The 72,089-nt window shown below is 46.8% G+C and overlaps 1 long non-coding RNA gene across 1 annotated transcript; it reads right to left on the bottom strand.

Moving 5' to 3' along the window:
• Window positions 1-25,231: 25,231 nt before the first annotated feature.
• On the bottom strand, window positions 25,232-44,331 carry LOC131423948 (uncharacterized). The gene is made up of 3 exons (XR_009226168.1): window positions 44,175-44,331; window positions 25,840-25,953; window positions 25,232-25,430 (listed from the first exon to the last, which is right to left on the bottom strand). It is a non-coding gene; the product is annotated as an uncharacterized LOC131423948 (long non-coding RNA).
• Window positions 44,332-72,089: the final 27,758 nt, after the last annotated feature.

Below are 72,089 nucleotides of genomic sequence, written 5' to 3'. Positions count from 1 at the left end.
CCAAACACTTCTGCTGGGCTGCCCAGGAGCACCTCCCAGGTTTTGGTCCTCTGCCACCCTTTTGTCACATTTGCCCTTTGGACTGATTAAACCACTGAGCTCCCAGCAGATGAGGAAATCCTGCCATTGACTCCACCCTCAATCTCAGCTCTGTTAATCCTGGAAATACCCCACATGGCTTCTGACCTTGACCTGGTTTTATCTTTCAACTTTGGCTTTGCTGCTCCCTGGCAGTTTCAGGACACCCCTGATGTGAGCAGGTTTTATCCTACCTGGTCCAACAGTTCAATAGACATCTACCAAGTGCTCACTATGTGCCATATGCTGGGCCAGGTTGTGAACAAGAAAACCCATTAATTTAGGTCCCTACCCTTGAGGGAGCTCAATCTGTCAGAGGAGCCTGAAGGATTGGGTCACTATGATGGTAACCAACCCAGTAGGTTAATTACTGCCAGGTAGTGATTTAAATGCTTTGTATGTATTATCTCATTTAATCTTCATTGTAACCCTTGCAGCTAGCTCTATTATACCCATTTGAAAGACTAGGAAACTGGACATACAGAATAACTTTCCCACGTGAGAGAGAAGTAAGCGTCAATCAGGAATCAGAACCTAGGTAATCTGGCTCCAGAGGTATCAAGTCTTAAACACTACATTCTATGGAAAAACACAATGGAACCATCTGCTGGATCTTGTGATGGACATTAACACAAAGAGCTGTGGAAACTCAACAAAATGAGTCATGAGGTCCTCTGACTCAGACTCTTTTACCTGAGACCAGGACATACACCCAGCCTTCTCTCTGCTGCTCTCCTGCCTAATGGAGACCCACAACCCCCTGAGCTGGACTGGCCAGACCCTGTTCCACCCTTCCTCAGACACAGTGGGCCAAGGGTCTGGTCCCCTCCCCCAGGAGGGGGGGTGGGATGCATAGAGACACAGCTGGCCCCAGAGCTGTCCCACTTGGTTCTGGACTTCCTCCCCATCCTCCACGAGCACCCAGTTGGAAAAAGAACTGGTGAACATGTCCCTGCCGTGGTTCTGCTTCCATTAGTAGCCATGCTTTCTGCAATAAAGGTGTTCCAGAAAATCTTTGTCTGAACAAAATGTTTGCAAATTGAATCCCATTTAGAATATATTGGAATTGTCAGCCGATGATACCATAGCATTAACTAGCATTGAGCTCTTCTTATGTACCAGGAACTTTGCTTGTAATAATCATTTAATTCTTAGAACAGCTCTGTGAGGTGTGTACCATTTTCATTATCCCCATATAACCAGTGAAGAAACTAATCCCAAAGAAGCTAACAGACTTGTTCAAGGTCACACAGCTAACTTCCCAGCCCAGAGCTCAGTCCTCAACCATCACTCTGGTATTTCTTCTCAAAGGAGCACTGAGTGACTTTCTAGGCAAACAGTCTGAGACGCAAGTTTTCTAAGCTCCAATTCACGTTTTGCCAAAGGAGAAGAAACCTCATTTTCTTGGCTCAAACCTCAGCCTCCAGTTTCAGTTAAAAAAAAAAAAATTCTAGGAGCTGAGCTGCATGGGATTCTAACCACTGTCCACCATGAGGTCTCACCACTGTCGACCATAAGGGGGCGCTCTAGAGATACCCCTACCTCTGTCCCCAGCTGCAAGCAAGCGCACGCGCACAAACGCACAGACTTTCGCTCTCACGTGACTTTCTGGTCCGAAACCGTACTGCCTACTTTGACCAGGCCAGCTGCTTGGGATCTCGGGACTGAGTCACTAGGAGCCTGGGCAATGGAGAGAAAGGAAGCTGAGTAAAGGCAGCTAATACTATATCTATGATATGCAGCTTTGGTCGTAATAAACACTGCAGCTGAATATTCCCGCGGGGCCTTCCTAATGGAGGAGATGGATACACTCCAGAGCAACCCCAGGGGTTTTACACGCAACTCTGACTAAACTCCCTATAAAATCAATCCCGCCTTTTCACCAGTTGTGACAGGGTGTTCTAATATTAATCCACTCTCCTTGTCAGTCAGCCCCCCACCCTCAAAGGCTTTAATGATCTTTAGGCAGGCATGATAAACACGACACATCCAAGCAGAGAAGGCCAGGCCCAGGGAGTCCAGGGAGCTGCTGCCCCTCACCACAGCCACTCCGAGGCTCAAGAGGGACAAAGGAGACCCTCTCCGGCCCTTGAGTTGCCTTCTTTTCCAGCCGCCAGACCTGGCCAGCCAGCTGGGTGGAGGATGCAGGGCTAGTCTCTGGGCCCCCACCTCACAAGCTGCCCAAAGCACTTTGCAGGACTCCAACTGCTGCCAATGCCGGCAGGCCCCGTGGATGCTGATTGTTCCCGGCAGCCCTGTTTCTGCAGCTCTACTTCTTACTTCTATATCTTGGGCATCTTCTTTTGTGCTTCTGACAGCTCCCTTCTCTCCAGAGGGAAGCTGGGTCTGGAGGGAGAATACTAGCAACCAAGGGAAGAACTGGAGGTTTCTGGGGCTCATTCCTAGGGGCTCATTTTTCCCATTGTCTGTCATTCTCATCACCCCGAAAACAGTTTGCCCAGACCTTGTGCCCTCCCACACCTCCCTCTTGATCTCTTGCTCCCTCTTGCCCTGGCCCCTCCCTTGCCCCTCCAAGTCTCCTAGAGTAAGGGGTAGAACTGGGACCAGAACAGAGAGGCAGTCAGAGAGAAAGATGAGCAGATAGTTGGAGGCAAAGACCAAGATGTGGTCTTCACACTTGGGGGAGGATAAAGGTGAGAGGATGAAGAGGATACAGTCCAGAAAAGCCTCCATCTTTCTACCTCCACATCCATCTCTGAGTCTTCAAGGCCCTGTAAGTGTGTTTATGTGAGCCAAGCAGGGGCCCTGTGCTGGCTTTGGGAAGGCTCCAAGGGCTTCTCTCTCATACAGGAAGCTGCTCAATAGGCTGCAGTATAAGCTGCCTAGCAGCTTCCTCCTGAACCTCCCAGCAAACTCCCCCAGGCGACAGCAAGCTCAGAGCCTTGAGTCTGGCCTCTGACTTCAGGAAAAAAAAAAAATGGCCAGAGATGTTTAATGCAGAACACTGGCCCACAGAGAAGCAGATCAGCAGGCCCAGGGGCCTCCCTGGTGGGTGCGACCTCCCCTGCGGCCCTGATGGCCCTAGAGATCTTGGCAAAGCCTTAAAAAGAGAAGCCATTTCACTCTTTCAATAAAATTTAGCTTAATTTTTTTCACTTTATAAGCAACATATTTTACCTAATAAAAATATGAATAATCAATATAAAAAGGAAGAAGGGGAGGCCAGAACCTGCACCAACCGATGGTAATATTTGAACGCATCTTCTTCCAACATCTTCTTTTTCTTTGTAGTGTTTAATTAGGGCTTTGCCATTGGACTCGTGCCAGAAACCTGTAAGGGTCATTTGCCTGTGAGACACCCTGTGTGGGGGAAGGAAGGATTCTAGCTCACGACTTACTGAGGCGTCAAGGCACTACACTTGTGCGAAAAGAAGATGCTAATGATGCTGATGTCAGGGGGTCATAAAGATATCTATATGCAAAGTGGTTAGAACCGTGCCTGACATATAGTAAGCATGAAGTAAACGTGTTGGCGCTATCACTGAGAACACCTTTATAATTATGTGTTCTAACTTCCCCATGAGGAATGAGGGACAGGAGCTGCACTACCCTCCCCAGCAGGTGTACTTTCCTGGGGATAGCCTAAGCACCCAGCTATGTAACAAATAGGCAGGACAGGATGTCACTCTTGGAGGACAGACTTAAGCATCACCAATCCAGGACTCAGTCTTTGCCAGGGTGGGAAAGAAGGAGACCTGGCTCCCCCCCACCCCACTCTGTGAGCTCTTACAGTCTGTCCAGTTTCATGCTGGTGCTACATGACAAGCAGCTCCTTGCACCGTCCCTTGCCACTATAGAGATCACGTGTTCAATACCTCCCTCTTTTCTGCTTAGCCAGCCCAGGCTGCAGATTGCTCACCCCACAAGGCTATAGCCCAGGGGGCTCCTCCAATACACAGGGCTGGCTTATAAAGCTTTCATGTATACAGTCCTTAGCACTTTACAACAGAAAGCATCCAAATATCAGAACATCCTGGGAAGGAAACTTTGAGATCCCCAATAGCTGATTTGGCACTTACTGTGTGTCCAGTCCTTTACTAACTACTTTTTATATCTTATTTCATTTAATCCTCATAAGACTGTGTGGTAGAAATTTCCATTACCTCATTTCACAAGTGGCTCAGAGAAATCCAGTCATCTGCCTCGCTATAGTTGTCACCTAGGTGACTTGAACTTAACTATGGGGAGACTGTCCTTTGTTCTGAGAATTGTCACTATGGACCTTTTCATTTTCTGCAGCTATTCTTCTAGGGGAGACTGACATCTTGGTTAACCTGAATGCCAATTTAAAAAATATATTTAGATCATGTAAGCTAGGTATATCTCTTACCTGGTGCATAAGAAGACACATGAGAAGGAGAAAAAACTGAGACCCACTGAGAAGGGTAAGTCACTTTCCATGGCCACATGGCTAAAAAGTCACAGAACTAGAACCAGAGCCCAAGGCCCTCCAATCTCATTTTTCTAGAACATCTGGCTGCTCTTCTGTCTCTTCCCAGAGGGCTGAGGCCAGAAACCAGGCTCCATGCTTCTCTGGTATCTGGCATACAGTGTCCAGAACAGTTCAGAGCACACAGTAGGTGCTTATTCAATCCCAGGTAGTGGATTAATGTCAACTTCCTGCAGGAGAGAATGCAGCACACGCTGGGATGTGGATCCAAGTTTCTCTTAACGACCTTACACACGAAACTGAGCTCACGCACAAACTGTTTCGATTGCCGACCCTGAACCTAGCTGGCACCTGAACTCTGGAACGCCAAGTCTCCATGTTCTCTCCCCATCTTCTCCACCAAGCCCACCTCCTCCTTCTCTTCTCCCTTCCTCCTAAGAACATTGCATATTTTGAATCCAAGATGGTGTCCCTTGAGAAGTTAATATTGTACAAAAGAATCCCAGAGAGGCAGAACTGACTGGAAACTTTTTGCAATCCTGGTGTCTGATTTCCTCTGGGACCTGCTGAGATTCTCTCCTTTTCAGGTTGGGGACTTTTGCCCAGCCTGAGCTGTCCCTGGGACCACAGGCTGCAAGCAGGTGTCTTGAACAGGCCTCCTCTCGCAGTGGCATGTCTGGGTGGCAGTAACTATGCATTTTTTTACTGAGTAAGTGAGTTAATGGGCACGTAAAACATACACAACTTGTCACCCTGTTAGCTGCTGCCATTGCCATAGCGGCTCGCCCTGCCTCAGGCTCAACTAAATTGCTCATCCGCTCGCTCTCTTCCTCCCTCTCTCTTTCCTTCCTTCCTTGGTTGCATTTTTGCCCTTAAAGTCCCTCTCTCTCTCCTCCCACTCTGTATGTACCTCCTTTCCCACAGCTTCAGGATTTTTCAGAACATTCTTATTTATTTATTTAAAATTATTTCCTGGGAAGCCACTTCCAGAGACATCTCTGCCATGGAGGTCTATGTGCCTTTGCTGACTTAATGCTTTTTCTTCTCTCCCTGTCCAAGAGACCAAGGTTCAGGGACAGCAGCAGCCCAGAGGGAGCTTCACCCTGAGGAAAGAGGATGCTTGTAATTTGAAAGCAGTTGCCAAATGCAGACACAATCATCTGTGTGGATACACACTTGGTTGTACATACATGCTCCACTGCCCAAGTTGGCAGACACCCTGACAGTGTGCACCCATGTGCCACAGCCTGTGGCTACACACACACACACACACACACCCCAAGCCCTGTGTCTGCACGCACACACACAGCTGTTTCATCTGCATGTATAGACAGCAGGTACACACATCCTCACAAAATCCATGTTCAAAATGAATGATCCTGAATATTTACACTTGAAAGGATTTCAGCTGCATGCACACCCCTCAGTGTATCTCTCTCTGTGTCTCCCTGGGATGCATTCCCAAGTCTGCAAACATACTTCTCATACATACTTTCAATGGCATGGCTCTTTATGCACACCATATTTGCATACCCTGTATAGGCCACATCTGTATGCATGCCCCTCAAATAACACATTACCAAAAGATAATTATTTCTGTTCATTCCTATGTATATGCACCTTCAGTGCTGAATTAACAATTACAATCCTACACTCATCCTCACAGTTGTCCATTCCTGTATGCACACCTCCATCATTTACATATACCTCCAACAGCCGAAGCCTACTTAAACATTTCCAATGTGTATGCACCTCTACCAGGTCATGTCTGCATGTGCTTATGTGAGAGGAATCAGCCTCACCCAGCTATGGCTGCAGTGAATATACACCACAGACCCATGTCGACATGCGCAGGCCCCATGTACACACTCCCTGTGTATCTGCCCCAAGCTCCTGCATCTGCTACATATTCAGATGAACCATCCTTCCCACCAGCCTATGATTAGGTCTTTGATGTAGATGTCAGGTACATTTGAACACGCCTCATATATACATGCACACTCTATCTTGCTATACCTCTTATATCCCTTGCACATGAACCTTTAATCCTGATTTTTATGTATGTCCCATGTAAATATTCCACTGAACATTCACATCATATATACAAAAACTACAATCTGACCCCGTCTGTATGTACATCTCAAATGTACACCCCAAAAGCCCAATTCTATATGTGCCTGCATACATGCCCTGAAATAATTTCATGTCTGCTTACACATACCCTAATGAAAACCTGTCATCTCCATATGCAAACACAATCAAAATCACAACAATTCTCTCTAATGCCCCATAACTGTGTTGAATGCCCATCCTCAATTCAATTTAACCCAGTAAGTCCTATGTTTCAATTCTGCAAGTAACAAAATGGACACAGGTGCATTAAAAAAAGTTGGAAGTCATAATCCAGAGAATGTATATCTCTTATATTTTTTTCATATACTACATGAAACATATGTGTGTGTTCACCTATTATTTTTTTCAAAAGAAAAGATCTCTAAAAATATCATTTTTATTTCAAATAAATATACCCCAGGTATATTTCTTACTCAGTTTAAATTTTTATAAGTGTCCCAAATCTGAGACAACAGGATTTAATGGGTTTATTAAACTAAGCAATGTAATTAAGCCTAAACTAAATTATTACACCCTTACTAAGACTCAAACCCTGTGCAGAGTTCTGGAAATAAGCAGATTAAGAAGAACAGCCCTCACCCTCCATGAGTTCCCTGCCTCAGAAGAGAAATGAACAAGAAGGCAGATGCCTACAGCAGAGCATGGTAAGTGCTATAACAGAAGTCTGCATATGTAAACGCACACCTTCAGAAGCTCCAAATGGACTGGAACATTCTACATGCACATTTAGATGTACAAATGGACACAGTATAATCATATTCACACATATCCCCACTCTGTGCTTAAATTCCCCAATTGTAGCTTTGATCACTTGCTTCCTTTAGACCTGGTAGCTCAAAGTATCCCCCATCAGCCTTCTCCTCACATATCAACAGAGCCACTATTAGGGTCAGGATGTTCCCTAGTGACCACTGTCACTGCTTGCATGGAATCTCCTTGCTCTGGCTGCATCCTGGGTACCCAGTTCAGCAGAGACAGGCCCTCAGGTGCAGGAGTGGTGGTCCAGCTTTATTCTCAGCCTGACCTCGCACAAGGCCCAGGTCTTGCGGTTAACCTACTCTCTGCCTCCTACAGAGGTTGCCGTTGCCACAAAGGGCCCAAGGGCTCTTTTCTGCTCACTCCTTGCTGGAATGGTCGGCACTAACATTTCTCTGACAGGATTATTTTCCAATTCCAGTCTAAATTTTCTAAAACTTTAGTGTTTATAGGAGCAAACTATGGCCTACAGGATAAATGTGACCCACCACCTATATTTGTAAAGTTTTATCAGAACATAGTCAAATCCACTTTTCTGTATATTATCTATGGTTGCTTTAGTACCATAAAGGCAGAATTCAGTAATTAGAATGGAGACTGTAAATATTTATTCCCTGACCCTTTATAGAAAAAGCTTGCCAACACTGCAAAGTGTGGGAGAAGGTAGGCCCACTCTGAGTGAAACAAATCATCCAGTTGAAGAGGTGTATCGAGAAATTTGTGTTTTCCAAGGTAGAAGAGAAGGAAAATCAAGAAATTCAAGCCATGTCTCAAAGTCATACAACAAATATTTGTTGAATGCCTCGTACTTGCCAGAACTGTTAGTTACTGGGGTACAGCAGTGAACAAAACATAGCTCACGCTCTCCTAAAGTGCACGGGCCCTGGGGGACACTAACCCACGGCTCACACACGTCACTCTACAGTGAGAACTGTGATGAGAAGGGGGAAGGGGGCACTGTCGAAGCCAGGAAAAGAAACTTTAGATGGAGTTTGATGGTGAACTCAAATATACAAGGAAATGACATGGTAGAGGCATGGGACGGCTCTCTGGACACACCAAGGTGCGTCCCAGGACCAATGAATCACAGGATTACAGGTGATTCTGGCTCAATGTGAGAATGAGCTTCACTCTCAAGCCTGCCCTCCAATGGACTGGACTCCACTGTGTGTTCCATACTGTTAGGAAAGGAACATCCTTCTTGGGGACAGATAGAGGGAAATGACGCTTGGTGTCGGCCTATATGACCTGGGAGGTTCTTCTGCCTCCAAGAGGGTAGGAGCTCACCACTGCCTCACAAGATGGCATCAGGCTAAGCTCTGCCAACTTGCCCCCTCCTTTCCAGCATCCCCTGCTCCCTCCCCTCTGGCAGATATAGGGACAGCCTCTCCTGACCGCCCTCAGTTGGCCATGAATAGCACCTGTGCAGAGCGCCGTGAGAGCATCCACCGTTTCTGGGATCATTATGGCTCATGCATTAAACCCTCCTAGCACAAAAGCATATTTCCATACCAGCCGAATCCTGAAAGGACACTCAGACCCTCCTTCTCCTCTTGTCATATTGGTCTCCAACCTCCTTCCACTTGCTCTCCTCAGTTCCAGACTTTTCCATTGCAATACTGGGCCTTCCAGATCCTCTCCTATCCAGTTCCTCAGCCATAGGGTCACACCTCATTCCACCTCACAAAGGCTTCAGAGGAGAACATCAAAGCTCTGCCACATTCTTAATCCACGGTCCTTGATGCTCATTCCTTATTCATTCCATGCCACCAGAGGCTGAGCTTTGAGGTCTAGAAACCAAGGACAAGAGAGAAGGCAAGGGAAATGAGAAGCTGGTAGGAAAAAGGAAGGCAAGACCCAGAAGGAAAAAAGGAGGGAGAGAAAGACAACACAGGGGCAAGTAGGAAGAACCTTAGGAACTCTGTGTTTAAGTGGTCTGATAATTAAATAAACAGGGTTTGGTGGGAAAGCCCACCTTTCAAAATCCCCGCTGGTGGTGAGGCATATGAAGACCTGAATAGCAAATATTTACTTGGAATTAACATGGAGCAGATCCTATCAAGCAACTGGGGGGCTGTTTCCGGAGTCTTACCTTAATGTCTTGTGTGGCATGAGGGCTCAGGCGGGCACTAGACCTGGTGTAATATGCTAAACAAATCTAATGGTGTGCTTTATTTCCCCCCTCAGCAGAACTCTTAATTATGTATCTTGCAAATGCACAGAGAAAACGGATTAGCCACGGCAGCTGTTTGCTGTAGAGCAGTACCCTCCCCAGAAACCTTTGCAAGGAGACCATGATCCAGCCCCCCAGGCTGGGCCACGGAGCCAGCAGGAGTCTGGGAAGAGCACTAGTACAGGCTGTTAAGGATTGGAATCTCCAGCCAGATGTCAGCTTCCTGGCAACCCAGTGGGAGAAGTAGGACATGAGTTAAGAGGCGAGTAGTAGTGGGGACCAGGCCAATTCTGTGGCTGCATGGGCAAGCTCCCCCCTGGCAGGGCTAAAACACCCACCTGTGATAATGCCAATGTGTGGTTTGGTGGGGTGACTCACTACTGCCCCCTTAGCACCTTCTAGCAAGTTATAGGAGCCCCAGTGTCAGCTGTCACCTAGCAGAGCTGTGGGATAGCCTGGATTCATTAGGGAAGAGCAGTCAGGGAAGTTCAGAACCTTGGGTTCTAACTGGAGAAGCCAAGTCAATAGACAGATAGCAAGACAAGGTGACATAAGGATGTGAGTTATCAGGGCAGAAAACCATTTTGAAGCAATGGTATGGGACTGTGCAAAAGAAAAACGCACTACAGATGGGCAGAGTGGTGACACAGCCAGACTCTCAAGCAGGGCGTAAGTGCCACTGAGAACGTGTGTGCACTGAACTCAGATGGGTTAGAGATATTTGTGTGCACATGTAATAACATAATTGAGAAAAGCCAGGATTAAAACCCTGGAATTGCACAAGTGTTATTAGTGAAAGGAGAGGCCTGAAGACCACGAGCCTAGGGCAGAAAGGCCTTTCTGTGCAATGTCCTGTCATTGTGGGTGGGAGGATGTCAAGCAGGCATAGAAGTTAGCCTGCTTTAACAAACTGGAACCTGTATGTCACACTAGGGAATCCCATTTTACTGTTCACTAGCAGTTCTCATACCTCTCTGGGCCTCAGTGTCTCCTTCTCTCTTAGCATATAAACATCTGGCACGATGTGTCAAACTTACCAATAGTAACATTGCCTCTGAATATGTTGAGTGGTCATTTTACTTATAAGGGCTTGGGGTTTTATTTCTCCTAGGACTATAGGAAAGATATTTATTGAAATTCATGAAACTGTTTTATAAACTGGAAAGGGCAATACTAATCCTAATAACATTTATTGAGCACTTGCTATGAGTGAAGCACCATTCAGTCCTGACAATAATCCTATGATACAGGTGCTATTAGTAACCTGATTATTCAAATGAGGACACCAAGGCACAGAGAGGTTACATAATTTCCAACAGGTTGTGCAACTAATAATTGAACAAAGCCAGGATTAAAACCCTGGCATTGCACAAGTGTTATTAGTTATATAAGATGGTTATCCAGAACTGGCAAAGCTTTGCAGAGAACAGGAGACATCAGGTCCATGCACTGCCCAGCATCATAAAAAGTAGAGATCAAGGGCTGAGGTTGTGGCTCAGTGGTAGAGCACTTGCCTCCATGTGTGAGGTACTGGGTTCTATCCTCAGCACCACATAAAAATAAATAATTAAAATAAAGGTATTTTTAAAAAGTAGAGATAAGGCAAAGCTCCAGCCTCACAGGAATCCAGGACTAAGGGTATATGCTAAACAGGGAAAGTTAGAATCAGCGTACTTTGGAGTCAGAGAAGGGTCTCTGTAGCAGGAACAAGACCTCTATGCCAAGGACAATGAATCCTGGAAACAAGGCAGCACTGCTTCCCGTGACCACCAGATGGCGCTGTGCTGTTCACCAAAGTTTCACCTTTACATTCAATCTGACAAATCTTCACGGAGCTATTACTATGCACCATGCACAGGGGATAGAGTGATAGAAAAGTGTGCTCCCTGCCCTCATATAGCTTATGGTCTACCGAGGAAAGTTGTTATATGCAAGTACTTTCAAGCAGGATGAGTTTAAAGAAAAAAAGAGGTTGGATGTATATCAGTTGGAGTAATGCCAAATACAAAAACAGCCAGGCACCGTGACACATGCCTGTAATCCCGGCAGTTTGGGAAGATGAGGCAGGAGGATCCTGAGTTAAAAGCCAGCCTCAGAAACTTAGTGAGGCTCTAAGCAACTCAGTAAGAACTTGTCTCTAAATAAAATATAAAAAGGGCTGGGGATGTGGCTCAGTTGCTCAGTGGTTCAGTCTCTGGTACAAAAATAAAAATAAAAAACGGACCCCAAAATATATTATGACTCAAATTCAAGACTTTTTATTCCTCAGTCCTGTAACAGGGAAACACTGAGGCTCCTGTTGGTAAGAGTAGCTGTCCTTGACATTTCTTTCAGAGACAGGCTGACAGGGCTCTTCCATCTTCAGTATATATCCCCAAAGGCCTCCCAGGGGTTACTATCCCACTCAGCCAAAACCCACCATCACAGTTTTGTCCTTTTGCAAGAAGGAGTGCACAAAGGTTTTCACGGGCCAGGCCTTGGAGGAGTCCAATCCCTTCCGCTCACATTCTGATCTGTAGACCTCAGCCTCATGCCACATCTAACTCCAAGGGTGAGAGCTCAAAGCCCCAGAGGAAGACCAGGCCATGGGTTTGGTAAACAGGTAGTAGACTGTCACACGTGTTCTATGGGGATCATTGCACACTATGTCTCTTCTGCTTGAATTACCTCACCTTGCCCTACTTCCCCCTTCTTTCTGTCCAGCGAATTCTGTTCTTTTATAAACAATAGCATATAATATTCAATATTATTTTTTTCTTTTCTTGAACATATAATCTCCCTTTATTCTCAAAAGACCTTATGTGAAGAGTTGTCTTAGGAGAGGTCTTTGATCATGTACTGGGCAAATCTGGGCAGACAACAATCCTAGCCAAGGACAGGAAGTCAGAACCACAAGTAACAGCAGAACATCAGGCTTCCCAGAGAATCCTCAAAGCTCCTAGGGAGAGTGACTCCTCAGAGTGTGTAGAATGGAAGCTCAGATTATTTCATTTAGATATTAAGAAAAAGGTAGAGAGCTATTAATAAAATCTGGAGGAAACCTGGGGAAATTAATGAAGAATCTAACACAATGTGCTTTACAAATGTTCACTGGATTAACGACTAAAAGATAGTATTTATTATTGTACCAGGCACGGTTCTTCTCAACAAACCCCTCAGGTCAGAATTCTTATGCCTGATTGACAGGTAAGAAAATCACCCCAGAGAAAGTCACATGGCCCATAAACAGCAAGGCTGAATTCAAGTTCAGGTATATTCTTAACCTCTGTGTTCTACTGCCTCTTGCCTAAAAGAATGAGCAGAAAATAGTAAAAGTTTGGGATGGGGGTGGGCAGGCAGAAGATGTAGGTCAAGAGGGAGCGAGGCTTCCAAGTCTGGACTTAAGGAAGGAGGTTCTCCAGCTGCCCATGGGAAGAAGGCTGGTGATCCAGCTTGCCAGCCTCCCCAAGGGGAGAAGGCACAGGTTGTTCACCCAGACGGTGGCTGCTCCTCTCTGCTGGGGCAGAAGGGAGGGAGCTGTTGGCAATGCTCGACTTGCGAAGCCTCAAGGGAGAAAAACCAGAGAGTTTATGAGATCAGCTCCCTGAGGTGCCTTGGGTAGGATGCAGTGCTTTCCAGTGGAGAGAAATAGGGAGGAAGAGAATCAGGACCAGATGGAGTTAGTGTTCCAGCAAGTGCATGTGGTTTCAGAAATCCAGGAGAAACGTGGATCAAGGCCAAATTCAGTCCTCAGGGTTCCACAAACCTGCAGCTTCTGGGGAATCACTCAGACATAGGATGTGGAGACTGGGTGGGGGGCATCTTACCAAACATCCTGTCCATGCTACTTGTTCTACAGTGGGGAAACTGAGGCTTGGGAAGATAAGTTAGTGCAAGGGCTGGGATGGAATCCCACATCACATGTGGGTGATGGGCACATGCAGGACCATCTTTGCTTCTTCCTTTCACATCCACTCTGCTGAGCTCCACTAGCCAGAGGACGGTGCTATTGCCTCTGGGGGGCTGCTGAGCTGCAGGAACCTGAATGCCAACTCCTCTCAACCCATCCCATCCACCCTTCCTTAGTACACAGTCCCCATTCCAGGGCCTCCAAGTGCTTTAGAAGCCATGTGACCCTGGCAAGATACTTTGCCTCTCCATAGCAATTACTTTGCCCATAAAATGAGGGAATCAAGCAAGAAAATCTCCAGGTCCCAATGCTGTGCCTATGGAGGTGTTAGACCATTCACCAGTGCATTCAAGGGCTATGATGTGAGCGCCAAGACTGAGGATGGAGAAGTAGTCTAGCTGTCACTGGGACTAGCAGGTGGCTTCTAACATTGGCAGGGCCCAGAGCAAGGACCCAAACAGAAGCCCACATGCCACAAATCGAAATATTTAAAATTTTTAAGGTAATTTTAAGGTAACAAATTAAGGTAAGAAACTCTTTGATAAAATACATTTATACTTTTCTATCAATTGAAAGTTTGTGCTCCCCCCCCCAATTCATATATTGACATCTTAGTCCCCGAGGTGATGATATTAGGAGGTGGGACGTTTGGGAAGTGATTAGGTCATAAGGTTGGAGCCTGATGACTGGAATCAGTATCCTTATATAAGAGGCCCAGAGAGCTCCCTTCCTCCTTCCACCACGTGTGGACATAGTGGAAAAGACCACCTATGAACTAGAAAGCAGACCCTGAGTCTCTTGGGACCTTGATTTTGGTCTTCCCAGCCTCTAGGCTGTGAGAAATAAAATTTCTGTTGTTTTTAAGTTACCCAGTTTATGGGTACTTTGTTATAGTAGCCTGAATGGACTAAGGCACCCTTGACAAATACACTGTTATGATAACAAATTCAAAATACAAGTGTAAAGCTACGGTTTTCTTGTAGTATGACTGAAAGTTGGCATATATCAAAGCTAGATGAAATTATTATTGTACTTGTTTGGGCGCTGACAATGTTTGGATAGATGAGTAAGAAAACAAAGATAAAATAATTTAAAAACAATTATATATTTACTCCAAAATTATTTTTCTTGCCTTTATTTAAACAGAATCCCTGATTATGTTATTATAATCAAGATGTTTACATAATTTGTGTTCTATTGAAAGCAATGCCAACATAGACAGTATTTCTTGAGTCATTGTAGTCCTTTGATAGTTTTCCCCTTAATTTCAACCTGGAAAAACTTCTCTGTTGAGATAATAGAAATAGTAAATAATAATAAAATTCTTAAAGCCATACTTCTATGTATTCAGAAATGAACATTGAATTATACTAACTTTTAAACCCAGTAATGTGGTCACATATGATCAATTATCATCTCAGAAAATATAAAATAGTTCATTTTCATTACTGTTTCCTATAGTAGTACTTAGATCCATATAGTGATGTAGAGAGTCTATACCATTCTTTATCTATGTTATATCTAGACCTACACACAGCTAGCCCTCCATGTCCACAGGTTCTGCATCTCTAGATTCAAGTAACCACAGATCTAAAATATACAAAAAGATTGCGTCTGTTCTGAACATATACAGACATTTTTCTTATTATCATTCCCTTAACAACATAGTATAATAACTATTTACATAGCATTCACATTGTATTAGGCATCATAAGTCATCTAGAAATGATTTAAAGTATAGGAGAGGCTGTGGGTAGGTTACATGCAAATACTATGCAATTTTATATAAAGGGCTTGATCATCTGCAGATTTTGGTATCCATAGGGGGTCCTGGAATCCACTCCCTGCAGATATAGAGGGAGGACTATATATATATACAAGTTTAAGAGAAATGTGAGTTGTTTGATGTTGCAAAATGTTTCTCAGTTTTTATATGTAACTGTTGCAAATACCACACTAATTAGCGAATACCTCCAGAACTATGAATTCGAACACACACATACACACACACACCAAAAAAAACCCACAAGAAAATGGATGCTCAGCACTATGGATACTTCAGTATGAAAAAATCTCTGTACCCATGCTATTTGAGAAGAAGGATTTGACAAGTTAATTAGTTGGTCTTATATCTAAGCACTTCCATCGCTTAGATCTCCAGTCCCTCACCATCCACTCCAGAGCACTGTCTCCTGACGTGGGCAACAGCTTACACCACGCTCATACTCTGTTTCTGTTTCAAGAGCAGAGGTCAAGGGACAGGGAGAAGCATTTTCCTGGGGACTCAGGGATGTTTGGGGTATGGGTCACTCCAAGCCAGTGGTAAGAGCTGGAACCCAATAAGAGAAGGACCTGTGTTGTGTGTTCTTTATTAAACTCATCAGTGGACAGGTTGGGGCTACATGGAGCCTTCTAAATGCCTCCACTTGTCTGGATAAGGGTACTTTTGAGAGCATGCATTGGCCCATCCCCCATCCTCTCCTGATCATGCACTTAACCCCTAATCTTACCACACTATGCCCACCTCCCACCAGGGAATTCACCACTCTGTGATTCTCTTCGTGTAGTCACCTCTACCTGGACTGTCCTTCCCTTTCTCTCTGGGTAATTCATTTATTAAACAGTTTATTCTCGGTAGGGCATAAATATAATATTTTTCCTAGTCACGCCTTCCGTACTTTCTCCGGAATCTCTCATTTTAACAACCTCATGGTCAAACACCTTAACTTTCTAATCATCTTCCTGGGTCTGGATCCACTGGTTCTGGGAGCAGGGAGGGAGACTAGGAGAGAAGGCTGGAGTCATTGTGGGTATCTGGTGGCCTGATCTCCTGGGGAAGACTCCAAGGGGCTCAGCCTGGTCCCATCTTCTGCGGCTGGCTCTGCCCCTGTGCTGGCCTCTGTGCAGGAGACGCACATGGTTGCCTTAGGTAGGTTTTCGTGTTCACCTGCCCTCCCTGGTGCTAGAGATAACGTCATGGCTACCTGAGCCCCCTGCCTAAGTCTATCACTCAGCCGCCTAAGTGAGGGATGCTCTTCATTTAGTTGGCCCCTGGACAGCCCTGCCACCGCCCCTACTCTGTTCCTTGCTCTCTCAGATCCGTGAGATCTTCTGCTCTCCTTCAGAGCTGGGAAGACTTAGGATAGAGGAGAGACCACACCATCTTCCCAGACTTACTCTGCTTCAGTTCCTGCCTTCCTTCATTCAAGCTATTTCAACAAGCCACTCTGCTCCTTGTGTCCCATGGCCCCTACTCCTACTTCAGACATGTTCAGCAAGAAGCAAGCAGCAGATGTAAGCCAGCCTCTCCCAAGAACCCCCTCATCCTCCAAATGAAGCACTGGGATGTTTGATTTGGCCTGGAGTAAGATGTCAGTCTCTCTTCTTTCCGGCATTCCTAATCTCCATACGTTATTTCCTTAGACACCCCCAGGCTGGCTTAGGGAAGGGAGAGAGAAAAACAGTCTCCGCTAAACTGATGGTTTTCCCTCTCTCTTCTTCCATACACTGGGGTGTTGGGCACTAGGGTGTGGTGACAGGGCCAGATCTACCTCTTAATAGGCCCCACAGAAGCCACAGTGGCTGGTATCTCTCTCTAGGAAGTGGTTCTCTTACCATTTCTTTGTAACTTAGTTTTGCTCCCATGCTAGCTAGGTCAGCATCTGAATTTGCTTGCCTTCTGGATTTCCCCCAAGGGTCAGTTCGGTTTCACCCTATGGAGGCTGCTGGAGCCTCCCATGCAGCCAGTCTCTCCTCTGGGCTCCCACAGTGTTTGGGATCCACTTTGGGCACACTGTGATATATTTAGATGTTTTCAACCTTTTCCCTTGGCATGACTGTGAATGCTAAATGGGTAGGGACTGGAGCCTATGCATCTGTGTTGCCCAGGACAAAGCACTAGATCTGGCATCTCTCCAGCCCACAATAAAAGTTTATTGAAAGAAGGAGGGTAATGAGTAAACTTAAGAGATAACGAATGAGTCAATTCTTGGGTAAAGAATGAAATGAATATGTGAGTGAACGACTGAAGAAATGAGCTGATGAATCTAAGCTTAATGGTCCCGCCATCCTATTCCCCAGCCTCCCAGGGTGCTCCCCGGAATGCCATGTGCTGATGGCCCTCAGCTCTCAGATTCTGGGAGAGCAGCCACCCAACCCATGGTAATGGAACTGTTAGCTCAGGAGGCAACAGGCTCACCGTGTAAAATCACAGCCTATTCTAGTCAAATTAACTAGGTAATACTCTGCATTAGTGTAAAATTCTCCATCAAACCATGAAGACTGGCATTTAAAACACTCAAGACCTAAGAAGGGGAGGAGAGGGCAGAGAAAGCAAGACAAAACCGTGGCTTTTCCTAGCAAGGAATTTTCAAAAGGTTTCCCGGCCTCTGGAAGCAGAGCAGAATCCCACCCAGGATCCTCAAAGCCAATGCCCCCCGCTCCTGCCTGGGCCTCCTCACCCTGATTTCCAACTGCCTCATAGGCTCTTTCTTCTCTTTGGGTCAGAGAAGGGTCCTATATTGAGCCTTTCTATGGGAGCTCAGAATGCTGAGGGTATCAGACAGAAGGAAGAATAAGAATCTTATTCAACATGCCATGTCATTTCCTGGTGCCGCTCTGGCACATGTACCCACAAGGAAGCCATCCCTACATCAATTCTTAGCACCCTCCATTCCAGAAGGTCCATCACCATAAATTCCCAGCGGTGCCCAGGGATTCCCCTAGTGGCCCCATAATTGAATTTGACAGAGACTATGCCTGAGTCTAGGTGCGATATTATAGATAGCCTCTTTTTCTGTCAATGACAGTTACTAGGCACCTCCCACAGCCAGGTGCAAGGTAGTGGAATAGAGGACTTTGGGGAGGGGTCACGGGCCTGAATCACAGGTGGCTGTGGACCTACGCTAGATTATGTGTCTATCTTTCTCGTGCCCACAGCGGCATGCAGTTGATGCTTGGCAAATGCTACAACAGATACTTGCATTCAGCAGTAAAACGGAAAGTAACAGAATCAGTGATTTAAGGTACCTCTGTGTACACCCATCAAACTGGCAGCCATTCATCTCAACCCCTCGGGGTTTGGTCCTGGAGCCCCCACAAGAGGGGGAGAAAAGGAGGTAGCCTCCCAGGGGATTATTCCATGCTGCTGGAGCATACTGGCTGCTGTGCCCTGGGGAGCTGGCTCCCTGCATAAGACAGATTGTATTAAGCATACAGTATTCGGGGCCTCATTTGGAAAAGACATTGATTCTAAACGGCTGTTTGCCATTGACGAGCCACATCACCAGGGCTGAAACAGACAGCTCTGGGTTATCTGCCTTGCATCCCCTACCCAACCCCCAATTCCCTGTGTGGGCACACGCATGCACCCCAGGACCCCACTTGCTCTAGCCCTGTGCCCAGGCTGATACTGTATTCTGGGCAGCAGACTCACTTGGCAGAGACCAGATGCCAGCACATTCCTCCCTGTCCCCTGGGGATCTCAGGCCCAGCTGCAGCAGGCAGGCAGCCTTGGGACCCTGCAGTCCCCACCCCCATGCACCCAGCCCATCAACATATCTCCCCATCTCCTGGTCCCCTCTTCCACACCATCCTCCCTCCTTGATGCTTATGCCTGTGTAGGCAGGAGGCAAAGCAATGCGAATACATTAACATTTCCTTAATTCTATCTGCGCCTCCAAAACTCTGAGTCACAACTGGGTGGGTTTTCGTGCCTGGTGAACTGTCAGCCTCATTCAGAAATGCCATTTTCTACTTTGTTCCTGGATTCACAAGGAGACAAGTGGTGGGGCCCATGGGGGTTGGAGATGGCACACCCAACCCTGGCTGGTCCTTAACTGATGACAGATCAGGGCAACCAACAATTCCTAAGAGGAGAAGCCATACAAGATTCTACAAAAACCCTAGTACTTTGTACAGTAATTTTCACCTTGTGCAAAATGCATTTACCTACATCATTCTGTCATGTGTATACCCATTTATTTACGTGAAGACTGAGGCACAAAGATTCTGAAATGTCCTACCAGGATACCACAGTTGATAATGATAGATGCAAAGCTAGTACTCAAGTATTCTTATTCCAAGTTCTCTCTATGCCACCTGGCTTTTATGTTCCTGGAAAAATTCCAGGTAATGTCATCTCTCCCCTAAAGTTGGAGAGTTCAGGTTTGACCTTGTAGCAGGGGTCTTTCACATAGGAGACCTCAGGCATGCTTTCTAGGCCAGAAGTGTTTTAGAAAGCTGTGGATCTGAATGTCCAGGAGGAGCTGAAGTTATGCTTCACAATTGTCCCCACTCCCTGCTGTGGCATAGAGCCCATTCATGTGTGTACATTTCCCACCTGACTGTAGAATTTGACCTTTGCATGAGGTTTCTGGCACATAAGTCCAGTTGCACATTCTCATGGAAAAAGGAACACTATGGCGATGTGATCCCTAGGCTGCTGGCCGGTCCACTTTGTTCAGAAATAACTCACTTACTCTTGACACATATTAACACTATGTGTGAGACAGGCTGTTAGGCACTGGGTAGATACAAAGATGAATGTATGGCCCTTTCCCTCCAACAAAGTAGTCAGTCACAGAAAACAGATACAATCATACTCTAAGCTGACAGCACAGATACAAGATGCAGTAGAACCAGGATAGCTGAAGGGTCCAAGGAGGAAAGGGGAACAGACCTCACAGTGCAGAAAGGGAGGGTGAGAGGGCCCTAAAACAAAATTTGACTTTATTGCCTGCATGCCTCAGAGACCTAAGAGAATAGGTTTCCCTGCCCCAGACACCCAGGACTCCTGCCTGGCCCAGGGCTCTGTGCCAGTCTCTCCACCAAGACATTCCTGGACTCCTGAGGTCAAGGGCAGTGCCTCAGCCCCAGCTCAAACTTTTGACCCCAGGGGCTGTGCTCACTCAAGCATCAGAAAATAAGAGAAACTACTGAATTTTTGCTTAAACACAGGAATGCTGAGACCACAGGAGCAAGAACTGCTGGGAAAGGCGGAGCGCCCACGTGTAGGTGTGACCAGGACGGAGGAGAGTCCAGGTCAGCTTTGCTATCAGACCTCTAAGAGACCAGGGAATGTTGAGACCTGTCTTGAGCCTTCCCTGACATCCAGGGGTCCAGTCCAGTAGGTGAGCCCTGCAACAGGAATTTCATACAATGTGGATGTTTCTAGAAGAAATTCAACCCAAAGGAGTTGGATGGAACCTACAGGTATAATACTTTCCAAATAGTAAAAGCTCAAAGTTTACAAAAAAAAAAAAACAACTTACTTGATCAAAAAAAAAAAAAAAACTTACTTGACATTCTTTGAACCATAGACTAGCATTCATTCATTTACTCACTGTCCATTCATTCATTTCACAGTTATTAAGTTCTGGTTATGTGAGCCGAGCACTGTACCATTCATTCTTAATCACTGTGCTCCTAAGTGTACTTTTAAAACAGGTCTATGGAGATATCATTTACATATCACACAATTAACCTACTTAAAATGTATAATTTGATGATTTTTAATGTAATGTATTCACAGAGTTATGTAACCATAACAGCAAATAAATTTGAGAGCATTTTCCTCATCCCTAAAAGAAACTCCATATCCCTTAGTTAGGACTCCCCTATCCCTTCATTGCCCCTCTCTGAGGTCTAAGCAATCACCGTACTTTCCATCTCTGTAGTTTCCTTTTCTGGACTTTCATATGAATGGAATCAGATAGCGTGTGGCTTTTTGTGACTGGCTTCTTTCACTTAGCTTAATGTTGTCAAGGTTCATCCGTACTGTAGCACGGATCAGTACTTCACTGCTTTTTAAGGCCAAATAATATCACATTATATGGAGAGACCAGGCTTTCTTTATCCATTTGTCAATGGATAGCCTTGGTATGTTCTTGAAAGGTAAATAAAGGGGTTAAGAGCTCACCCCAGGAATTGCACATAACTCAGACTAAAGGCTGCTAGGCACTTCCTGTAGTAACCTGCATTCCCAGTGGCCCTGGCCCCTGAGGGCTTATGGCTGGAACTGCAGCCCACAGGCTGGGATGCCCTATCTTTTTTTTTTTTTTTTGCAGGGGGCGGGGGGGGGGGGATTGGGGATTGAACCCAGAGGTGCTTAAACATGGAGCTACATCCCCAGAATTTTTTTACTATTTGTTTTAGTTTTGAGATGGTGTTGCTAAGTTGCTTAGAGCCTCACTAAGTTGCTGAGGCTGGCTCTGAATTGTAATCCTCCTGCCTCAGCCTCCCAAGTCACTGTGTACACCATGCCTGGCACTTGGGTACCCTACCCTAATGAGGCTCCAGGGCCATAAACTGCTCCATAGGTGATGTTAACAGGCTCATATTTTTTCAAAGTACACCTTTCCACTGAAGCTCAGCAACTTCATCTTCAAAAAGTTCACACACATACACATACACCCTGTACCACCTCTTCATATCTCATTCCATGGCCAACACTGCTTCCTCCTTCTGTTCTTTGTCCCAAGACAGAGATGCTCTCTTCTCTCCTTACACGTGTTATGTCCTCTTCTCACCTAGTGAGGAACTGATAAGTTCATCTCCCTGGGGTTCTAGGGCCCAGTAACAGAGTAGAATGCCCTTCCTGGAGTTCTTAACAGTAAAATGTCAGGCTGTCTTAGATAAGCAAGACGGTAACTGGAAGATCTACGAAGTTGGGAGAAAACTCAGATCCTCTAATCCCAACTGCTTTTACAGATGAGGAGTCTAAAGTTCAGGTATAAAGAAGAATTTTCCCAAGGACACACAGTGGTTAATGACAGAATCAGTTATGACTGCTAAGCAAATCATTTCAAAACTTAGTGACTAAAGGCAACAACCATTTCTTTAGCTCACAGTTTGTGGATTGGAAATTTAAACTGGGCTCATCTGGGATCCCTCATGCAGTCTGTGGCCACCTGCAGGTCAACAAGATGGCACTACTTCTGGGGATTGACTGTCTGTCAATTGGACCATGGGGACCACTGGGCCACATGCCTCTCACCATCTCATCCAGCAGGTTCTGCGAGAGTCAACAGAAGTAGTTAGGTCCTTTGAGGACCAGTCTGGGAACTAGCACATCATCGCTTCTGTGGCATTCGATTGGCCCAAGCAAATCAAAGGAGAGTCCAGATTCAAAGAGGATGGAAGTAGACCCCACCTCTTGATGAGGATAGCTGTAAAGTCACATTGCAAAGTTCGGGGACACAGGGAGACGAGCAGGATTGTGGCCACTTTTTGAAGTTGTGAGCCAGGACTGGAACTCAAGTCTCCTGGCTTTATGCAAAAGGCATGGCACCCCTTTCTGATCCCTTCCACATCTCCCTTACCTACTTCCATTCCAGGCTCAACAAGCTGATAAAATCAAGAAATGAAGCGGAGTAGACAGTGATCAAGGTCTTCTTGGTGTAGCTAGGAGGGAAACAATAGAAGCACAGCGTCCCTAGGGCTACCCCAATGTCTCCCCGACACACCCGGACCATCAACTCCCACTTCCTCCAAGACAGAGGTCTGGGCAAGTTCCCCCGTCTCCCCTCAACAAAGGCTCAGATCCCAAATCCCACTGCAATTCCCTGGCATGACCATGAGCTCTGTACGGCTCCACCATCCGAGATGGGGAGACAGCAGCCAATTTTCCAACACTGAATAAGATAGCCCCTGGAGTCACTTTTGAAACACCACCAATGTGTTATGCCAACTTCTTTTCTGGGGGAGAACAAAAGCTATTTTTCTCTCTTTTCTTCCCTTCATGGAAAAAAGCAAGACCCCCTTTTGAATTCAACTTTCTCCACTCTGGCATAAAAAAAAATTTTTTTTAAACAAATCTGTCAAAATTCCCACCCTGCCTTCCTAGTTACATTTTTTAATTCAGTTGGCTCCATGTGGGGGAGTTTTCTATTAATAGGTATACCAGGAGGCTTAGCGACTCTGGCAGCAGAGCACCTAGGAGAAAGCAGAGAGGGCTGACGTCGGAACAGTGAGCAAGAATCAAACCAGGCTTAATTAGGAAAACATGACTTCCCTATTAACGTCCCTGTCCGTGAGATGCTGCTGCTAGGGGAAAAAAATGCCAAGAAGCTTATTTGTTTTGCAATTACGGATGAAATAAAAAATTACTTGGTCTAATTAGACCTCTTTTACTAAAAGAAGCGTGTAAAATAACCTCAGTTTCATTAGCAACTCAAAATGCACTACTCGGTGTGCTACATATGTTTAAGTGAAATGTGGAGGGTCAATTTGCTATGTAAATTTCCACAAATTTGGCTAAACTAAAACGATTAACCTAATGTGTATGCAAATTAACTTAATTGATAATGACTTTTCTCTAGGAACTTTAAAAAGGGGGAAAATATATATTCCAATTCTAACAATCCTCCAAAGTGTTCCGTCACCCAATAACAAAATGATATCTTGACAAATTAAAGAGAATATAATGAAATCAGATTAATTAATGCCAAGATCAATTAGCACATGCAAAGAAACAAATCTCACTAATAGACAAATCTAGCCATAATTTGAATGAGATTTTTGAAAGCTTTCCCTGTTTGTCAGTGTGTGTGTGTGTGTGTGTGTGTGAATTCCAGCTTTGAAATGTTCCCTTTTATTTAGGATCTAGAATATTAGAGCTGGAAAGGACCCTATAGCCTGAACCGCCTACTTAGCCTATTAAGAAACAGAGCCTCGGGAGGTTTGTGTATCTGTGCCAGGTGGCAGAGACACACTCGCACTACAACCCCTGGCTTTCCTCTACTGCGCCCTGCCTGGTAGCAGCACCCACTGATGCCTGGAGGCTGGGAAAGCTGTTGGAGGCCCTCTCAGCCCTGGGACTGCCTGATCCTACAGTCTACACTGAAATGTTTACCATATTAGAATGCGCTCGACATTAGAATATACCTATATATTTAAGAATTGAGGGGATTTTCATCTCGAGTCTCTTTTTCTTGACTCAGGCCACCTTTTTTTCACACCAAAAGCAATCATCAAAGAAAGTTGCAGAGCCTCAGCTCCCAGGGAGAGCTGTTTTCCTAACCCTGGTCCACACTGGTTTCACCTTGAACCCCCGCGCAGTTAACAACGAATACTCCAAGCTGATCATTTGGCTACCAGAGAGTTTCAGCCCACCTGCGTTTCCCCCTCCTCCCTTAACCAAGGACTCTGAGCTGACCGGCAGAGCTCCAGTTTGGGTTTTATTTTTATTTATTTTTTCTTGTTATTCCAGATGGTGGTTGCTGAAACAGTGAAGTCTGAATTGCTTCCAGTGGGATCCTCAGATGATGGCAGAGTGGAAGGAAAGGCAGCTCTCTGGCTGGAGCTTGGGCACCAGGGAGCAGTCAAACCCCAGTCATGCAGACAGAGGCGCCGGAACAACACAAACAGACCCCCGGACTCGGTCCATAGGCTCCCGATGGGGGGCTGCCTCTTTTGGTCAGCCCAGGCCTTTGAATTCAGCTCTTGCCTGGGTCTAGACAGGGTTATGGCACAGAATAATAGAGGAACAAGAGCAAAAGGTAGACACAGGCCAGGAGTCACGTGACCCATCACCAGTGCTGACCCCAGGTCACTGGCCTTGACCAAGCCACATCCTCCCTCTGGCTCTAGTTCTCTCATTTGTAAACAAGGGAATGGGGATAAAGTCTAATAATCCCTTCTGGCTATAGGTCTCCACCTTCTGGGTGTGGCTTTAGGTTCCAGACCAGCATCTACCCGGTAGAGTTGGGAGGATTCTTAAGTACATAGATAAAAAGTGCTTGGAAAGGTACCTAGCACATAGTAAGTGATCAGTAAATATCGTTACCTCCTGCCAAGTGGTCCTTCACTCTTGCTGGAACACTTCATTGTGTGGATGGCTGCAACAATGGTGTGGCCATAAATGTTTGGCAACCATTCAGGAGGGGGAATGAAGCTCAGCTTTGTAGGTTTTGCACATTACCGCAATGCAAAAAATCCCACTGTGGCTGATTTCAGGCTGCTGACATGATGTAAAACAGCTCACAAAATTCCTGAAAATTTAACAATTGGTTTTTGCAAGCTGGTACTAGACAGCTCCAGAGCCCTACTGAAATGCAATACGGTCTTCATCTATTTAAACGAGTATCCGTTATACCTCTCATATGTATAGAAACCAGATACGAGTTAAATATGATGTATTGGTGGCCATCCTCCGATGTAACAATTTTTTTGGGCTCCCACACATAACCCCCATCCACTACTCTCCCCCCCAAACCCCCCAGGTGGATCAGTCTGTGTGTACTTTGGAAACATAAACTCACATTATCATTAATCTAAGCCAAGCATCATTGAGAAAGTAAATCTGCTGAAAAGAAACATTTATTCATTTTTAAACTTTGATGATGTGTACATTAATCACTGCTGGGGATTACCCACTTCATGGACTCTTGGGTGACTCACCTTGTCCTGGTTCCTTCTGTTCCCCTTGACTTTGACTCTGCCTCCGTTCTGATGGTCACGGCCTATCTTGGGATTGCATGAACTTCGGCTCTCAGAAAGTTGGTTATTTACCGACTGAAAATGGAGAATGAAAAGAAGAAAAATAAAACACCTTTCCCAGTGGGGACCATAAAAGGCTCATGAAGTCATAAAGACAATCACTGGCAGCCTGTATGGAATACCCTCCATGAGTCATCTGTCTTCTGCTGGCAATAAAGGCACAGAGCAAATTAACCAGGAGGGAGGCCACTCCTTACTCTGTAACTAGATGGAGGTGCAAGATGCTTTCTTTCACACTTCAAGTGGGGAAGATCCATTCTGGTTGTAGGTGGCCCTGCCCACTGGTCTGGGCAGGCCTGGACTCTTCTTTTGGTTGCTGCCCACATGACTCTAGGTCTGGAGCTACAGGGCAGTGGCAAGGCCACAGCAGAAACATGGACTGTCGCCTCTAGGCCCTTGCAGTCTATTTAGAGTGGTAGATGGTACAGAAAGAATCAGAGACAATCATAAGTGTTTCAGGCTGGCAGAGATGATTTTCTTTCCCACCTCATTTTCTGCCTCTTTCTCTTGTGAGCTCTCTGCTCTAGCCAAATTGAATAGGCCCAGATTGAATAGGTTCATCCTCTACCTGCTAGCCTCCACACTGTTGCATGTGTAGTTCCTTCTGCCTAAAATGTCCCTTCCCATCAACTTGCAGAGACACAGTGCAAACATCACGCCCTTCTGGGTATGGTTTTAGGCTCTAGAATAGCATCCACCCCATAGAGGTAGGAGGATTCATGAGTAAATAGTTGTAAAATGCTTGGAAAGGTATCTGGCACATGGTAACTGATCAATAAATATAATTTTTATCCTGTCAATTAGTCCTTCACTCCTGCTTGAACACTTTAGTGTGTGGATGCCTACAACAACGGTGTGGCCATAAATGTTTAGCAAGTCTTTAGGTAAATTAACTAGCCCCCACTCTCCCTGAAAATCCTACTTGACACTTAGCATGTTGATCAGTAGCAGAAAATCCCTTTCTTTTCTCTGAATTGCAACTTTGAGGAAAAGAAAGATGAACTTACTTTGGCATCCCAGTCCTCACCCCATCCTTAATTCCAGTTACTAGCACAATGCACTTACCAAGTATGTGCTCAATAAATGTTATTTGGAAGAATAAATTACAAATAATAATAACAATAACAATGCAAGATGAAGCTTTGATGAATTTAGAAGAAAGGGTAAGAATGGGATGTGCTCCTCAGACAGGTCTCAGTCACTGGGAAGGTACCTGGAATCCCAGGTCTGATCCTTGCATTTGGCATAGGCGAGCCCCATTGATTCCCAAGGGGAGATGAGAAGGGATCAGGGAGACAAGTCCCTTGTTTCAGGACATCACCTAAGACATGCAGCTCTCCAGAGGGCAGAGTTTAGCATGTAAATTAACACTGGACCACAAGCCCAGGGCTGAAAATAAATCTGCTGGGAACAAGATCAATTTCCACTTAAATATAAAAGTTGAGGTAGCACCCATTTTGCAGGACACTGTTGAGTGGGCCAGTGCAAGGGATCATGGGAAAGATGGAGACAGTGCAAGCTGGAGCTGGGAACTGACCTGTGGCCCCTTTGGGGGAGTAAAGAGTGGATAAAAGAGCTACATCAGATGCAAGATGCCCACAGGAGAATTTTAACCATGGGGAAAGTGGCTCTTTCAAACCTCCTATTTCCAAATTGCCCTAAGCTTCCTATAGGACCAGGAAGCCATCAAAGAAAAGCCTTTCAGTTATGCAACAGATATTTATCGAGTGTATACCACATGCCCGGCACTGCTTCACACACTAGAGGCACAGTGGTAAACACAAGAGGCCCAGTACCCACAGAGCTTACACAGTCCATGGATGGAGAGAGCGAGGTGAGTACCCAAATAACTCGTGACAACTGCATAGAAAGATACCTTTGTCGTGAAACCCTACAGCCGGTTCTGACCTTCTCTGAGAAGCCAGAGAAGGCTGCACTGAGAAGGTTGCATTTATACTGAGACCAACAGGGTGAGTGGCAGTTTGCCCAGTCAGAATAGAAAGAATGTTCCAGGGAGAGAGAGATGCCAATGAAAAGATCTGGAAGCAGCAAGAAACTCCAAAAGGAACCCAGTATGTCCACAAAAAGGTAGGAGGAGAGACTGGGGATTACTCAAGGCTGGGGGCAATCATATCCCTTGTAGACCATGTGGAGGATTTGGACTCCTCTCTGGGCTTTGGTTTAACAGAGTGGCTTGTGTGGTTGTGGAGGTTGCACACTGCAAGAGCACCTGGTCAAGGGGAAGAGAAAGGACTGAAGTCCCCACACTCTGCTCTCACCACAGGATTGCATCCCTTAAGAGAGGGTATCTTGTTCACATGTCCCAAAGACATCCTCTCCTGTCCAAGCCCATGGAATGTGTCCACCCAGAGAAAGTACTACTTCAAATTCACACCAAGGTATCTCTTGGCAACTGGTGAGTGTGCTATACTAAACAATCCTGAGTTTCCTCCAGCTTTAGCCTCTGTAAGATGGAGGAAGAAGTGTGTCATTGCATGATGGGGGGAAGGCTGAGGAAATGGACCCAATCCCAGAACAGCCCTCCTTCAGTGCAGTGTTGTATCTGGACCACCAACAGCCACCATCTCTCAGTCCTCCCCTTACCCCTCCTGAGCTGATGTGAGCGTGGCATTGGGGCAGGCTGGCTCTGGAGGCCACAGTTAGGGCCGCCCTGGGCAGACAGCTTCTGTAGGCCTCAGTGGCTCTGAGCATCATGCTGTCATTTATTTCGGAGGACTGCCCAGGGAGGTAGAGCCCCAGGGAGGAGGCATTGCTTGCACAAAGTGTCTGTCATTGCCTGAGGCCGGCAGCTCACCTGGACTCGGTTCCCAGCTGGCTGGGGGTTGGATTCCCTGTACTGGGAGAGAACGAGCCCGCTCTGTCAGATCCCATCCATCAGGGCGTCATGGGGACCACAGTAGGCACAAGTGGCCCAGGGCTCTGCCTCCAGCCCAGGTGCTCAGGGATGAAAGGTGATTTCTTCTCTTCCCCAGCTCCATGGTCTTGCCGGGCCACAACCCAGTGCAGGCCTCCACCGTCGTCTATATCACACTCCTAGCAACACTTCCCCGACCTCAGACCTCTAACCTGCACTGGCAGGCGAAGCATGTAGGAGCTGCCACCCTAATTTGGTGGCTGCACCACAGTAATATTACCAGTTTCTGTCTATTGACTCTACCAAGTGTGGGACACTACCAGGTGTACGAAGCTGGGGGTCCATGAATAAGCAGACACGGCCTCACCCCTTGTGGTGAGACTGAAAATATCTGTGACATTTGGCAACTATGTGACATATTAAGCCTCCTTTGTCTCATCTGTAAAAAAAAAAAAAAAGAGAATAATTTGATGGCAAGGGATTGTGGACAGGAATAAATGAGATAAACATGGAAATAACTCAATAGGGTGCCTGGTCCAAAGTAAATCCTCCATAAATGTTGACTATTAATGCTAACTCCTGGTTACCAGGCATCCCGGGCCCCAGGCCCTGTGCTGTAGGACTTACAAACATTACGCCATTCGGTCCAGATAAGGCATATGGCACAGGGAGGAGGAGAGAGAGCCTGGGCTGTGTGTCTGCAAACTGTTAAATTGTACTGCCCCCTAGGGCTAGTACCCCAGGGCCACTACCTATTTTCTGGGGTACTATTTTTGCACTCAAATTCACTCAGCAGCCCTGGAGATAAGGGACTACTCCACGCTGAGTCAAAAGAGGCCAGTGGGCCTCAGGCTTCTCAACAGGTGTTGAGGGCAAGAGCTTTTAGTCTACCTGGGATGTTCATCTTGTCCACATCTGAGCCAAGGGAGAAGCAGAGGAGGTCTGGAAGCCAGAAAATTCGGGATAGAATCAAGTCTTGGACCCTTACCTGTTTGTCATGTAAACCTTGAGCAAGATATGGAAATGTCTCCAATATTCATTTGCTCCATCTGTAAAATGGGCTAACAAGATACTGCCTTCTCTAGAGCAGTTCTGAGGGGGAGTTTGGATATTGGGCTTCTCTACTATAAAGAGATATTCAATCATAAAGAACTGTCATAAGGGCCACTTGTTTAGAAGAAATAAATTAATTTGTAGGAGGACCTCACTTTCATTGAACCCATGAGTACTATATCCCGACTGAATCAAAGGTACCTATTCAGATTCAAAGGGAAGACCAGGAAAAGAAATGCAAAGCCTACAGGGATCTCTGGGGCTCACAGGACCAGGATCAGGGTGGAGACAGAATTTTTGTGAGGGGTGTTTGCACCAAGATTTCGAGAAGCAAAAGGAAGCTGATGGACAAGGTGGTTGGGCAGAGCACTACAGGCAGAATGCAGGCTGAGCAAAAACCAGGGGCAGGCAGAGTGCAGAGCGGCTGGAACATCGTGTCTACACAGGAGGACACAGGGGGAGAGGCCGTGCAGCTGGCTCAGTTAGGACCCCGCATGACAGCTGGAGGAACTGAGCCATGGAACAGCCATAGAAGACATGCAGCTAGGGGCTGGCTCCAGAGTCCAAGCTCCAGACAATCCAATCTCAGATGGTGGCTATGGAAAGAGCACCCAAGGGGGTCCCTACAGAGACTGAGGCACTTTATGGGATGGGAAGGTGAAGAGATGGAGAGTCCTCCTGGTAGGCATGATAAGCTCCTATTTTACAGATTAGGAAGCTGAGGTCCAAAGAGATGGAAGTCTTTTCTCCAAGTTTCAGCTTGTGAGCGGCACAGCCAGGAATAAAACCTACATTGTTCAGCCTCCAAAGCCCACGTTCTGCTCGATCCAGTGAGCGAGCCTATCTATAAAAACGAGTCATCGCAAGTCAGGCTACATGTCCCTGAGCTCCTCTCGGGGCATGTTGGCAACACCCCTGGCTTGGTGGACACACCAGCCAGCACTGCTAGGGCACGGATTAAGGGAGCAGAAACTAGCATTGCACTGATGGCCTGCCAGTGCACCGGCACCCTGCAGTTTCCCCTATCCTGGGCCACTATGGCTGGGTGTCCAGATGGTCCTTCTCTTCACCCTTGGGATGAATGGTGGCCTTCCCACAAACCTGCTCTGTCTCTGCTAAGAAGGCTGCAATGTGTGCCAGCCCTATAGCACCTCTGTGGCCCTTATCACAGGGTGGGCTGCACTCCTCCCTCTCTTACTTAGAAGGGCAAGGGGGTATACATAAGGGAAGAACTTGGCTTTGGAGGCCGGCCAACATAGGTTTTATTCCTGACCATGACACTCACAACCTAGGCTGTCTGGAGAATCCTTTCATCTCTTTGGACCTCAGTTTCCTAGTCTGTAAAATAGGAACTAATAACGTCTACCATGCATAATAGGGAATGTCAAGGGTCAAAACCAGTTTGGTAAGTGCCTATCCCAAGTCCCTCTGTATTGACAGGCCTCCTTCCTGAGTCCTCATCTCAGACTTAGAGAACCCTCTCAGTGGCATTTACCCTTTGCCCAGGGCTCCAGCCCAGATAAAGGCAGGTAGCCCCAGGCCTCACCCCCAAAGGCACAGACAAATGGGGAGTGCTCCTAGCAGCCTCGGAAGACCATAGATTCATCTCCAGCTTCCAGAGAAATCCTTTGATGTGGATGCGACCCTGGCCCGCAGCCTCATTGCTTATGAAGGAGGTACTGAAAGATTTATGGTGGAGATCCGTGTGGGACATAGCAAGAGGAAGGCAAGCAGGATTGCAAGAAAGTGCATGTGCCCCGGGACAGAGCAACGGAAGGAGAAGAAAAGTGATTACAGACCTCTGCATGTTAACAGTAGCATAAGCAGGACCCCATCACCCCAGCCAGCCAGCCTCTCGGGATAACTAAGAAGGGGGTTAAGCAATGCAGGGGTACACACTATGTGCAAGCGATTCTTACCTCTAACAGCTCATTGACCTTCATGGCAATTCTGTGTAGGCAGATGAGGAAACTGAGGCTAGTGAGGTTAGATAACTGGTATGGAGCCATACAGCATCACAGTCATCAAAAAAAAAAAAAAAGCCAGCATTTGCATTGGGTCTCTTTATTTTATTTTTGTAGTTGAAAATGGACAGAATTCCTTTATTTTATTTATTTTTATGTGGTGCTAAGGATTGAACCTAGTGCCTCACAAATACTAGACAAGCACTCTGCCACTGAGCTACAAACCCAGCCCTGAATTGGGTCTCAAAAGATGGATTGGATTTCTACAAACAGTAGGATAACCTAGAAGGAGCCCCAGGCCTTCTGGGCAAAGCCAAAGCATATGCAGAAGGTATCAGATGAGCAAAGAGAGGGAGGCTGATCACAAACCAGGTGTTACTCAGGAAGGGGCCTCCCAGGTCAAGGTGGGGAATTTGCGCGCATTAGTAATTCTTGAATTAATACAAGTGAAAGTGAAGTAGGACATTCAAGGTCAAGGTCCTTGACTCTAGCATGCACCATGGACTCCTCAGGCAGTCTGTGAAGCTCAGAGAAGACAACACTGGATTATCACAAAGTGTGGTGACCAAATGTTCTCTTCCAACTTCCCCAAAGGGCAGGAAGGTGGGTGGTGGTTCTAGTTCTCCCAGACTGTTTTCCCAAGATTCAGTCACCTGCCCAGCTAGTGTCACCCTCCCCATGGCCTCCTCTTCCACCATTACCCGCAGAGCCTTTGCTTCAAATGGAGTTCCTACTGCCACCGCATCTCCAAGCCCTGCGTCCACCTTCTCTCCTCTCACTAAACTGCCTTCTCTTTCTTCACTTACAAAATTCCACTAATCCCAACTCCATCCGAAGATTGTTTCAGGATGCAATGAGACTTCTCATTCTCATGATCCGTAAGTATTTTGTGAGCACTCTGAGCACCCACTATACCCAGCCACTGGGCGAGGACCAGGGGCCCTCTGCCTAAGTGAGCTCTTAGGCCAGTGGGAAAGGCTGAAGAGTCCATGGGCCCCCTGAGCATACTGACAACTTCCATCCTGTAATGGGGGGATCAGGGAAGGTTTTCTGGAGGAGGTGACAGCTATGGTGAAACCTGAGTAAGCAGAACTTGGGAAAGGACCAGAGCGTTCAAAGCTGAAGGGACAGAATTCGCAAAGGCACAGAAGAGCAGTGAAGAGCATATGACACCAAGAAGAACTCTGTGGTTCCTGTGGATGAAGTATACTCCTGGGGGACCGGGGGCCAGGGGCAGCCAGCGATGAGCCAAGGGGGAAAGCAGGGTCTCCATCCCAAAGGCTTCCCAAGGCCAAGGTCCTTGACTCTGGCATGCACCATGGCCTCCTCGGGCAGCCTAGCGAAGCTGTTGGACTTCTTCCCAGAATAATATCTTTGAATACATAAAATAAAATACATAGAATTACATAGGAAATAAATTTTATTGAAGTGCAGTTATGAAAATATTTTTTAAAAACTAATTTGAGATAGTAATATATGAGCTTTTTATTAACACATTAAATAATAAGTACTAGTGGCAGGTCTAATTACACAATTTTGAAGTAGTGCTGAGAGAAAACAGTATTTCAAGATAAGTATAATAACTGTAATATGATGTAAAAATACCTGTGATTTCTATTGGTGACAAAATCACAGTTACTACCAAAATTGCCCTGGATTAGATGCTAGGGATGGTGACTACATTCATAATTAAAGGAAATGCTAAACTTCATTGGAATTTAGTGAAAATGAATTTTTTCCCTCGTTTGTTTATGTTCCTTTGCTTTAAAGACTTGTTGAGGAATGTGTAGTGTACTTGGTCCAGAACTCCTACGAAATCCTTTTCATGACCATAACCCCCTCCCAGCCCTCATCTCTTACAGCTGGCCCATTAGATGACACCTTTTCAGCTTCATTAGCATCCTTGCTATTCCCTGACTATCGTAAGCATGCAGCTGCCTCAGGACCTTGACACATACTGATTCCTCTGCTTTGATTATTGTTCTCAGAAAAAATGCATGTGTATCCCTTCCTCTCTTCTTTTAGGACTTGGTTCAAATGTCAACTCATCCAAGGGACCTTCCCTGGCCACCCTTTTAAATAGCAACACCCACTCTCCCCCAGTACCCATACCCTTCATCTTCTGCTTTATTTTTCTCAACAACACTCCCACACCCTGGCATTTGTGTGATTTTTGTGGGCCGTTTCTTCAGCCCATTGGAATGGAAGCTCCATATTAGCACAGACTTTGTGCCTCCTTTTGCTCACTACGGTATCCCATCCCTTGGAACAGTGCCCGTCCCACAGTTCACACTGTTAGTCCCACTCCCTTCTATTTACCTTCCATCTCTGAAGTCAACACCCACTACTCAGCCCCTCTGAACTTCCAGGTCCAGGGAGAGAAAGCCATTGAGGGTGGAAGCCATGCCTTAAATTGCTGAATCCCCCCACTGTGCCTGGGAAGGGGACAGGCATTTGTTCAGAGGTCAAAAACTCACAGAACAGCTGGCCCAGGAGGCTGTGTGAGGATGGAGCTGGCTGGATAAGACTGGGGGAATCTGTCCATCTACAGTGGGAAAAGTGGAGATGTCCACCCCATAAGCCCCAGAACCTGTGAGTGTAAGCATACTCGGGAAAGGTGTCTTTACAGATGCCATAAAAATAGAGCATGGCCCTAGCATGTTTTGGACTTCTAACTTCCAGAACTTGAAAGTTCAACATCCCTGTTGTCATGATAAGCCACCCAACTTGTGGTTACAATGGCCCATCTCTAGGCTTTCCACTGGGACACATGGGCCTAAAAGTAGACTTTCGTTTGTCCCCCTTATATTATTTTTCCCCTTCCCCTCACTTCCTCTTGTATGTACTTTTGTATAACTCTGAGGGTCTCCTTCCATTTCCATGCATTTTCCCTTCTCTCTCCCTTTCCCTCCCACCTCTCATCCCTGTTTAATGTTAATCTTCTTCTCATGCTCTTCGACCCTACTCTGTTCTTAGTTACTCTCCTTATATCAAAAGAGAGAAGAGGGGAGGGGAGGGGAGGGGAGGGGAGGGGAGGGGAGGGGGGATAGTAGAGGATAGGAAAGGCAGCAGAACACAACAGACACTAGTATGGCAATATGTAAATCAATGGATGTGTAACTGATGTGATTCTGCAATCTGTATATGGGGTAAAAATGGGAGCTCATAACCCACTTGAATCAAATTGTGAAATATGATATATCAAGAACTATGTAATGTTTTGAACAGCCAACAATAAAAAATTAAAAAAAAAAAGTAGACTTTCTATTTTCTCTAAAATAAACTGGAAATTCAAATTATATGAACTCTCCTGATTTCTAAATGGCAGTGTCTGGGGTGTCTGGATTCTTGGTTGCAAGCCCAGGAACCAACTCTGGCTAGTAATAAAGACTTTATTAGTATTTATTAGGAAGGACTTTGATGAACTCAAAAGAACAGAACTTGGAAAACAGGCAGGATCCAAAGGACTCAGGGCCTGTCATCCCCAGACCACACTGACCCCACTGAGGACACTGGTCACTTGTGGCTACATCTCTGGAAGCCACAAAATGCCAACACCAAGGTCACCCAGAAGACATGTGGCCGAGTAGGCTTTAAGCCTGGCAGTCAGGCCCGAGCCTGAGTTCCTTGTCAACAGGATGAGCACATCTGGAGATGCTCCGCACATCTGCACAGGTGTGGGTGCTGGGCATTCCAGATGGGGGTGCAGAGGCTTTCCAGCTTGCTGTCTGGGACCTTCTGGGAGAATGCATTTGAGATCAGAGACTGCCAGACCCAACCACAAGGACCCTTGGCTTACCGGGCACAGTGTGGCCGCAGTCTCCTCCCCCTTCTCTTCACTCCCCTTCCTTACTCTTCTTTCTTCTCTCTTCTAGTCTCTCCTATCCCATCCATCCCATCATATCCAACTTCTTCCCTTTTATTTTTATTCTGAAACAAGCCATGTTAATTTAAAATAAAAGGAAATAATTGCCCATACATTTAAAGACTTAGACGATACACAATTTAAGAACTCACTTAGAGATAGATTTTCCCCCAAATCAAATTTTAAGCATTGGGTAACTTGAGTTCCCTTGTAAGCTGATTTCAAGACCCACTAAGGGGTCATACACCACAGTGTTAACACCATGGCACTGGAGCTACTGATTTCATTAAAGACAGACCAACAAGGGCTGGGGATGGAGCTCTACAGTAGAGCGCTTGCCTCTACCACTTGGTTTGGTCTCTAGCACTTCAGCCCCCCAAAAGGCAATCAATGCTACTAGGACAAACAAAACTGTTTTTGTGTTGGACTCCGTTCATGGACTGCCAGTTCATGGCCTCTTCATTAAAAACTTGATACACTATATGGTAGATCAGTTGATTGATTCAACTGCAGTAGGAGAGGAGTCAGGGAGAACCTCTTTGGCTTAGATTATAATGAGAACATAATCTCTGAACATCTAGTGCAGTGCCTGGCACACAACAGGTGCTCAATAAACATTTAAGTGCATCTGGAAACTGACAGTTTTCCTCAGTTCCCTGGTTCTGTTGCAGGTCTCACTGGAAACTGGTGTGGCAGTGGAGAGGGCACTACATCCACAGGTGGCTGGGTCCCATAGCTCCTCATACTCCATCCTGCCTGCCTCCCCTGCACAGGCTCCACTTATCACCTTCCTCATAAACACCCAGACAGGCAGTGCTTTGTTTCCACATCAACCAGCATGGCCCTCCCCACCCCTCCCTGTCTCATCTCTCATTTGGCAGTGCTATTTGTTAAACTGCAAAAACATACAAAACACAGCTCCGTGGTTATAGGGTGCAAGGAAGGAAGAGACAGAAGAGGGGGAGAGAAAAAGAGGCACTTTTTCAACTTTGCCTCTAATGTCTTCGTTAATTGAACTCATCAGCTAAAATCATTTGTGGAAATAAAAAAAGAGAGAGAGAGAAAAGGAACTGATCATATGCAGGAGAAATAACTCAGATGTGAAAATCCTTCAGACTAGGAGATTGCACTATTTATTCACCCAAGTGTCCTGCTGTGTCTCTGAAATGCAGTGATTTAATGAGGTGCTGCAAAGGTATTTGTTATTAAGAAATTCTGTCTCTGCTTATTCTCCTCTGTGTGATTAGGACAGAGCCCGGCGGAAGCTCCTAACCGGCACGCTATTAAAGATTTAGGAGGCTGCTGCTCTCCCCATTGCCCCCCTCTCACAAGCGCCTTTTGAAATGGTTCCAAAATTAAATATTGTACAAGCCGATCAGCCTTGTTTAACGCAGATGCTGAGTGAGATTTAAAAAGAAATTAGAAAAGCATTTGTGTTAACAGATGTTCTTCCTTCTCTCTCTTGGAGCTGAGATGACTGGGGCTGGGTCCCTCCAAGCCACGCAAGAACCAAGAGGCATGAGCCCCAAATTGGTCAGGGAGAGGGGCCGAGTAGGCTGGAGGAGTCTGGAAGGGGCACCTGGATCCTCGGTCCCTGTGTTAGTGAGGCCCCCAGGGACTTTGCAGGAGTGGCATTGCAAGCTGCCTGCCTGGCAGGCTTCCCCCGAGAGCCCCAGGATCTTGCTGGATGGAGCCTCTCCCAAGGTAAGGGCTTTCAACAGTGTTCTCCAGGAATCTGCAGCCATGCTAACACCATTACCCAGAGCTTCTGGGGAATCAGCCGTGGAGCAGATCTCTCTGTCCCCAAACTCACTCAGCTGTTGACCCTGGCAATCAAGTCCTCCTGAGACCTCTAATCCAGGCCCTTCATCCACACTAAATCAGCTCTGATCCAGCTCCCCAGTAAGTTGGAACACCCACTTCCTTTCTCTTCTACCATTTCCTTCCTTTAATTCTAGTTCCGATGTCTATTTGGGCTAACCCTCGGTAAGTTCTGACTGATGTCTTAAATCTTTCTTGAATAGACTTTTTGCTCTGTTGAGTCTAAATAAATGGGGACCATCCTTCCTATGGATAAAACCATCCAAGTGTCCAGCAAGCGGAGGCTTCTGACAGCGCCTTACACCTGCTCCTCGGATTGCTCCCCATGACCTTGAGGCACACTTTTCGGTGGTGGCAGCTAGGAAACAGAAGAACTAGAGCCAGGGCCCCTCGCACCCAGTTAACTGCCCAAAATTTCTGGTTTGCTTCAAGTATGAAGTAATATTGTGTGTGACAATCCTTGCCGATTTCATCTTGTTTGTTGTTGGGGAGGCACAAGACACAGAGGTGACTTGTTCATGATCCCCCAGAGCAGCAGGGACACAATCAGACGCAAGCCTCCTCCCATAGGTCAGCCTACCATCCCCCCCCACCCACAGGTGTTTATGGAGACCTGCTGCTCGCTGGCTCTGTGAGAGGCGCTGAGGATTCAGAGGAACAAACTGGGCCCCCCATGAAGCCCCCATGTCTGAGGGGAAGCAAGCTCTGGGTGTGTTATTGCAGGTACTTAATAGTGACAAAAGGGTTTTCAAAAAGGAGGGACTGGTGGGAGTGTAGAAGAGAAATATACAGTCTGCCTCCACTGACCCTGAGGTAAAGCGACAAAAGAAATGTCTTTCACCACGCCCAGACACAAACTGCAGATCAGGGTCTCCGCCTGCTGCTGGCTGTCCCTACTACCCTGGGGCATCCTCACCACATCCAGCCAGCTCCTAGTGGAGTGATCCTCGGGTCCCTCCCAACCTCAACCCCCAATTAGGTGTTAAACACCGCCCTTCTTGTCCCCTCCCTATCCCCAAACATGGAGAGCCTCCACCTCACCATCCCCACCATAATGGGCCATTTCTTCTCTGCATTCCCAGCCCCGCACATCAGCCTCAGGAGCAAGAAGAAAAGCGAGCAAAAATGAGAACCTGGCAACTTCCTAATGAACACCCTTGGGAACAGCCGGACCTGCCCCGCACACAAATGAAAAGAGGCACCCAGAGTCACAGAGCCTTCCTCCTCATTGCCGGCTCTGTGAGACTTCCACATTGTCTGAGCAGGTGGCAGAGGGCGGGGTGGCGTGCTGAGACAAAGGTGGCTTTGCACTGAGCTGGGAGGTGCAGGGCTCTGAATGACAGTGATGCAATGAGAAGTTGCAGGGCCTGGACAAAGAGTCCCCTTTCTCTGAGTCTTGTCTGTTCATCTAAAAGTAGGGAGTTAGTCCTCCGCCACCTGAGATCCGGTGACTCAGTGGTCCTACCTGGCCACCCCCCACTCCCACCCTCCCCTTCCGCTGTGGAGTTGGGCCAACGAGTCCAGGCAGGCATCCTCCTCTTCATCTATGGCGGGGCTCACTCGCCTCTTCCTCAACTTTAGTGCCCCAGGGGACATCAGATTCACTCAGGGAAATGTACCTAAAGGCAGGGAGCTGAGTGCCACCCACAGAGATTCTGGCTCAAGTGATCTTAGTAAAGACCCCAGCATTAACTTTGCCTATCTCAGCCATCATAGTGGCCTAAAAACACCAAGAACACTTGACAAGGAGGAGGACTAGATGTCCTCCCTGGAGCCACAACAGACCCTTCTAGGCTTTGCTTCTTGGGGTCCTTCTACGGAGCCCTCTGAAATAACAGTAATAGAGCCCAGGGCAGGGAGGTGTTAAGTAGCAGCGTGACTCTCAAGGCCTGTCTTGTGCTTTCTTCTAATCTAGATTACTTTGTCCCTTCAATCTCTCTCTTCAAAGACTTCTCCCATGGGGTCTTCCACAGTCCCCCACCCCAGCCAAATCCATCAATCTTTCCGCGATGATTGCCACTTACACGTCTCTGTCACCCTCAGTGCCTTCTGCCTTGCCTTTTAGCTAGCTGATGATGTATCTGCTTTCCTCTCTAGATCGTAAATTCTCTAAGAGGGGAACTGTGTCTTATTCATCTTTTTATCTTCCTTACACCAAAGCCTTGCATAGTGCTTTGAACATAATAGGAGTTCAGAGTCTTTAGTTGGGGAAACAATAGTCACACACATGAAACGAATAGAGGACCTTATGATTTATCATTTGAGAGGGGCAAAATGGCCTTACCCTAGGGGTCAGGAAGGTAGCAACCTGGTTCTGTACATTCTGAGCAAACCCATAACATCTCTGGGCCTCGGCTTTTTCATCTATTAAAAACAGGAGACGGGATACAACCATCTCGAAGCTGCTTCTCCAGCTCTCATATTTTGTTTCTCTCATCCCAAGCCTCCAATTGCCTCTGGGCATTCAAAGAAGCAGCCCTGACCCCATATAACTTGAAGAATTGACTTGAGCAAAAATCACTGCTTCATGCGTTTTCGGCTTGGGACATGATTGGGAAAGTAGCAGGACACTGGGAGTGGAGGTTTCTCTTCTCTCAAAAAAAATTAAATGAACACACACACACACACACACACACGTTGGCACACACGTATCCATCACGTTTGTCTTTATTAAACCTCTATCCTCATGTGCTACAATATCAGGGAGTCACCAAGGTTACATCAGCAATGTCTTTGAAGTAGACCAAAATATATCATGATAGTGGGATTTTATTTTAATAAGTCTCACAATGCAAACTCTTCCGGAGCTGAAGTCCCCTGCCTTTGTCTGAAGAAAAACAAAACACATGAAAACCTGACTGTGTACTAGTAAAGACTGGCTGCTTCAGCCATTGCCTGGGCTGGGAACTCCTAAAGCTGCAGTCTTGGAGTTATGGGCTGGCGACAAGGCTAGAGATGAATGAGTTATGGTAAAGACTGCTGGTTGCATCCCGATAGTTCCTTTCTCCTGTTTTCTTGGTAAAAGAACAGAATCTTGATCTTTAACTAGATAAAAGATGACATTTTCCAGCCTCCCATTCAACTAATGTGATCATAGACTAAGCTCTAGCCAGTAAGCCATAAGTAGTATACAAACCTCCCCAAAGTGTTCCTAAAACGAAGGACCTCCTCCTTCCAGCTGCTGGCTGCAATGGCAGAGCTCCAGGTACCGTCTTGGACCACAAGGGGAACTCGGGAAAGACGCCTCCCACGGCAAAATGACATCACAAAGAATCTTGGTCTCTAACACTATGAAGTTGCCATACTTCATTTATTTTTATGTCAGAGTGGTCTTTCATATTGATTTTTACTTACTTCCCATCTGATTTTCTGTTTCTGTTTCTGATTTATTTTTTCATCAGAGAGTAGTCTTGTTTTGTTAAATCATGGTTTGGGGGGTGTATGTTACTCAAACCAAGTCCTAATTGATACTGCAGATGAAATGGACAGGACACTGGACTGGGAGAATCCTGGGTCTGCCAATAGAGAGTTGGCTGTGACCTTGGGCCAGGCTCTAAATTTTTCTGGCCTGAGTTTCATTATCTATAAAATGAGTCCAGGTGGAAAAGGGAATAAATTACAGTCTCAAAGGCCCCTTCAATCTCTAAACTGGATACTTCTGTTAAATCTTCAAGATACTCCTATGATTTGGAGTTGACCAGTTGGAGACCCTGATCTGGAGACTACCATGAGGATATTTTCATGCACACAGATGTCATGAATATGTTTAGGGCAAGACACAACCAGGGGTACCCAAGAAATCCAAGACAACAGACTTCAGCATCAGATCAGATCAGCTTCAGATCCCAGTGCCATGATCTACTAACTCTGGGACCTTGGACAGGTCATCAGTCCTCGTTCTTAAAATGGGACAAATAATACCAAATATCACAGGGATGTTTGGTAAATTCATAGGTATGTAAACGTCAAGCTCTCCCAGGACATCAAAGTGGCAGAGTTCATCTATGTAGATTGTGCCAAAGCAAACTGGATGCCTGGAGAAAATGCCAGCTGCACTGGGCAAATGTCCTCAGTTCTCATGGGTCCCCAGGATGGGGACTGCCATCCACATTGAGTCCACACTACGTTAATGGAGAAAGACAGCCCAGGTTTCATTTCGCTTCATAATGGAAAAGAAGGGGGGAAATCACAAAGAGAGAAAGAGAGATAAAATTGAGGAGCTGAGATTTGGGTTTGTGAGCGCTTGGGCAAGAAAACAAATATCTTTATTGGCTCTGGACAGTCTGCCAATCAGCCACAAAATTACCAGCTTCTCTCTCCTCCCAGAAGGGCCTCCGCCGCTGCACACAAAAGCTGCCGAAGGAACTTCGGGACCTGGAGAATAAAAGCCCCTCTCTGCCGAGCACAGGCTGATTTGCAATGCATTGCTTTAGCATAATTTCCCAACTCTGCAGCCACACAAAAGCATTTCTGTCCCTATCTGTGAGTTTAATAATTTCTATTTCCTACACCTTGCATTCATAATGTATCCTCCCAACATGGGCTTGGGCTGGGCCCTGGCCTCAGGCCCCGGGCATGTCAGCCGCCCTCTCCAGAGCCCCAGGCTGGAACACCATTTATAAGACAATTTGACCTCTTCCAAGATGCAGTAGCAGAAAGCAGGCTGTCTGACCTCCTGGAAATGTAACTTGTGCCTACCTTGCCCTTCACAACACTATTTTTTTTCATTTTGTTAATATATTTATTTCATATAGCACCTACTACATGGAGACATTGTTCTGGGCATTCTGAAATTCTGTTTACTTATCACTAATTGCACAGCACTGATAAAGTGATATAGATGTTGATATAGATAGATATTGTATATATATTATATACATATATATCATATACATATATAAACAAATACATATACATATATAGTCTTGCATTGCTTAATAACAGGGATGTTTTCTGAGAAGTGCATCCTTAGATGATTTCATCAATGTGTACATGATAGAGTGTACTTAGACAAACTAAGATAGCTCTAAAGTCACTAGGCAATATAATCTTATGCAGGACTGTGGTCAAGACATCTAACCTTGCTGAAACCCTATTTTTCCCTCCACACTACATACATACAATTAATAGTTGACCAAAATGTCACTATGTGGTGCATACCTGTATCTATAGAGTATGAGAGTTGAGATTCAGTATGAGAAATGCACTTGACCATGACTCTGTGAGTACTGTCACCAAGTCTATTTAGGTTCATTCTTGTTATATCTAGGATTTGATGATACCTGAACATAATAAAAACTCAATTATAGTTGATGAATATTGAGTGAAAATATAATGAATGCCAAAACCAATAAGTGTAATAGAAAAAAAAATGGTTTGGTTTTGCTTGGTGGAAAGCAGAAGAGGAGTAGGTCACAGGATCCCTTAAAAGCAAAAGTAGTTGTGGAGCTGGCCCTGGAAGTATATGGAGATAAGTTGCACAGAAAGAGGCAGCTGGTGAAAGAAGGAACTCTTTGCCAGAGCAAAGAACCCCCAGCAGAAGTGAGAAGAGTATGGAGGCGTAAAGGCCCTGGGGCTGCTGAAGCTGGGTTTAAGGAAGGAGAGCAAGCTACAGAAGTATGTCAGCCCCAGTGACTCCAGCCTCACTCCTGCCAGGCTGGGAAAGGGAGAGGAGTCAGACAAAACCCCGTTTCAGTTCCAGTTCCATCACTTATCAGCTGCAGGACTGTGGTCAAGACATCTAACCTTGCTGAAACTCTATTTTTCCCTCCACAGAACACAGTCATTACCAGTACTTTGGCTTCCAGATTTGTTATGAGGATGATCAGAGATGGTGAAGCATGGGGCACAGAGCCAGGCCTAGCAGGTTGGTAGGTTTTGAGTGGAAGTCAGAACATGTTTTTACAGGGAGCCTGACAATTCTGATTCAGGGGTGTATTAGTCAAGTTTCTCCAGAAAAACAGAATCCATAGGATATATGGGAAATATAGAGAAAGAGATTTATCAAGAGGGATTAGCTTCTACGATTATGGAGGCTGAGAAGTCCCATGATCTACCATTTATGAGATGCAAGACCAGGAATGCAGTGGTGTAGTTCTAGTCCAAGCCCAAAGGCCTGAAACCTGTGGAACCCCGTGGTAAATGTCCCAGTTTTAGTGCCAAGATCCAAGAACCAGTATTGCCTATGTTCAAGGCAGAAAAACATGGATGTCCCAGTTGACACTAAATATGCAATTCCTCTTTCTTTTTGTTCTAATTCAACCCTCAAGAGATTGGATGATTGCACTAGAAGGGAGATGTTACTTCCTAAGTCCATCAATTCAAATGCTTATATGTTCCCAGAAACAACCACTTAGACTTAACCAAATATCATGCCTTAACCTAGTCAAGTTCATAAAAGTAAACATCACAAGGTGGCTCTGAGGCTGGCTAGCAAACTGCATGCTAATTGTGGACACTCGTCTCCCCTTTCCTTCAGCAAACACCAGCAAGATATATTACCCTCCCCCCAGCCCTATATGAAGAGCCAAATCCGCCAAAGAAAGGTAACAGGTGCAAAGGATCTGAGCAAACCAAGAGCTGGATGATACTATTTAGGAAAAATTATTAGGGAGGGATCATGCCTTAACCCTGGGGATTCAGCAACCCAGGCACTCACCTCAGCAGGCAAGCATGCTTCCTTTCTCAGTTGGCTTTCTTGTACACACTTTCCTTCTGACGGAGAAGAGGGAGACCCCTCTTTCTCTTGTCCTGGATGGCTTTCTCTGATTCCAGGGAGCTTTATTCATCTTTCTTTGCACCCCCCATGGTATCTAGCCCAGAGTAAAATGTGAAGCATTAGATCTGAAGTGGAGCTTAATTCTACCTTTATGTACAGAAGACTGAGACTCAAAAAAGGTTATGTAACCTGCCAAGGGAACACACTAAATTAGGGGTGTATTTGCTAGGAAGCTTCTAGACTTTTAAGACTCCCCTGCAGTCTCCCTGATGTCTCATGGATTAGAATTACAAGTAGAATAGACCTAGTGGGCTTGGTTGGATTGCTGTAAGTCTTGCCCTCTAGGTCTGAGGGAAGCCAACTTTCCCTGAAGTGCTGGGGTGCAGGAGAACTGGACAAAGGAAAGGTCTACCAGCAAAGCAGGAGCTGAGGACTGACTGGGATGCAGGCAGCCAACAGGCTGCCTGGGTGCCATGCTGGTTCCCAGATTCCTGGAGACAATAAACAAACAGCTTTTGTAGGCATGCAAGGGTCTGTCAGCACTCACTACAGCCTGTTTTTGCTTTGCTCCTTCTTTACCAAGAACCCAGGCACAGAGCTAAACAGCTGGAAATGAAGGCTGTCTGCCCTTGTCTGATTGAGCTAGCACCTTTTCATCATAGAACAGGCACCACAGCCTACTCCACTGTGCACTCCAACCCTTAGCACAACACCCCAACACATAGAAGATACTCAAAAAATGTTGCTAAGTAAATGAATAAAATCCATAAGCCTAGGGTGATTATTCCTCTCTTACAAGATCATAATTGGAATCCAGTGTGATAATGTAGAGAAAAAAAGCATTTTGTCAGATGTGTGAGGAGGTGTTAATATCTTCAAGATTCCCCTCTCTTCTCTTTCGTCTGCACCTCAAAAAAATCCGATTCTGTATAGAAAGTTCCCCCCAGGACTTTCCTAACCTCACTCAGGAAACTTAGGTGCTTCAGAGTAGAGCATATTAGGAGACAAGTCCAAGGTCAAAGCCTAGCTTAGTTGGGTTCAGGCTGCTATAAAAAATACCACAGACTGGGTTTAAGGTTTAAACAACAAATTGAATGTCTCACAGTTCTGTAGACGGGAATTCCAAGGTCAAGGCACTATCAGGGTTGGTTTCTGGTGAGGCTTCTCTTCTTGGCTTGTAGGTGGCACCTTCTGTTGTGCCCTCACATGTGCTTTCCTCTATATGCACATGGAGAGAAGTAGATCTCTGATGTCTTTTTCTCTTTTTATAAGGACACCAGTCCTATTGCATTAGGACCCCACCTCATGACCTCATTTAATCTTTATTAGGTCCCCAAAGGTCCTATATCCAAATATATTGGGGTTTGGGCTTCAATGTATGGATTTTAGAGGAACACAATTCAGTCCATAACACTAGTCACACTGGATTAGGGCCCACAATAGTGACTTCACTTTAACCTGACTACTTCTATAAATACCCTATCTCACTAGGTCATTTTCTGAGGTTTGCGGTTAGGACTTCAATATGCAAATTTTGAAGGGATAGAATTCTGTCCACAACAAGGTCTGTGGAGGGTCCTGGGATTGTTACTCTGACCTTGAGACCTTAAACATAGCCTGCTGTGCTATGATCTATGTCGCAGTGGAATGTCCTATAGCAAGGGGCTCACTGGTTGACCCAGGAACGTTTTCAGATTTCACCAATTAGCACTGCTCCTCCTGCTATCACTCCTAGGTTCACTTATCTCCAGCTGTATATGCATCTGCTTTTGCTCTGCTTAGGCCACCAATATAAGGATCCAGTAGCCTGACCAGACTCCATTTTCTGATTTGCTAAACTTGGCTGTCTCCTGAAGCAAAAGGATCCTGCATGCTCCTTTTTATTTTGTCATCACTCATTAGGATAGATTAGACTGTGCTGTAGTTAAATTGCAAAATCTCAGTCACTTTATAGACAGCAAATTTATTTCTCACTAATCTGTATGTCCAGCACTGTTGGGTATAGAGTTGTGCTCCACATATTCATTTAGGGATCCAGGATAATTTCAATTCCACCATATCACTATTTTAGAATTCTCTGCCAGGAGGGTGGGGGAAGTTGAGAAAAACACACCACCTCTTTAATTCTCATATGCCATTTCTGTTATACTCTATTGGCTAGAACTAGTCTTCTCTTCCTGACTCTTTCATGTGAACAGGAAAGGAAGAAATTGGAAATTCTGAGCACTAATAATATCTATAACTTACATCTCTGTAAACCATGATCCTTCCCCAGCCAGGAGAGCCCCCATATTCCCTTCTCCCTCTCCCCAAAACAGAATGCATACTTAACAAGCTCAATGAACAGGCAAAGACCTACGCATTATTTTTGAGTCAATCATTTCAATATATTTCTAATTTGCCTTCCAGTGATGAAAAGGATGACTCTCACTCTCATCTGTCCAGAAATGGGAAGTCCCCTACCTTCCTAGAGACATGTCCTATAGCAAGGGGCTCAATGGTTGAGAGGACCACCAGGGAAAATGTCTCCAGCCTGCTACTGCCCCCCATCCCAAGGATAGCCTTAGCTGGGGAGCACTAACACGCACCCACTATTTACCCTCCTCCCAGGGACCCAGACCCACTTAGCCAAGGGACCCATAGATAAATAATTCAAGCCAGGATACGCTGCTGTGCTGCTGCCGTTGCTGGGGGATTTAGTGCATACATCGCTCACGCTCCTCTTGCTGCCACAAGAAAAATTACAAATTGATCCACCAGACGCAACTCCCTGCTCATACTTCTCCTGGGCTGCCATTGCTTCTTCTCTCAATAAGTAATGGCTAAGCTGGTGACAGTAGGATTTAGGTCTGGTATGGGGAGGACGGGGGATGATAAGGCAGTAAGCAGAGAGTATGAGAAGAGCAGACAGGGAGAAGAGGTAAGGCTAAAGAATTAGCTGACCACAGTACAACATGCTGGGCTACCCAACCATGAGCTCCCATGGAGAAATAAGGCAAGCATTTTGCTGCTCAGTGGGCAGGGTCTTTGTCTTCTACCTCCTTTAGAGTAAGAACTTAAATTATTATTAGCCACCATTTCTCCAGCCTTTATTTTGTGTTAAGAACTGTTCTGGATGCTAAATGCAACAACTCTTTTGAACTAATTAGAATTGGGCTTGGCTTGGAGTGACAGAAAACCCCAAATAACAGTGGTTTAAGCAAGATAACTCCAGAGGTTAAGCCATCAGAACCCAGGTGCCTTCTCTCTTGTTGCTCTGCCTGCCTGGCCTCCATTTCTAAAGTCGTTTTATGTTACAAGGTGATGGTTCCAGCTCTAGTCACAATGATAGACTTGCTGCCATCAGGATGGAAGAAGAAAAGAGCATGAGCCCTCTCTGTAGGGCATTTCCTGGAAGGTGCACACACTTCTATTTGTATTCTATTGGCCTGAACTTATTCCCGTGGCTGCATTGGCAAAAGGGAGCCTGGGAAATGTAGTTCTGATTCCCAGCAGCCATCTGGTCAACTAGCATTTGGGAGTTCTAATACTGTAAGAGATACAGAGAGAAAAGTGACTGAGAGACAACGAGCCTCATCAATCATATCATTCAATTCATGACAACTTTTTGAAATAGTACCATTATTAAATGCCTTTAACAGATCAGGTAACTGACACACAAAATTTCTACATGAAACCCCCCAATCAAAATCATTCTTATCTTTTTAAGTTACTTAATAAACATTAGTAACATTCTACTTTGTATTAATATTAAATGTTTAACCATCAGCCACAAGAGACTGAGCTCCGTGATGGAAGGGCTATACATTTAATTCACCTCTCCCTGGTGCTTAATATCATGCTTGACATAAAGAGAATGTTTAGCAAATGAACATTTGTCACATTAGATCAAATGCAGTCTTTTTCTTTGCTCTATCATCATGGCCCTCATTATCAAGGACTTATTAATTAGCTGTTCCATGCACTTAACTCATAACTAAAGATAAATAGACACCAGTATCCACTGTCCAGGAACTTCTCCATTTAAGAGAATTTAAAATGGAAAGTATACTATTCACCTCATTCCCCACCCTGTCATCTGGGGAAATGAGACCCCGATCTCCTGGTGGAAGAAAGAGCCTCTGAAGGCTTTCTAGCCAGGAGGAATGAATTTTTGCCCCCCCAGGGAGAGGAGTGGGGTTGCATCCAAGAACATGAAACTGCAGCTCAGCACGCCTTTAAGACCCGCCACCCCCGGGAGCTGACGAAGCTAAGCAGTTCAGGCAGAGTTCATCTTAAGTGACTCCCTCATCACCCCACTCTCAGCCCATTCTTTGCGGCATTTGCAATTTCTCTGCTCCGGGGGTCAAGTCTCCAGTGTGCCCTCCCTGAGTAATTGTGAAATTATTATGGTTGGTGATTTTAATTTAAATTGGATGGAGAAATGTCATACTGCGGTCGACTCATTTGCTATGGATTTTCACTTAACCAAATTGATTAGTCAACCAACTAGACTTAACTTGAGAGTTGTAATCATTCATTATTAGATCTCATTTTTCCCAACGCGCCCAGATGGTGTCAAGAAATTAAAACTGCAGCAAAAACTTCAGCAGTGTCTTCTCATCAAGGCAGTGGGGGCTGCCTGAGAGGCCTCAGAGACGGGAAAGGCTGTGGAAATCTGTGGAAGTCACAAGGGCCAAGGGCCTGGGCGAAATGTTGACATGGAAGAATGGGCAAGAGAAATGAGGTGGGAGTTCATCAGGAGGGAGCCAGGAGGAATGAATTTTTGCCTCCCCAGGGAGAGGAGCAGTGTTGCACCCAAGAACATGAAACCCAGGAACTGGTCTGCCCGCCTCCCTTCTTCATGTGTCAAACTTCCACTCGCCCTCTCACATAAACCTCTCCTTTGAAACCTTCCACAACTTCCTCAGAGTAATTTCCCAACTTTCCACTCCTATAGTTCACCTCTGTTACAGAAATTTGAATGTTTTCATCTAATTGTTCTTTAAATATCTTTTCTATTTTAACCATAAGCTTCTTAAGGCCAGATTCAGGTTCAATACTGCAGTGTAGCTTCTATCAATGTGCTCAACACATAATAGGCTGTCAATACATCCTTGCCAATGGACTGAATAGTGAATTGGCTAAAAGACAATACCAGGTTTTAGGCATTGGGATGACCTCCATGGCAAAGCAAGACTCATCACTCTGGAGTCTTGAAACTGCCCAACATTGCCCCAAATGGCTTAGCTACTACAGGTAGGAATCCAGCCTAGAGGTTTAGCATGGACCTTAGGCTGAGTGTGACTTACCTGTATGCACTGCCATCCTGTAAAACTAAACTGATCATCGATGGCTTCAATAACACTAAAGGATATAACCAGAAAAATATTGTCAGCCTCTCTGATTCTTCCCTGAACAGACTAACCCAGAACATTATCTTAGAAGGACACTACTGACTGAAACCTGGACAAAAGAGTTCCCACGAGGGCAAGTGCAGCGTCGTGGGCATACAATCTGAGTAATCTGTCACAAGAGTCCAGCTGTTGCTGCCATCTTGAAATTACTAATACTTATTGAACAAAGGGATCTGCATTTTAATTTTGAACAAATTATGTAGCTGATCTTGCATATGGTGGAGGGACTTGAGACCACGTCATAAAAGTAATGGATAAAGACCTAAGGTGTTTCCTGGAGAAGGGAAGCCTCAGTGCGGTAACATCCTGTCTTCCAATGCAGAAAGTCAGTCATGTGGGAAAAGAATAAGGCTGCCTCTGAGCTGTCCCAGGGGACAGAGCCAGACCACTGGGTGTGAAGTCTTGTTCAGACTTGGTGTTAATGTTGGCAGGAGAGGAGGGGGAAGTACTCATCACTGACTAAAATTATTGGGAAAAGGCACCAGGATGGTGTTGTGCAGTCTATGGCCAGAGAAATTCAAACCCTGACTGTATTTGGCATAGAATGTTGTAGAGGTGAAGCATCAGACAGGGGTTGGACTGAAAGATTCACAAAACCCAATCCAGTGCTTTGACTTCATGCATCTGTCTAAGTCCATTTGTGCCACTATAACAGAATTCTGCAGGCTCAACAGAATTTCATTGGCTCCCAGTTTTGAAGGCTGGGGAGACAATATCAAGGTGTCAGCATCTGGTGACGGCCTTCTTGTCACTTCATACCATGTCAGAAGGGATGACAATGGTGAGAGGGCAAAAAGAGAAAGCAAGAGGAAGCAAACCCACTCCTACTATGACAGCATGATTCAATCATCAGGGAGGAACCCTCGGACCCAAATATGTCCTAAAGGTCCTGACTCTCAATAGCATCACAATGGGAGTTAAATGCCAACATGAATTTTGGAGAGGACAAATGTTAAACCACAGCAGTTTCCACAGCTAAGCAAACCCCCTCTTGTTCTTCTTCTTAATTGACATATAATAATCATATATAGTTTTATGGGGTACAGTGTATATTTATTCCATACATGTATACAGTGTGTAATGAGCAAATCAGGATAATTAGCATTTCCATTTCCTTAAACATTTATCATTTCTTTGCATTAGGAAACTTGGAATTCTTTTAGTTCTCTATAAAATGTATAATAAATTGCTATGAACTACAGTCACCCTACTATCCTGTAGAACATTAGATCTTCTTCTTCCAAGGTAACTATATTTTGGTAGCTGTTATCTGACCTTCTTTTATCTCCCCTCCTGCTTACCCTATGAAATTCCCTGTGACTGTCATTCTACTCTCTACTTCTATGAAATAACTTTTCAAACTTATGAGTGAGAACAGGCAGAGTTTTTCTTTCTGTGTCTAACTTATTTCACTTAACATGATGTCCTCAGTTCCATCCACATTGCCCCAAATGGCAGGGTTTTATTCTTTTTTATGGTTAAACAATATTCCATCATGTACTTTTTCTTTCTTTGGTACTGGGGATTGATTGAACCCAGGGCATTCTACCACTGAACTACATCTCCATCCTTTTTCAAAAAATGTTTTATTTTGAGATAGGCTAGCCTCAAACATGCATTCCTCCTGCTTCAGTTACCCAAGTTGCTGAGATTACAGGATACTCCACCTTGCCCAGCTAACATTTTCTTGATCCATTTATCCATTGATGGGCACCTTGGCTGATCCCATATCTGGGCTATTACGAATAGTAGGCCACCCTCTTTCTAAAACAGAAAAGAGCCAAGTGAAAGGGAGCGGAGTGGAGGTGGGGAGAATTGACAGTCTGGGGTAAGTAGATATGGACCTCTGATGCTTGATTTATGACAGGTGCAGCCAGAGGTGGAAGGTGATGGCCTCATAGTTGAAGCTCCCCCTAAGAGCATTCTTGACTGGTTCTTTCCTGATGTCCATGGGGGAGATTTAGCCCCCATGGACAGGGTTACAGGTCAGTGCTTTTCTACCATGCTCCAGCCAACAAACATATTCCAAATGAACTGAATCATCCACCCAAGGCATATGTAGGAGGGAAATGAGCTAGTGAGGAGTGGCTAAAGATAAGTTACACCACGATGGGCCCCCAGAGTTGCCTTTGGTGGCTGTGATCCAGAAAGATCCAGGGAGTCTCAACACATGAAAAATAAGTTCCGGGCCAATCGCTTCCTTCCTGGCTCCTGGAATCATTTTTCCAGCCCTGCTGTCTGCATACCCCATGGGAGCTATTCATTAACGAGGGTGAGAAATGCCTAAATTACACCTCTGGTTCATGTCCAACTCATTCAGATGGTAAGAAAGTGAGATAACTCACTCCCGCATCATTTCGATTATTATCATCGAGTCATTTCCCCTTCAGCACAGAGAAGCCATTGACTAAAGGACCCAAACTGCACCCCTCCCCCCTCATTTCTGCATCCCACACCTGACCTCTGGGTCCCTCCTTTTCATTCCTACATTTTTTTTTTAAATGAACAGATCCTGTGTTTCTCCTTCCTACCTGGACACCTGATCTTATCTGTCTCTGCCTTGTTACAAGATCAACAATATTAAGCGCCTTCCTTTCCATGATCTTTTCCCAGAGGAGGGCTCCCACTCACTGGGGAGATTGACAGTAAAATTGGCACCCGCCTCTTTGCCCCCCCAACCCCCACCACCACTCCAACTTCAGATGGACTCTGAAAACATCATTTAGGGGAAAGGAGAAGGGGGGAGAGAGGAAGGGGTGCTGAACAAAGATTTTATTCAAACTCTTGCATGCTAACATCTCCAAAAAGCTTTTAACAGAGACCATCATTTCCCTCCAAGAATCAATGCATTTTAATTCATACGAAGATATTTGTCTGCTGTTCCCTTCCTTCGAGGCGCAGAAGCGCGTTTAACAAAACAAGTCAGCCTCGCATAGAGACAAACTCGCTGGCTTCTCCCTGAAATTACTGGAAGTTCATTTTCAAAAGCCGTCCTGTTTTCTGGGAATCAATGCATATCAACTAAAATCAATAGCTTCTCCGTGCGGATGGGCTGAGACACCAAACTGATCTAGTGTTCCAGTGCATTTGTATCCAAATCTAGACATTCTCAACAAGTCAATGAATTTAAACGTCTGCCAGTGTCTTTTCACTTAAAACTAATCTGTTTGCTGATCGGACTGTACATTTCCAGGGTGCGTAGTAATATACTCTGTGTGTTTACCAGATCCAATGTACATTAACTCAAATCAAAATATTTCCACTTAAATCGAGTTTGTCCCAACTTCAGCAAGGCTCATGGGAATTAACTCTAGGCCTGATCTCTAAGAGGACAAGGCTCCATTCCCTTCCTCTGGCTCCAGGGGGTGGTCTTACTGGTGTAACTAATAGGTTCTGGAACAAAGTGCTTCCTGCTTCTCTACACCACAAAACTCTAGGATAACAACGAACACTGAGGCATTCATTGGGTCTCCCCCTCTGCCTTCCAAACTCCCCTCTTCTGCTTCTAGAAATCACCTAGGAGAGTCTCTGGGTGGTCATTCCTATATGACATGATGTCCAAGCAAGAACTGTCCCAGCCTGCCACTTGTTGATCACCTGCTAGATTTAAGGCTCCTGGAGATCAAGGGAGTGAAAAGCTGTCCTGATGTCCTGATGTTCTGGTGTATTTTCTCTGCGGTGGAGTGCCTGGTCTATGTTTGCACGGTTAGCCAACAGATGTTTCTGGAGCACCTACTTGTCTAGATTCTATGCCAAGCATAGGGAGCCCATGATGACAAAGTCCAGACAAAGCCCATTCCTTGCCATCCCCTCCAAGAGAAGGGGTCAAGAGAATCAGCACACACACACACACACACAAAAAAAAAACCAATTATTAACTACATGTGTGTGCTAAAGACCATGGGGCTGAGGCGGGGACAAGGTGCTGGAGGAGCAAATAATAGCACCTAAACAAGAAATTGGCAGGTGACAGGGCAGGGGCCATACTTAGAACACACCAGAGTGAGCCAATACTGCCACCTTCGCTTACAATAGTTTATTCACCTTCACAAGTCAGAAGGAGTTTAGTAATTCCTTATACCCCATTTTGCAGATGAAGAAACTGAAACTCACAGGTCGTTCGACAGCTCTGGAAGATAACTGGCAAGTGACACTCATCCTATGGGGACACATCAGCAAGTGGCAGATCCCAGGACTCTCAGACCCAAGGACCCACACTGTTGCCACTATGCCACCCACCTCTAGCAAGTGAAGTGAGTTCACCCAAGTTTTCATGTGTCCCCACCAGCAAGCCAGACACCAGAGGCAGTGGGTGTGTCTGGATTTAGAAGAGGAAGGGAGCTGAGGGCTCAGCGGGTATCAGCCAAGACTTCCTGGGAAACGCAACTCAGGAACCAAGTCAGAGAAGTACTAAGGAAGGGAACAGTCCCAGGCAAGAGGCACATATGGAGCAAATCCACAAAGATAAGAATAAATACTGACCTAGAGGGGAGGAGTGAGGAGACCAGCTGAGGCTCCGCAAGTGGCTTCGGGTAGGGGAGTCACAGGAGATGAACCTGGAGAGGGAATGTGACCCAGGTTCTGGAACATCTTGACCCTCTCACTACAGTTGTGCCTTTGATTGGCTCCCAGGACCCACAGCTGCTGCTGGTCTTCCAGAAGCCAAGAGGGGCCAAGAAAGCACGGCAGGCCCCTAGGCCAACCTAATCCAGACCTCCCTCCGTTCAGCAGGGTCCCTCTTCCTCAGCTACCCAATATACTAGCAGCCTGGGGGATGCTGCAGAGGGAGGCTGCTCCCAGCCGCAGCCTCAAGGCATCACCATGGAGACACTACACAGGCGCCAGCCACACAAAAGGAGCTGAGAGGCTCCTAGCTCACCTGGGACCTCAGCTAAGGAGGAGGTGGTAACAGTGTTTCATTTTCTCTCTTCTTCTTGCTCTCTCTCAAAAAAGAAGAGGGCATTTTCATGGACAAACAAACCCCATCCTGCCCCTCCAAGGAGGTGGGGAAGCCCTTCCAGGGTGGCTGACCTCTTTCTGAGAGAAGAGAGAGCCCCAGGACATTCATGGAAGAGAAAAGGGGTGGACGGGCCAAAGGGAAGTCCCTGGTTGTCCCACTGTCTCCCATCCCGTGCAGGGCCAGCTCGGGGTCATGTAAATGTAACATGAGTGTACGTTGAAAACTTCACACTCGCTCACTTTGGACTTTTATAATTGACTATGAGGCTGGATCTTTTATAAGAGGATAAATAACACCCACTGGGATCTCCAATGTCTTCAGCCCCATCCCCACTCAATGGTCCCATCATGGATCAAGATCCCATCACAGCTGGCCCCCACCCAGCAACTTCGGAACCCTGCCTGCATGAGGAAGGACCAGGTGTGTCCTCTGGATGGTGGGAAGGGACAGAGGAGGAAAAGGCCAAGGTGCCAGGAAACCCGGGAACAGGCAGGGCCACTGGATGTGGAAAGAAAGGCTGTTGCCTGTGAGCAGAAGGGAGGCGCTGGCTTGCTCCTGGCAAGCAATCTTCACACACGCATTGTCGTTCTCCTCTGCAAAGGGGTGAGAAGAGGGGTGGGGGAGAGGTGGCGCCAAGAGAGGGAGCAAGCAGAGAGGTGAGAAATCCAGCATCTTCAGACCTGCCCACACTGCTGGCTCCTCCGCTGCGTACAATACTTCATCTCACAGTCATTAGAGAGAGCCCGCAGGATGGATGGGAGCCGGACACCCCGAAGGGTGGGAAATGAAGAGAAGAGATGCAGACGGGAGATAGACGTGCGCCTGAACATCCAATATCTTGAAAGAGACGGGCACCAGCCTGGTGCTGTCCCAGCCCCCAAGACCCGGATTCCTGGGAGTGGCCAGTGGACAAGCTCCAGTGTCACTCCAAAATCCCAAGTGCACTAGTGGACGAGCTGAGTGTCACCCCAAAAGCCCAGGGGCACCAGTGGCCAACGCCCCCATGTCTGCTCTGAAGTCTGTTACTCTTTCTCTTTTCTCCCATAACAGAAAGGGACTCAACTTCCCCTACAGTTCGATGCAGACCCTTCTAGTTCATGATCAAAGAGCTGTAAAGTGGGAGGGGGGAGTCAGGCGCCGTCTTGGTAGGTGGAGTGCTTGCTACCAGCAGCGTGAATTAGCTCCAGCCTGCTCCATCTTGCAAATGCTCCCATTGCACTCGAGTAAAAGCCAAAGTGCTTCCATTGAGGCCTCATAAAACACCCCTCCAACACATTACCTCTCTGAACTCACTGGGTATACTGCCTCGCACCTGCTCTCTCCCATGCTCAGGGCCAACTCCATACTCATCAAACACATCAGACACTTTTGGGGCTCAGGACCTTTGTACCGGCTTCACTCCGCCTGGAACACACAACCTGCATACCTTTGTACCTCATTCCCTAAGGCCTCTTTCAGCCCTTCTTGGTCACCCTATCTAAAACTGCAGCCAATCCCCAAATTCCTAAACCTCTTCCCACATTTGTTTTTCTTAGCTTTTACCACCATCTTGATTTGTTTATTGACCCCGTTGTTTGTCTCCATCCCTCATCGGAGTTCACACTCCCTTTAAGGTGGAGTTTTTTGACTCTTTTGTTCACTGTTGTATCCTTGGCACCTAGAAGCATCTTAGCAGATGATAGGGCTCAATAACTATTCATCAAGTGAAAGAAACATCCTTACCACTGCCCCCTTGACTTCCACTCAAACCTGTATAAGCAGCACCCCCCTCTAAATGCCTCTGAAGGTACCAACCTTCCTGAAGAATTATTTGTCCTTTGGATCCAATTGAGCCTGAACAGGTGCAAGATGGCAGGGACCAACAAAATGAGGATCCAGAGAGGCCAGTGTGTGGATGGGAGAGACAATCTGGGTGGCAATCTCCAACGGCCACCACAATGTGCAAACAGCAAATTGGACTTGCTCACTAGTGTCTCTTGCAGTGAGGACATACATGCTTGCACACATGTACACACACACAACTCAGTTTCCTCCCCTGGTCATTGAGACCTGAGGGGAAAAGCCTCAGAGTCAGCAGACTTGGGTTCTAGTCCCTGAGCCATCACCCTCAGGCCCTGTACCCTTCACCATCAGCAGTGACATCTCTCAGTAAGGGTCCAGGGTGGTGCCAGGTGTGAGCACTTTGTACCAATCATCTGCTGAAAAGCACCCTTAATGCCTGCACAACTTGCTGTTTGCTGCCTAAAGCTGGTGTGTGTGTGGTGGGGGGGAGCATGCAGTAATGAAGCAGCAAGTGCTCTTTGTGGTGGGCGGAGTGATCACCACCCAGAATGCAAACCACAAGGCAAAGCATCAAATGGTTCTAGCTGGGTTGATTTCCCGCTGGAGTAGACGCCTTTTGCAAATCTGGATTAATAATGAGTGCCAGGCGTGGGTGCAGTCCCCATCTACCTACCCCTGGGCTGATCTGGTAAGCCCAAGGACAAGGGCCCTCTCCTGTTTCCAGCTGACTGGCAGGTGCCTATGATGCTGGGAAGGTGGCCTGGGCCTGGAAGGTGCTGGCCAGAGCCTGCCTGGCTTCAGCCAGCACCCTTTGCCAGCTGGGCTAACTGGGCATTATTTATAATTGAGCTTATCGTGTGCGACTCTCACTGTCACTGTCGGTTAGAACCATTTGATGTCGTTGAGCCTTTGGAAAAAGGAGAAGAGTGGAAGGGAAGAGGCAAAGGCAAGAGAAACAAAAGGAGTTTCGTAGCAGGACTTCAAAAAAGCCAAGTGTTTGAAAAGATCTTTGCAAAGGTTCTGACCTACTTTGCATGCGGATAAGCCATCTTCTTTGCTTTAAAAGAAAAAAAAAATCCCGCACAAAGTGGCCACAGCTCTATTCAGGAGAGCCAGGGCTGTGCTGCAGAAAGGGGCTGTAGTGCTGTAATCAGAGGCCATTTAGGAGCCATGATTTGGGTAATTATATAAGATTTCAGCTTCTCTTCTTCCAGGGCCATGCGTAGCCCTGGAAGATGGGGTTGCCAGAGCGAGACAGCCAGGGCTGAGACAGTCAGTGCACAGCAAGCTGAGCTGCAGGAAGCCAACCTCTGTGCTCTAAGTGAGTCACACCCCGACCAGGTGCAGACCTGGCTCTGACACCTCCAGGCTGCACAGCCTTGGGCTAACTTTTTCCATTATATGCCCAAATGCATCCATGTGCGCAAGTAGACATTCTCAGTCCAGTGCCTAGCACATATTAGGTGCTCAATAATGGTGACTGTCCTCTCTGTTTTCTAGAATGAGTTGAGAGGAGGAATCCCTTCCTGCTCTTGGACCAACCAAGGGGCCAGCTCCACAGCTGAAGACACCCATCCTGAAGAGGGCCCCAGGGAGTCTGACATCAGAGCAACAGGAAGTGTGGGTGAGGCACAAGGACATTCTGCAGAAAGCAGGTGGCAGTGGGGACCATCCTCTTCCACCCTACCACTCCTGTTTATGGCTTTATAACCCCAATGGTCTAAAGAGTTCAACACCCTGAATTAGGACTGCTAACCATATTTAAGGAAAATGAGAGGAATTGAGATAGCGATTAGAAAGAACTGAGGAGGAGGATTACTGAAAGGCTGGGTTCAGTTGTCTTAATTGTCATTTAAATAATGCATGGCATTATTAATCCTCATAACAATCCGATGAGGTTGGCACTGTTAGGCAATATTACCATTCCCATTTTGCAGATGAGGAAACTGAAGTTTTGAGAGAGTACGTTGTTTATAGTCCCACAGCTAGTCCGTGGGGCCTGTGTCCGAATGAAGAGTCTGGGCTCTCAGCAGCTTTATATTATCTCCAAAGCCTCTGCTTGCTTACACTCAATGAATATGTGATGAGCACCCGATGTGGGTGCCGGGCTCCATCTCAGGCACTGAAGATGCAAAGACCAACACCAACCACCACAAGAGTCGGCCCTGGTGGCGCCCTCAGAATCAGTATTAGGTGGGGTGTCAGCACCACGTCCCGGCCTACTCCCTGCAAGGTGTGAGCCTGCTTCAGAATGTACTCAGAGGATGCAAATCAGCCCTTCTAATCTCAGTCAAATTCAAGCGTCGGAGGGTAGGTCAATCTCTTTTGAAAATCTAATCATTTCATGAATTCCAAACAAAGATGAAATTAATTGTGGATTATCCTTTGGCTTTAGGTTACCGTGGCCTCTGAATGCAGTTATGGAAAGCTCCTCTGCAAAGGGGCTACAGCTGTCTCCCTGGGCCCTGGTCCGCAGAGCTCTTGAGCATTAACCTTCCTGAAACCTGTGCAGGCCCCTTGATGGGGCTCCCATGACTGCCCTGGGGTACAGATGGGTCCCCCTGCCCTCATCCCTTTGCTTCTCATCTAGGGGGCATCTGATCCAATGAGAGCACAGAAGTGCCAGAGCTTGGGTAATCTCTAACCTTCCAAATTCTGGCAGACTCAGCCCCCAAATAAAGAATGCCCCAACATGGAAGCTCGGGGTACATGAGCAAGGATGTCCCAAGCTAAGAAATGCACATGATTCTTGATCCAGAGTTTTTTCAAGGAATTATATAAAATTCTTACACACTCTGCACTGACATATGCATAAGAATGCATGGCTCAGCACTGCTTATAACAATAAAAAAGCTCACAATTACCTATGATGATGGAATCATGAAACAACACCATGGTACAGCTATACTTCAGAATACTAGACGGCTGTGAAAAAGAATGAAGAGAAATAATAGACACCAACATGAAGTTTTCAAGATAAATTCAGTAAAAAACAAAACAAAACAAAAGTAAGCTGCAAAACAATATGCTTGGTATAGTATTATATTTAAATAAACAAAATCTGTGTATGGGGGAGCATATATAATTTCAACTAGGATACATATATCCTCCCTTGTAACACACGGCTTGCAGAAGAATAAATCCCCAGCTTTTGACAGCTTCCCCTTGGCCTGGTTCTCTCTCTGAACCAGATGGAAAGAGTTGAAAGATTCTAAAAGAAAAAGACTAGTTGGGCCCTTGACCACAAATGACCACAATCTTATCTTAGTCCTTAACTCCCTGGCCTCCCCAACTGCACCTGAGGGCATTGGGGTTGAAGGATGGGAGGGGTGTCAGTTCCTGGAAACCAGCCCCATTCTAGCCTCTTTCCTTGGAATTGCCTGAATGCTCCCACCTACCCTGGAGGGGATCCCCTGGTCTCTTAGCCCCTGCCCCACCCAACTCTACCCACCTGTGAGAGGATCAAGGCCAAGTCCATGATGTTAGCCAGTGGCAGTCATAGCAGCTTACCCTTGGAAGATCCAGTGGGGACAGAATGTAGACAAAACGCAGCTCCCAGGATGTGCCTCTCGGGGACAGATTGCACAGTTGCAGCCCTTGACCCCCGTGACCCTGTTGCAGTGAGAAGCCCTAGCTCCTGGCCCAAGGAAAATGCAGGTCTCCAGGCTAGCCCTTCCTGATCTGTTCTGTGGCCCAAAGAAATAGTTTGCTTTAACTGATCATGAAAAAAAAATCATATCATCTTCAACAATTCCAAAAAAACCTCCTATTGTCTTCATCGTATCTCACAGTAAGTTACATTGGGTAGATATGAGGATCCCATTTATAGGTGAGAAACAGTGGTCTGTGGCCACACAGAGTCAAGGGCAGAAATAAAATCCACAAAAACTGACTCTTGTTCCTGACTCCTTTTCCCACAAACCAGGCCTGGCCTCAGCAGGGCGGTCCTTCTCTGACTCAGGCAGCAAGACTACACTGCCAAGATTATCCCTGCGACTGTCTAATGGCACCAAAGGGATTGGACCACAAGAAAGTCTTTAGAAAAGGAAGTTAACGCTTTTCCAAAGGCTTAGAATAATAGAATATTCAAGATTCCCTGATCCTGTTATTTTACATTGAGAGATGTGGGATCTGGAGAGGTTAAGCAACTTGTCCAAGGTCACAACGCAAACAGACCTAGAGTTTGCCCTTGGGTTGGACCCAAGTACCTGATTGTGGGCTCACAGGAGCTCAGCTCTTGCCCTCCCTCCTGGCAGAGCCGGGGCAGGGCCAGGGTGGATGGCATTTTCTCGCCAGTCATCTTGGAGCATATGGCAGGACAGGGGGAGAGGCAACTTTGCACTCCTCTCGCTCATTCGCACATGCCTCCTGCAGCAGCAGAGATGTGTGAAGGATTTTCAGTGAGAAGATTGTAAGTGCCTGACAGTGCTCTGTGATGAACCCCACCCCCTCCAGGCAGGCCTGCTCAGACGATGCCGGGGAACAGGGCAGAGGAGGAAGACATCCCACTCGTGCCCCAGCTGGAAACTCATAAGTAGGGATGGAATTTGGGGTCCCCACTGCAGCCTCTACTTCTTCAGTCCCTTCTCTATGCTAATCTGAACTCAAGCTCTGAGACATCCTGAGAAGAGCCCTGGATGGGAGTCCAAGAGGTCCAAGTGTCAGCCTCAGCTCCGAACCTATTCCTGGGAAGCCTTGGCCAAGTCACCTAAATACTCAGGTGTCTGTGGCCCCATCTAGGAGGGAGGCAATTGGACCAGGTCAGCTCCACCACACCATGCTGTGCCATTGTGGGAAGAAGAGAATGAGAGAAGTGAAAATGTAGACCTCTGAAAGACATCGGCTGAACGGCAGGCAGCACATAGCCTTCCTGAATCACCCACTGCATTCTGGAAGCCCAGCTCGGGGCTCCCACAGCCTTCCCTTTGATCCTCACAACAATCTTTGAGATACTATAATTATCTTCATTTTCTAAATGATGCAACTGAGGCTCAGAGACATTAAGTAATTGTTTGAGGTCATACAGCTTATAATCAGGGAAGTTACAACTCTCTGGCTTCTCTCCCTCACGCTCCCATTGCACCCACCACACACACACACACACACATGCTGCCTGGAGCCTGAACCTTCCAGCTGGTGTCTGCACAGACGCAGTAAAGACTCCCTCCTTCCCTGGTCAGCCTCTAGGACTAGCTCTCCTCCCTGGTCAGCCTCTAGGTCGAGCCCTCCTCCCTGGTCAGCCTCTAGGACTAGCTCTCTTCTGATATCAGTGTGGCCCTAACTTTCTGGCGCATTCCCAACTTCATAGGTTCTTGCCAGAGCACAAGTTCCAATTCTTGCTGCAGAGGAAATGGCTCCATTCCCCATGATCTCATTATTCCCTTCCTACCTTTTGCCCCAAATCTTCCTCTGGCCTCCTCCAGGCTCCTGCTCGTTCTGCCTCCAGCTGGTGGCCTTCCTGGATCCCCCACCTTCTCACCCACTCCATGCTCTCTCTTGCCTCTTCCTGCTCCTCTGATTTTAATTCCCTTCCCACTGTCCATTCTGGGCTTCTTGGGCTCCTGGCTCCTGGGCATGCTGATGCCTCCAGTCTCTCTTGGTGTTGTGGAAGTGCCATCTCCTTCCTCGATATCTTCCTGAATATGAAGTTTGGCCTTGGGGACCCAGTGAGGGGCTGATTGGTGGCCACTGCGGCTCCCACAACTAGCACCTGGTGAAACAATAGATGGGAACAGGCATCCATGCAGGTTCAGCAATGGCGACTTAAAAAGTCGGATGGGGACAGGGACAGGGTCCCCTGGGTAATGGAGAGAAGAGGAATTTTCAGGGGGAGCAGAAGATGACTGAGGCTATGGGGGAGATTGGGGGTGCCTCCAGGAGGGTGGGTGTGTAGGTAGGGGTGTGTGTGTGTGTGTGTGTGTGTGTCTCAGAGAGAGAGAGAGAGGGAAACAAGAGAGTAAAAACTCTCATTTCAAACACTAGCTTTTGAAGTGATAGAGGGATTTTCAAGTGAAAATCTGTCTGGGAGGTTAGAAAATGGGCGTGAGCACCAAGACCAAGTGTGGGCCAGGGGCCAGGGGCCCTGGTTATGCCTTGAACACTGAGCTATCTGAGGCACAGACCAAGTCTGCACGCCCCAGCTGAACCCACCCCACCAGGGGCCTGTTCCACAGGCCTCCATGCAAGCAAAGTTGCTGAATGAAGGCAAATGTTCCTCCCAAGAGTGGCCCCTATGCAGACCCCCAGGGTGGCCACAGTCACCATGTAATCACTAATGACAAGGCAGAGGTGTGAGACAGACCCCATAGGCAGTGGCACTGAGGGTGGTCATCAGGGTCAGCCAGAGCCACGGGAACTGAGGACGGGAGGAGCACAGGGAAGGAAGTGCGGAGATGACAGGTGACCTTGGAAGAGGCTCAGCAGGCAGAGGACTAGCAGGGAATGAATGGGAAGTGGCAATGGGGACTTAGTGGGGAGAGAGAGGGAGAGGCGGGTAATCAAACGTTAGCTGGGAAAGGTAGTCAGAAAGGTCACGATTGGTTGGTGCTTTGTTGCACTCAACTGACACTTACTGGATGCCCATTATATGCTGGGCTCTGTGCCAGGCAGTGGCACCCAGGGATGACTAAAATCACTGCACACGGCAGCAGGAGGGAAGCCAGCACTCATGATCCAGGGGTGCCGCCCCTCTGGGAGATAAGAAAGGGCCCTGAAGATGCCAGGACAGTTAGCATGGTGCCTGGGCGGGAGGTCCACGCGGGAGACAGAAGCCTCTCCATGCCACAACCCAGCTGCCTTCAGTCTTCATCAGAACCTCCAGACAACACGTCTGCTTCTATGGCCTTAGAGCATTCTAGAGCCCAGGCAGGACGAGAGAGTGTGGCCAACCCTCTCCCTGGCTCTTAATCCCTTTCTCCTTGTGGCAGAATTTCTCCCAGATCAGGGAACACCATCTATGTGATATCCCCTGTCCCCCACACACATGTGCATGCATGCACACGTGCACACATACAAGGGAGCACACAGCATTGCAGCTTAAGAGCAGCAAGCACAGAAAGCAGAGACACTTCTACCCTGGAGAGTGCCTCTGAGCAGATGTGGCGGGTGGGGAGGAGGGGAAGCAGCCCCCTGCACCTCCAGAGTCTCTGTCCCCTCTCCAAAAGAAGAAAGGCACCTTCCCTTCCCCTGCCTGTCCCCAAATCAATCCCGACATCTCCTTAAATCGAAGTCAGCCACAATGAAAGGGTGGTGCAGAATTTTGTTTACCAATCCTGGCGTCTAATTAAAATTAGCTGATGGTTCTTCTAGTTGGTTTTTGTTCTGACTATTTTTAAGCCGGAGCTGCTAGATCAGTGCAGCCACTAGTAAGCTGTCAAATCAAATTTTCAAAAGCAAATTGCTTTTATAATTAATTTAATTATTATTACGGCTCCCAGTTTTGTGTGGCCTTAATGAACACAATCAGGTTTCACCCTCTGCCAACCCCCCCGCCACACTCAGCACCCCCTCACTTCCCCAGACCCACCTCCCACCTCTCCGATCCAACATGGGCAAATGGAAGGGGAAGGAAGAAGAAAAGCAGACACATCTGAGCCCCTTCCCCTCCCCCAGTAGCCACCTCCCCACTCACACCCTCGCCCTCAGAGTGAGTAATTAAACTTGGGTTCCCTGTTATGGAATCAATGGTACATGTTTTAATTACCCCCGAGCCTACCCAGGCATCCTCACACCCCCGCCCAAGCCTGTGAGTCTGTGTGGGTTGGGGGGACAGTTGAGAGAGAGAGAAAGCTCTTCTATGACAGTGACAGCGGTCTGTCACCTGGGGTCTGGCATTCACTGGGGAACTGTCAGTTACTAAGGAAACTAAGAGGGAGAGAGGAAGGGAGAGAGGCGGTTAGATCCAATTTTGGGTGGCAAGTATGAGGCATAAAGATTTCGGCCCCTCCGTACAACCTAGCCCGAGTGAAATCTTGGGGGCTGGGCAGGGGGCTGATACAGACAAGTCAACACCAGGAGGTCACCCCTCTCAGGAGCCCAAGGCAGGGCAAGGGGCTCAGATGCAGCAAGCACCCAGCTGTGTGCATGCATGTGTGTGCATGCATGAGTGTGCGTGTGTGTGTGTGTGTGTGTGGGTGTGGACCGTCCAAGTGCACTCAGCTGCTCATCCCCAGGTCTGGGTACACCTGCTTGTGTGTTTGGGGCATTTCTCGATTTTTTTTCCTTCTTCCTTGGTTTGCAATTTATCTCATTCCCATCGTTTCCTTTGTTGTTTTTTTGTTCTTCTATTATTTTTTTCTTTTCCTTTCTCTTTCTATGCGTGCCTCTCCCTCCCTCCCCCCATTTATTCTTCTGTCTTCCTCTTTCCCTGTATCCCTCCACTCCTTTTTACTCTGTTTGTTCCTACTCCCTCCTCCGGTGCCCGTCTCTCCCTGCCTCTGCTTTGATTCCTTTGTATCTTGTGGGTCTCATTCAGACTTTTTTCTGTGGAACCCTACGCATGAGAGACCCCAGCCAAAGCCTGAGCACCAGTGCCCTATATGACTCCCCAGGTGTGTGTGGCTCCTGCCCACAGAGGCAGGGTCCAGGCAGGAGCTGGCATGGTATGTCAGGGAAGAGAGCCTCAGTCAGGTGCTGCAGGGACAGGGAACAGAGTCCACAACCCACACAAGCCATTGCTGTTTCTGTCACTGGAATTGAAGGCAAAGTAGAGACCAAGAGAGGGGCGAGGACTGGGGTCGGGAGGGAATGAAGCCACTCCAGGCCAGGGGAGCACAGAGCAAGGCCCAGGAGACAGGGCTGGTCTCTGGGACTCCAGACTTTTGGGAGGGCACAAAGATGCCACAGAAAGAGGTGAGTGAGTCACCAGCCTTGATTTAACATGGGCCTGGCTGGTGACAGGGCAGGGCATTCTGGATGCCACTCAGGAATTCTAGGAGGCCCCAGGCTCCAGGAAGAATCTGTCCTGCCTGAGACAGTGGTGCCAGGTGTGGGTGAGCCTCCCCTGTCTTCCAAAGACCCCAGGCTTTCCACTTGTTCCCAGCAGGCTCAGGCCGGGACTGTACCAACACCCCTTTCTCTCCCTACGGTCTCTTCCTTTCATCTCTCATTCTCAACTTTTCTCCTTGGCATTCGGGTCTTTTCCTGTCCCATCCTGGTACAGAGAGGGTCCTGGGCTCAGGGGCAACTGGACCCTGATTCCAGGGGTTCCTGGGGAAAGCCCAGGGCACAGAAGGGACCACACTACTTCCCACAGAGGTCAGAGGGTAGGGGCAGTGCCTTGTAAGAAGGTCCAGGTGGCAGATGTGGGGCAGGTGAGGTACTGCAATAATGAGGTATTGGCCTTGCCTACAAACAGGGCCAGCCGGCTAGGAGTTACCTTTCCCTCCAGAACCAGGGTCCTGAGAATGGCTCCAAAGATATTAGGTCCCTTTCTGCTCCATTGGCCTTCCACCCAACCCACGTACAAACCCAAGGGAAGCAAGTCAGCCCTCCCTACTCCAGGGGGCGCTCGCTATCCAAACACCTGGCATCAGCCTGGAGGCTCTTACAGGGAATGGAGTTGCTCTTGGAACCAGAATCCACAGGAACCCAATGCCAATTTAAGAAGTTTCAACCCCGCTTCCGAAGCCACACACACTGGTCTCAACAATCACAGGACCGCCGGTTGATTTGGCATCCTCCGACCCCTCTGGCCATTGCCAGGTAAATGCTCCGGACAAGTCATCTATGTAGAGCAAGCCTGCCACCTGGTGGTGAGGCCACCCAACTACAGGCTGGGGCTCCTGAGGGTGGCTCTGTCCAGCGCTTTGGGTCTGCAGCCTGGGTGCCCTCTGGCTCCTCCAGTGCCAACCCCTGAAGGCAGCGCCATCTCATTGAGACAGCACAGTGCCCCTCCAAAGGCCTTTCTAGGCTGTTCTGAAAGAATTTGTAGAAGAAGAAAAACAGAAGATAGGGGTCTCAAGGGCTAAGGTGGGGGGTCTGTGGAGATGGCCTGAATGACTATGTTTTAGGCTTCTAAGCCTACTTCTGTATCTCTTCCCTGTACACTGACGAGAAAAAAGCGTTCAGGGCAGTGGAGAGGCCAGAACCTGGAGATTGCACCTGTGGATCCACCACTGCCTACCAATGGGGCAGATGGTGGCTCCTTCTGTGGACACAAAGCCCCTCCACAGGAGCAGGGACACAGACAAGCCAGAGATGGCCCTGGTCTCAAGAGTTCACGAACTAGAGCCAAGGTGGATCCAACAGAGCCGACTCATGGATTGATGGCACAGGGCAGGAAGGGCCTTGGAGTCAGCCAGTCCAACAGAGGCTTTGCCAGAAGATTGGTGGGATCTGGGCAGTTTTGTCTTCATGGCTTCCTCCATACACACAAAACTTCATATTAAAAGTTATACTTTATGACTGCTTTGATATAAAGATGACTATTATATGCTGGAACATTTTCCATTGTCAACTTAAGTATTCTTGGTTTTTCTTTTGTCTTCAAAAGAAATAAAAATTTTGTGTGTGTGCCTACTTTGCTTAATGAACAAGTAGACCCGGAATCCAGCATTCCTTGCATATGAGGAAATCAAAGCCCCAAAAGGGTTAGATCCCTGTTCGACCTCACACAGGGGCTAGTGTCAGGCTGAGACAAGAAGCAGGTCTTTGGCTTCCAGGGTAGGACTCCTTCCATGACCTATTTAGCCATTTTCAAAAGGTATAAAAATCTTAACCCCCTAACAGCTCAAACCATAAGCCCCCTCATCCAACCCCATAAGGCCCTGAGTTGTCCACAACATGAAAACCCCAGCTGAAATCTGCTTCTCCCTCATTCTGGGCAGTGACCCTCCCTCCCAGCCCTGGGTCTGCAGCCAAGTCGCCACCACCACCACCGCAGCTCTTTGGCCTGCTGTCTTATTAATTCCTAATTTCCAATTTGCAAGAAGAGAGAGCCTTAAACCTCCATCTCACCAGCCCAGCAATCACACAGATGATCCAAGTATCTCTGGACAGCCTTTAATTTATTTCCCAGCGCACTCGGGCACTGCTGAGAGACTTGATGGCACCAGCTTAAACATAATAAATTACTCAAGTACCAGAGATTAGTTAATAAAGCTCCAGGCTCCCTCCCAGCCCCTGCTGACTTGGTCTGCCACACCAAAGATTCCTTTGAAGATGCCCAACTGGAAAGGCAGGGGGCTCAATGGTGATTGTCCCCAGATCTGAGTCAGCTGTCTAGCTGTCCTCAGGTCCCTTGGTGCCAGGCAGAAGTTGAAATGAAGGTGGAGAGGCAGAGGCCCTGGAAAAACCCAGGGTGGACTCAGGATTCTTCTACTCCAGGTCTCAGCACATCAACATAAGTCATCATCTAATGGTGGCAAATCTGGCCTTTGTTTGGGCACAACTTGGAGAACCAGGAGTCACACTCCACAGATGGAGAAAGATGCTGGTTGCCTTTGAAGCCAAGAGGAGGGGATGGAGATACTTCTCTTGGAGACCCAAAGGGTCAGGAATAGTCTTTTAGCATTTGAAGCCTGCCCCTGCCCCTCACTCTGTTCCCTTTCAGGGTTCTTCACAGGGTCCATGTCCCCACACCATCTTCTTGTTCCCAGTGCCTTTGTCTGCCATGGTGGCCCTTCTGCAGTTCTGCCTCACTCACACACACAAAAGCCAACCCTACTTCTTCTCTGATTATAAATTCCTGAGAATTTATAATTGCCTGCCTAATAAAACTTGGAATTCTTTGCTGTCTTTTAGTGGTAATGAAAACTATGAAACTGAGAAAGGTATTGGAGGGGAAGGGGTATCCCAGATTCTGAAGAGCCTCAGAAAGGAGATTCTCAGTGCATGAGCTGCTCAGCGACACCCTGAAAGAGTGAGAATAGACAAGGAAAGCAAGATTTAGTTCTAGCTGGAGAGGGCTTTGGCAGGGGGCGGAGGGAGGTGTAGAAAAGGGATGCCTGTAATGGCAGGCACTAGGGTCCCTGAGAGGTCTGTAAAACCCCATCCTGCCCTAGTTCTCCCCTGCCACCTCAGCTCAGGTGCCTGAGCCCAGTGAGCTCAAGACAGACGTGTCCTCTTCATCTCTGCCTTGTTATGCCTGACACCAAAGCCAGAGCTCCTGGCTCCTTGCCTCCTGAGTACTCCCAGTCCCAACACGTGGCCTAGACCCAAGTCAGACATGTGAAAAGAGAGCCCGACTTCTTCCCCAGCCTGCATGGCATCACAGTGCTCCTAAAGCTGAAGAGATTGTCATCCAGTCACCTTTGTTCCTGGGCGCTGGTATAGCTCATTGTTATCAGCAATAAAACCTCTTCAGTATCTCTAATTCTTTCCTTCCATAATGCTCAAAATACTGCCTACACATGCTCTTGTTTATGCAGAGAGAGCTTCCCTTCACACAATGGACGGTTTCTGAATATGGTGTAAATTGAATCACATTATAAACGCACTAGGGGAATCCTAACATGAATCCTTTTATAAAGTGAATAATCATCCCCTAATTTATCATTAGTGTAAGCCCAGGTTTTTGTATAACAAGATTGTTTGATGTGAGCAAACCCCGCATAAATACACATGCACGTGCACCCCACTCACATATGTGCATGCACACATATATTCCCGGGGAGTGAAAGCTGTCCAGTATAGTTCCAGGTGCAAATTAGTCTTAATAAAAACTTTCTGAAACTGATTATTTGTGAACAGAGTACCAAGAATTATATGAGCATTTTTTAACTCAAGAAAGGGAAACTGAGGCCCAGAAAGGAGCAACAGCTTTGCTGCACTCATTCATCTCCATAGAGGAGATTATTTTCAGGTTTTTATAAGAATGTCAGACACTCCTGGATCACAAGGAGATGGTGAAGTGTGAATAAAGGATGATTGGTGGCTGGGCACACCTATAATCCCAGTGGCTCAGGAGGCTGAGTCGGGAGGAGGATCATGAGTTCAAAGCCAGTCTCAGCAACTTAGCAAGGCCCTAAGCAACTCAGCAAGATCCTGTATTTAAATAAATATTAAAAATGGCTGGAGATGTGGCTCAGTGGTTTAGCACCCCTGCATTCAATTCCTGGTACCAAAAAAAATAAATAAAAAAGGATGACTGGCAAGACTACAGGCCTGATCTTAGAGAGTATGGGATTTCCCATCAGAGCTTGCAGGCTCTGAGTGGGTGGGAGTGAGTCTGTGTGAAGAGAGAGGAGATGGGGTTCTGTGGTTCAAGACCACCCAGTATCTGCTAGACCATGAGCAGGCTCCTACCTCAGCGAGCACAGTCTTCCCATTCTCCTCCAGGTCTCTTCCACTATGCGCTGTTAGAGCACCATCCTGCCTGCCTGTAGCCTTTCAGGTACATCTAGAAGTGACTGAAAGCTGACTCTGGGTGGACAGTTCTGCAACCCATCTCACCTTATCAGAGGAAAAAAAAAACAGCAGGAGCTGCACTGAGCATGCTCCTTGTACCCTTCCCCATCTCCAACCTGCAGGATCTACTCCTCTTCCCTTTAGCAGAGAGTAATGAAGAGAGAGAAGCCAAGACACACCCTGAGTGAGTTCTCTCCAGATGAAGGAAACACCAGGAGTGAGTGAGCAAGTCAGGCTGTGAGGAGACTGACCATGCGCAGTGCCCGCCCTCCAGAATCTGCTCACCTCCGGAGTTCTCAAAGGTTGGAGAGCAGGGCCCTCTCTGCCTCGGTCTCACAGGCCCCTGTCAACTCCCCACCCACTGCTCCTGGATTTGGATAGTACCCTCTCTAGGGAAGGTGGCCTCATTCTCTGCCTGCAGTGGGAGAGTCTGAAACTTTTACCAATTGGTGAATTAGAGTTCATGACCTGCAAGGAGGTCAAAGAAGACCTAGTGCATGGGTCAGAGGGCATTTCCTAAAGGAATTGTCCTTGGGGACTATATGCGCCCTTGGGCCCTTCCTTTCTTTCTCTCTCCCTGCTTCCTGACTGCCATGGGATGAGAGCTCTCCCCCACCATGCCCTTTCACCATGCTTCTGCCTTGAGCTGACAACCATGGACTGAATTCTCTGAAACCACGAGTCAAAGTAAATTTTTCCTCCTCTCCGCTGTTCTTGTCAGGTATTTTGGTCACAGCGATGAAAAGCTGACTAACACAGGAGCCTAGGAGCATGCCAGTGTTTGGGGCCCCCATTGCTTCAGTGATGATTGCAGTGAATCTGTGCAAACTAGAAGCAGTCATTATATCACAGTTGCGGGACTCACAGAAGAGGATGCAGAGCTCTTAACTTTGGGATGACAACACCACATGCCAGACACCAGTCAGAGGTAAATAGCCTTGTTACTGTTAGTGGTAAACTAGATATAGAAACCAGAGTGGTTTCAAGAGTCTCCTTTCTGAAATATTTCCTTGTAGTACTTGTACTTCATTGTGCCCTTGGGTGAGGAAGGGGTAGCATTATAGTTAGTACCACCGGGGAAGCTTGCAACCCACAGCCAATCTTATCTGTATCTGTGATCTGTGTAAATTTAAAAGCCATCTGTCTTGGAAAGAAAGGCGAAGAATCATGGAAATAATGTTGCAAAATATCCTTGTAAAACTAAAAAATGATTTTACATGCTGGTTGTTATCTATTATCATCGTCATTATCATGGCTTTAGGAAAGAAAGGGCCTTTACTTTAATCCGGATGAAGATGAAGCCCCCTTGGGCCACTCCCATCCACACCTGACTAAGATGATCCCAAGGTTCGTCCTGAGCAGTCTGGTGGTAATCCATGACCACAGATTTTGATGTAGCCTAGACGTTAGCTGAGGCCTCTCTCCTTCAACTCTGCTACCCCAAACGTAGGTAAACTTGACTCAAATTGCCAATTCTCAGCCTGAGGGAATCTAGGGTTGCCTCCGGTTTCCCCAAGTTCACCACAGTCAGGAAACTCAGTCCCGTGGTCTTTGCTTCTGTGCCCATGCATGCTCACTCCATTGCACTCTGCTCCACTACAGCCCGAGCCTTGGCACAGGCTCCACAGAAGGCACACATGCCCCAGTTTAGCAACACTTCTGCAAGGTGTGGTGTCTGGGGAGGGCCATGGTAGACACAGTCTTCCATAATGTCACTGGTGACCCTCTCTTCTCTGTTCTCCTCCTGAGACAAAAGCTCATTCTTCCCCACATTCTACTTAACAAATTCTTCAACAACCAGATTCCTGAGAATCCCAACTTCTCCCCTTCCAAAAATGAAGAGAAAGGAAACGCCCCTCAAGTGACTTAGCTAGGAAAGAGAGCTATCCAGTCAACCTGCTGGTAAGTACGGTGAGATCAGAGTCCGGGTCTTCAGTCCTGCTGGACCCATGGTAACTGGCCCAGAGCTTCACTAATAAATACAGTAATTAGAGTCGATTCTCATTACTGGTGGTACTTATGTTCTATGAAGTCACCACAAACACGATGAATTAGCAGATACTGAACTAGTGCTCCTAGGGGAAATAAAAGGTTCGGTTCTGCAAGGCTCTGGTCACAACATTTTCATCAACTGATCAATACATAACCTTAATTTATGTTTTCTTCTGTTTAAAGACAACATATTTAATACATGTTGTGGATTCATTAACATTGAACTCAAGGCCAATAGCACTACAACCCATGGCCAAAAAAAGACTTATCTAACACATATATCTTCCCCACAAAGAGGAATACTAGGCAACATTTCAGTACTATGCTTGGACTCCTTTTGAACAGCATTTTAAAAAAAAAGCACAAAAATTCAAAAAA

This window comes from Marmota monax, unplaced genomic scaffold, assembly GCF_021218885.2.
Source record: "Marmota monax isolate L192 unplaced genomic scaffold, Marmota_monax_Labrador192_F-V1.1 WCK01_AAM20220418_F8-fsc00081, whole genome shotgun sequence".
Taxonomy (NCBI): Eukaryota; Metazoa; Chordata; class Mammalia; order Rodentia; family Sciuridae; genus Marmota; species Marmota monax.
The sequence above is the reverse complement of the archived record's forward strand: the minus strand, read 5'-3'. Positions and strand labels throughout refer to the sequence as shown.